This window comes from Mobula hypostoma, chromosome 30, assembly GCF_963921235.1.
Source record: "Mobula hypostoma chromosome 30, sMobHyp1.1, whole genome shotgun sequence".
In the NCBI taxonomy this organism is placed as follows: domain Eukaryota; kingdom Metazoa; phylum Chordata; class Chondrichthyes; order Myliobatiformes; family Myliobatidae; genus Mobula; species Mobula hypostoma.
This window is the reverse complement of record NC_086126.1, coordinates 18,168,297-18,240,167: the sequence shown is the minus strand read 5'-3', so window position 1 is coordinate 18,240,167 and position 71,871 is coordinate 18,168,297. Positions and strand designations below refer to the sequence as shown.

Sequence of the window (71,871 nt, the reverse complement as noted above, 5' to 3'; positions counted from 1 at the left end):
GAACTGTTCTACTGTGCAGCAACACCTGCACAAATATGACCTTCATGGAAGAGTCATCAGAAGAAAATCTTTCCTGCGTCCTCACCACAAAATTCAGGGTCAGAAGTTTGCAAAGGAATATCTAAACAAGCCTCACACATAAAAGTTGCTGGTGAATGCAGCAGGCCAGGCAGCATCTCTAGGAAGAGGTGCAGTCGACGTTTCAGGCCGAGACCCTTCGTCAGGACTAACTAAGTTTGAGTCTTCCTTCATAAGTCTACCTTATGAGAATAGGTTGAGTGTACTTGGCCTTTTCTGCTTGGAGTGATGGAGGATGAGAGGTGACCTGATAGAGGACTATAAGATGTTGAGGGGCTTTGATCGTGTGGATAGCCGGAGGCTTTTTCCCAGCGATGAAATGGCTAACACAAGGGGGCATAGTTTTAAGGTGCTTGGAAATGGGTACCGAGGGGACATCAGGGGTAAGTTTTTCACACAGAGTGGTGGGTGCGTGGACTGCACTGCTGGTGGTGGTGGTGGTGGAAGCAGATATAATAGTGTCTTTTCAGATACTCTTAGATAGGTACATAGAGCCTAGTCAAATAGAGGGCTACGTGGTAGGGAAATTCTAGGCAGTCTGTAGAGTAGGTTACACAATTGGCACAACATTGTGGGCCAAAGGGCCTGTAATGTGCTGCAGATTTCTGTGTTCTATGTTCTTCTTTCATTTCCATAGATGCTGCCTGACCTGCTGTGTTCCTCCAACATTTTGTGTGCATGTTTGAGAAATGGCTGATAATATTAGCACTGATAAACATAATGTGATGTGTTTTGGGAGTATTAAGGAGGCTGGGACATACACCATGGATAGTCCGATCATAGGAAGTATCGAGGAAGGGATGGATCTTGGTCTGCAAGACCAAAGAGCCTTGGAAGATGGCAGCATAGCGAGACAAAAACCATATTGAATATTGGCTTTCATTATCTGGGGCATTGAAAGCTGCTTATTCAGTTAATTAGTATGCCAAAATAGTTGTGAACATAATGATTTTGTAATTGTGCAAATGGCTTTTTAGTACACAAAAATTCCTGAAAGAAATACTAGAAAGAACGGCTAGTAAATTTAGAAAATTCACCATTAATGGCTGGGGATTGGAAATGATAATGTTCCTAGTGTATTAAAAATGGTGTCCGATGGACTCAATGGACCAACAATCTTATCTTATCGACATTCCCTTATGCCCATATTTAAATTTAAAAAGAATTCATTCTTTAGGAAGCAAGCTCTGGGAAGGTTTGTGTAGTGGCAAAATGGATCCAAAATCAAAACAAAACAATTGCTATCAGCCTGCGACTCAACGGCGTTGTTATACTTGTGTGACACACCACTGCTCCAAAGATTCGAATTCCTCATTCTGTTCCTTAATTAGCAATTAGCAAACATACAGTTAAGCATTATTGAGCGTTATCTCAGCAATCAGCAAAGATATGACCTCCACGGTCCCAAAAATAAGCATTTATAAGTAACTTATTCCCCTCGCTTTTGCCATGTCCCCACTAATATGACTAGCTACCATATACACATAATAAATGCCCAGCACAGAATATAGGGCACCTGCAATTTGTAATGTTTCTCTTTCATTAGCTCTTAAGAGGCTTAACGAGGTAGATGTGGACTTGTTGGGGTTCCTGACTGTCTCAAAGTAAGGGATCAATCTGAGAAAAGGTGACAAGAAATTTCTTCTCCCCAAAGTTATTTAATCATTGCAGAAACCCAGTCGCTGAACACTTTCAAGACGAGATCTGTTTTTATTTATTACGGGAATTGGGTTTGTTCGGAACGATGGTGCTGAAGTAAAAGACCAGCCATGAAATTATTGAATGATTGAACAGGGATGATGGGCTGAATGGTCTACGTTTGCTTCCACGTCCTATATTCATATGTTCCTGAAACTCTTGGTGCATTGCAGTCTTGATTCATTCGATGGGTTGATTCCATTTGACTTTAAAACTCCAGCTTCAACATCCAGCTCAAAGTACCTAGGTAAGAAAAATTACACAATTGATTGAGAGTTTCAAAATTATAATATGATCAAAGTGCTGTGGAGTAGAATTATTACCTATTTTGGGCTCACTAGATGAGCAACTTGAATCCCTGCAAGTTGTAAAACGCTGAAATACATGGGTCCTTATCAGGTTGGGTTTGGATGTAACTAGAGTGGAGAGATTGGCTCTCAGTTATATACTATTGACATTAATGAATTAGAGGAAGGAATGAAATATAAGGTTTCCAAGTTTGCAGATGATACATACGTGAGTGGAAGAATGTGTTGTGAGGCGGACGCAGTGATTCTGCATTCTGACATAGATAGAATGATTGGCTTAGGGAATACTTGGGGTAATGCACCTCTGGAACCAAAAGGCAAGTTATTATCGAAATGGAGAGAGACTTTGTATGAGTGAAATTCAGAGGAATCCAGGAGGTGAAGTGCCACTTAGAGCATCCCAACAAGTTGCATCTCCATCTGGTGTGGGAGCGGCAGAACATCGGACTGGTCGTCCCCTCAAAGGATTTGTGAGAATGGCCGAGAGGATCATAGGGTCTCCCTACCATTCATTGGGGACATATATCAAAAGCATTGTGTTCACAGGGCCCTTCGTATTATTAAGGATCCCACCCATCCATCCAGCTTCCTTCTTAACTTTCTACCATCAGGCAGGAGACTCCGATGCATAAAGACAAAACCTTCAGGATGGGAAACAGTTTCTTCCCTCAGGCTATTAGGCTTCTGAAGTCACTGCCGTGTCACATTCAAAATGTCACCTGTTAAACTGTTCTGTACCTTCCAATATTTAACTTGTGCACTTTACTTTGTTTAATTATGAGTAATTCATCTGTAGATTTTAGCCTTACTTTCATAAGTATTCACGTATTATGTGTGTTATGGGTACTTGGGTGCTTTACACCCTGGTCCAGAGAAATGTTGGCTCATTTGATGGTAAACATGTATATAGCTAAATGACAATAAACTTGACTTGAATCAGAAAAAGTTGGGATGCGGATCCAATGTGTAGTTAAGAAGGCAAGTGGCACTTTTGCATTTATTGAAAATGAACTGGAGTTTAAAAACAGAGAGTTTAATAAGAGAGGATCATAGGGTCGCCCTACCATTTACGAGTTTAGGTTTATCATAGTTGTACAACCTATTGTTGAGACTAAACCTGGAATACTGTACACAGTTTTGTTCTACTTACCTTAAAATAAAGTAGTATTTCCAGTGGTTTTGTTCATTTACTGCTTATGCTTGTTAGTTTTTGCTAATAGTTTACAATAAAATGGCTTTACAGTGGTACTTGTGATGAATCTTGTCAATAAGGGTCTCGGCCTGAAACGTCGACTGCACCTCTTCCTAGAGATGCTGCCTGGCCTGCTGCATTCACCAGCAACTTTGATGTGTGTTGCTTGTCAATAAGTTTCTTTCTTCACTCTCCTAGTGAACCTGCTGTCAATGGAACTGACATATTTCATCAGCGGTCTGCTGTTTGCAGCTATAGTTAAAGAAAGGGTTTGGGACTACTCTTTCACAGTTTCACTCAGCCATATCCTGCTGACTTCAGCAGGTAAGAAGTCCCATTTAATCATATCATGAATTGGAATATGAGAGTCATTTTATATCAGCTTTAAGTACAATTGTTTTCCTCAGTGTCAATTATTCTAATTGCTCTTTGTTTCACTGGTGAGTATATCCTGGGCCACTGAGGTGGTGACCAATAAATTCTCCATCAGTCCCTTTGTACGCGCCTATGAAGTATATCTGCCAGGGTTTATGCAGAACCAGACAGAGGTGGCAACATGTGGCTTGGTGTAAAGGCTATACTTCTGCATCAACGGTCTCCAGTAATAAGTCAGAAAACATGAGAAGCTGGAGAAGCTGGGGTTATTCTCCTTAAAGCAATGAAGGTTGAGAGTTGATTTGATAGAGATGTACGGGTCTGTCACTAGTCAGGTTAAGCAGATGGGGGTGGGAGATGTGTGAATGGTGGTTGGCATTGGGTGAGTCTGAGTAGATTTTCTTGAAAAATGTTATAAACATGCTGTAGATTCTTTATTCAATTCACCTCTGAATAGTTACATCAGACTCTACTGGACAATGAGCACTGAATTTCTTTTTGCGGCTTAACAGAGATACAATGCTGAAATGATGTTATCATAGTTAGTCATAGAGTCAGGCCCTTTGGCCTAAATTGTCTCTGCTGACCATGTCATACAGCAATCTACTCTCATCTGCTCATGTTTGAATCATAGCTTTTTAAACCTCTCCAATCCATGCACTTGATGGTTTTTAAATGTTCAATGGTTCAGTTTAATATCAGAGAATGTATACAGTATACAACTTGAAATTCTTACTTTTCACAGACATCCACGAAACAGTACTCTAGTAATTTTATATATTGCACTATACTGCTGCAAGAAAAAAAAAACAAATTTCATGGCGTATGTGAGTGGTGATAAACCTATGGGTCTCTATTGTGGACTGAGAGTGGGAAGGGGGCAAGGAGAGGAAAATCATGGTTGGGAAAAGGGGAAGGGAGAGGGAAGCACCAGAGAGACATCCTGGAATGCTTAATAAACCAATTGTTTGGCATCAAGTGACCTTGCCTGTTGTCTCAGGGCTGGATGTATCTGCACCTACAGCAAACCCCCACCCCTGGCACTCCTCTGCTTCCACCTGTCCCACACCCCTCCCACGGCGCTCCACGCTCACTATTCCCAACATCCTTTGCTCCTGCCGGAGTTACAAACTCGCTCTCTGCTCCACGTTGACAAGTACAGCACCGTGCAAAAGCCTTCGCTGTGTATGTGTGCCTGAGACTTTTGCACTGTACTGTATCTGGCAGCTCATCCCAAATACATACACACCGCCCTTTGCACTGAGAAGCTGACCCCGATGCCCCTTTTAAATTTCTGATGCCTGATCTTCAACCTATTCCATCTTATAAAGTATTGTAAGACTATCTGTACAGTTCATAGACCATGGTGATAGTTATGAGTTTTAACGACTATGATTCTTCTTTTAGGTGTCGGTTTGTTGCTGATGATTGCTGATGGACAGTTGGTTGCACATTTCGTTTGCCGGAATAACCCCAGTTCCTCTTCAGTCAATGTTTGAGAGAGAATGGAGGAAACATGGCTGCAGACATCAAGGAACTAAAGAGAGCTCTACGACTGTGTGGACTGATGCCGTATCTGTATTCACGTTAGTGTATAAAAAAGTCGCGCTTCTTCAGCGATATCACACGCTTGAAATGCAGACCCTACATTTTATCAGTGAGACGGGTTATTTTGTAGCAAGAAAATTATGAAAATCGGGGAACTGAAACAAGAGATTAATCTTACAATTTCATTCCCCTGCGTTGTTCCGATGTTTCATTGTTCCCGCTTTCCAAGGTTCTCTTGAAAAGTGATGAGTTTGGAGATAATTTTAATTTTGCCCAAACTTATGTGCAGTTGGAACGGCTTGAAAAAGTTTGTTTTGAACATGCTCTTGATAAGGATTGCTGGAACAGAATTATCTCCGGTATAAGTTGAGACCTTGTAAAATGTGCTCCAGTCAGGTCAGCTTTTGTTCAGTTTGACTGTGCCATGTTGACGTGAAAACAAACTTGTGAAACTTTTAAAAAGTGAGCACAAAAAGAATTAGTTTATTCAAATTTTCTTTTTATGTGTAGTGTATTCATAGTTGTGAAGTAGAATTTAAAATACTCCCCAGAAGTGTTTACAGTATTCATGTAAAATATTAAACTTTATTTCTATTTTGATGCAGAGTTTATAGACATGCATTTTAATAATTACAATAAACATATTACATATGTATATAATTATTTCTATTTTGTATTATTTTATTTAGCGATACTGTATAGTATGGAATGGGTCCTTTCGGCCCAACAAGTTGCACCACCCAGCAACTCACCTATTTAACAGTAGCCTAATCACAGGACACTTTACAATGACCAATTAACCGATGTGGGAGGAAACCGGAGCACCTGGAGGAAACCCACGTGGTCCCGGAGAGAATGTACAAACTCCTTGCAGAAGGCGCTGGAATTGAACTCCCAACTCTGGAACACCCTGAACTTTAATAGCATTGTGCTAACTGCTACACCACCATGGTGCCTGCCCTTCAACACCTTTAACTTCAAATTTTAAAATAAATAAAATATTACCCATTGTCGGTTTCTATATGGTGAGATTTAATCTACAAAGTTTGCAAATAAGATTGAAAGAGTACAGAAAAAAATTTACAAGGATGTTGCCAAAACTGAAAGACCTGAGTTATAAGGAAAGATTGAATAGGTTAGGACCTTATTCCTTAGAACGTAGAAGACTGAGAGGAGATTTGATAGAAGTATACAAAATTATGAAGGGTGTAGATAGGATAAATGTAAGCAGGCTTTTTCCACTGAGGTTGGATGGGACTACAATGAGAGGTGATGGTTTAAGAGTGAAAGGTGAAAAGTTTAAGGGGAACATAATGGGAAACGTCTTGACTCAGAGGGTTGTGAGTGTGTGGAATGAGCTGCCAGTGCAAGTGGTGCATGTGAGCTCGATTTCAACATTTAAGAGAAGTTTGGATAGGTACATGGGTGGCAGGGGTATGCAGGGCTATGGTCCCAGTACAGGTTGATGGGAGTAGGTAGTTCAAACGGTTCAGCATGGATTAGATGGGCCAAAAGGCCTTTTCTGTGATGCTAAGACCCCCTTCAATTTTAAGATTTTATTGAAATAGGCATGGATGAAATGCTTGCCTTTCATGGGTCTGCAAAATTCCCATTTACAACATCTGGCTTACTCATTTGTCTGGAGTTTGAGATATCATCTCAAATATAAGCAGGATGTACAGACGGAACCGGGGAGTAGGCTAAGTATTCGGCGGAGCTGTGGTCCAGGTCAAGAACGCCAATGGTCAGGAACATGGGTAGATTACAGCTGGAGCTGAGGTCCAAAGTGCACCAACTGCAACTCCAGCCTTGAACCCCAGGCCGGGTCTTTATGTGCTGCTACTGTGACTCCCGTCTCCCCTTCCCTCACCACCACTCCGCTGCCCCGTCTTCCTCAGATCCCACCATCAGCTCCTGGGCCCTCAGAGGCTCCATCTTCCTCTCACCCCAACCCTCCCCTCTTCACTGACACCCCCAACCTCCCCCGTTCCCACCCTGATCCCAGCTCTCATCCATGCCGGGTCTTTACCATCCCCTCCGACCTTCAACTGTCGGAGGCAGAACGCTCTATCCTCAGTAAGGGCCTCACCTTTCTTCCCCTTCGCCCACACCTCAGCGAGTTCCGCGTTCGCCATGATGCGGAACTCTTCTTCCGCCGTCTCCGTCTCCGAGCCTACTTCTTCGGCAAGGACTCTTCCACCCCCATCGATGACCCCTTCTCTCATCTTCAACCCTCCTCCTCTTCATGGACACCCTGCTCTGTTTTTCTGCCTGCCCTGCATCTCTTTATTGCTAACTGCCAACGGGACATCAACTGTCTCGACTTCACCGCACCTCGTTCCCATTCCAACCTCACTCCTTCTGAACGCTCTGCTCTCCACTCCCTCCGCACTAATCCTAACCTTACTATTACACCCGCCGATATGGGGGGTGCTGCTGTAGTCTGGCATACTGACCTCTACCTTGCTGAGGTACAGCAATAACTCGCGAATACCTCCTCTTATTTACCTCTCAATTGTGACCCCACTAAGGAGCACCAGGCCATTGTCTCCCACACCATCACCGACTTTATCCGCTCAGGGGATCTCCCATCCATTGCTCCCAACCTTATAGTTCCCACGCCTCGCACTTCCCATTTCTACCTCCTACCCAAGATCCACAAACCTGCCTGTCCTGGCTGACCTATTGTCTCAGCTTGCTCCTGCCCCACTGAACTTGTTTCTGCATACCTCGACACAGTTTTATCCCCCCTTGTTCAATCCCTTCCGACCTATGTTTGTGACACTCCTCACGCTCTGAAACTTTTCGATGACTTTAAGTTCCCTGGCCCCCACCGCTTTATTTTCACCATGGATGTCCAGTCCCTATATACTTCCATACCCCATCAGGAAGGTCTCAAAGCTCTACGCTTCTTTTTGGATTCCAGACCTAATCAGTTCCCCTCTACCACCACTCTGCTCCGTCTAGCAGAATTAGTCCTTACTCTTAATAATTTCTCCTTTGGCTCCTCGCACTTCCTCCAGACTGCACCTCTTCCTAGAGATGCTGCCTGGCCTGCTGCGTTCACCAGCCACTTTGATGTGTGTTGCTTGAATTTCCAGCATCTGCAGAATTCCTCGTGTTTGCATCTCTAGGAAGAGGTACAGTTGACGTTTCAGGCCGAGACACTAAAAGAAGTATTTTTTTTAAAAACAGCAAGTTTGAAAATTTATGTTTTCTGCTGAGATTGCATCTGGAATATCATGCACGTGTCTGATCTTCCTAACTGAGCAAAGATATGCTTGTGTATTGCAGCTGAGTTCAACAGGTTGTTTATTAGTGGAGCTTTGAAACGGGCACAAGGGAATGATGTTTCTCATGTTTGACTATATACACCCAGTGGCCTCTTTATTAGGTACACCTACTCATTAATGCAAATGTCCTCAGCAGCCAATCAAGTGGCAGCAACTCAATACATAATTATTACACATTATTATTGCAAATTATTGCACATTGCTAAATTATTGTTCATATTATTATTCTGTACTTTATTATTAGTTAAGTCTGCAGACTGCTAAATGTGTCTTTAAATGTTGCTGCTGTGATGAAAGAATTCCCTACTAGGGATCAATAAAGTACTTATTATTATCATTATTATTACAATGAAAGCTCAACATCAGGCTCTTGAATAAAAGAGGATAACTACACTCACTTGCCCCATCATTGAAATGTTCCCACAACCAATGACCTCACCTTAAGGACTCTTTATCTCATGCTCTTGTTATTTATTGCTATTTATTTATATCTGTATTTGCAGAGTTTGTTGTCTTCTGCACTCTGGTTGATCTTTCATTGATCCTGTTATAGTTACTATTCTATAGATTTGCTGAGTATGCCCGCAGGAAAATGAATCTCAGGGTTGTATATGGTGATATGTATGTAGTTTGATAATAAAAGTTGCTTTGAACTTTGAAAGGAATCAAGGGATGCAAGATTTGTGAATAGATTAGAAAGAGATCAACAAATTCTGAATGACAGAGAAGGCCCACGGAGCTGAATGGCCTAACTCTTGCTTCTATTTATGTACATAATAAACCCAAAACTTATACAGAGCTTGAGTCTGCAGCTACAACACACTTTATAAATCGGGATGTCGGAGGAGGTAGTTTGGGTTCAGAAGACCTGACCTCGCGACTGTGTTGCTGCCTGCCACGCAGAAGCATCGGAGTTGGTGCGTGAAGGCAGCGTGCTGTATAACCGTGGTGATTGTCGTGGTTATTTCACTCGCGATTTCGGTTATTTCACTTGCAGTCGCAAGACTCTTTTGCACAGCGATAGTGTAAGTTGCCGCAGGCCTGTTACACTTGTCTGGTGGTGCGACTGTAGAAGCAACGTAGCCTCGATTGTAGCGGGGACGAGACCTCGAGCCGTGGGCTTGCCTACAGCTGCAGGCCAGGTGAGGGAACACTGGAGGTGGTGCAACGTGGCATCCGCACTCAGCAGGGGGCTGGCCTCTCCCGTTGGTGCTGCCCTCCCCTGTTCGAGCGGTGGAACAACAGTCTGGACTGCACGTGTCTGCACGCTGCCAGGAGATTGTACCATCGATTGCAGGACAGGTCACTGAGGGTGTTGGACTACATAAATGTTCTTGTCCCACGTGAAGAGGCTTCTCTATTCGCTTTTTTGAATGCACTATTTTGTTAGTTCTGCACTGTGTCCCCGAGGGACGCTGCCTCATTCGCCGTATCTATTATGGCTGAATGATAATTAAACTTGATTTGATTTGTGTCTCACTCTGCTGACAGGATAAAGTAAGCAGGGAGAAAGAAAGTGACACAACTTACAAAACACAAAGTAAGGCTTTCATTGTACAGATCCAATTAATTTCCCATTCTCACAGATATGGTGAAAAGTTTATATTTCAGACTGGATGGAATAAAGCAAGCTGAAAATAAACTACCCTTCGCGTTCTTTCTGAAACTATCTGATTTCTAAATCTATCTAGATTATTTACAAATTAACAAAATGACATCACATGATTAGAATCTGTTTGCTTGATATAAATGGTGTGGTAGCAGCTTTGATGGCCACTTGATAGTCCTGAAATCGAACCTCAGCTTCCCTGCTTGAATGCAGCCGCACAAATGGGAGATCATTTCCTGCAGCAAACCTGGCAAAATGGGAGATCATTTCCTGCAGCAAATCTCAGACATCCCACCTGCAAAAACTCATTTCAGGGAGGTAGCACCGCCGCCCCCTGCAACACCATATCCGCCCCCACCCCGCCCCGCCCGTCAACCTCCAAGTGTGTATGTAATACTTTGTTTAGTGATTTTGTCTAATCTGTAAACCAAGTTGGGTATACTACTGCACAGAGTCTTTTCATCTTCAGAAGTTTTCTGGTGACTCTGCTGTAGTTGAATGCATCAGCAAGGGAGATGAGGCTGAGTACAGGGCTACGGTAGGAAACTTTGTCACATGGTGTGAGCAGAATTATCTGCAGCTTAATGTGAAAAAGACTAAGGAGCTGGTGGTAGACCTGAGGAGGGCTAAGGCACCGGTGACCCCTGTTTCCATCCAGGGGGTCAGTGTGGACATGGAGGAGGATTACAAATACCTAGGGATACGAAGTGACAATAAACTGAACTGGTCAAAGAACACTGAGGCTGTCTACAAGAAGGGTCAGAGCCATCTTTATTTCCTGAGGAGACTGAGGTCCTTTAACATCTGCCGGGCGTTCTACGAGTCTGTGGTGGCCATGTTTGCTGTTGTGTGCTGGGGCAGCAGGCTGAGGGCAGCAGACACCAACAGAATCAACAAACTTATTTGTAAGGCCAGTGATGTTGTGGGGATGGAACTGGACTCTCTGATGATGGTGTCTGAAAAGAGGATGCTGTCCAAGTTGCATGCCATCTTGGACAACGTCTCCCATCCACTACATAATGTATTGGTTGGGCACAGTACATTCAGCCAGCTTCTCAGATATCTAGTTGTACTGAGAAAGTTAAAATTAGTGTGGAACCTGCTGAAAGTATCTCAGTATAACTGGTGTTGTGTGGGAAACTGTAAATGAAGGTCTGATGGGTGGGGTATCTGTATTTCAGTCTCTTTGTGCAGGTACAGAATGGGATTCCGATATTGCAGTGGAATGAGAGAAGTCTGATGGTCAAGGCATTAAGAAGTTGATTTCTGATTCATCAAATTCACCCATTATTATATCTACTCAGGAAACCTGGCTGTTACCACATTCAGGTTTTCCTTTGCAGTATTATATTGTAATTCGGCATGATAGGTTCGATGGTAGAGGGGGTGGCGTTGGAACTTTGATAAGGAAAGGGATATGACAGAGTTGCGGATGTGAATGAAGTGTTTGAGGCATTTGTAGTAGAAGTATTTGATTCAACAGGTAGGGGCATTAAAGTGGTAAAACTCTTGTGGAAAGCTTTTGTTTACTTTGCCAGAAAGTATATGTAGCTCCAGCTCACTAAGAGTTGTATAGTGTGGGTATTTTTGTGCACATAGTTCACTGTGGGGTCATTCATGGAATGATTTGATTGTAGAAGAATTTTTAGGTATTTCCAATCTTTGTGCCTTAATGATGGGAGGGCTATGAGATTTAATGTTTATGACAGTTCAGAAACCGCTGTAGATTTAACTCCAGTTTCAAGCATTCTGGCTGGAGTGAGTGAGTGGTGTTATGGGTGATGAGACACTGAGGAGTGATCATTTTCCTATATTTACAAGCTTAGGTTTGGAGTTATATAGGGGCAGCAGTATGTTTTTGGGAGGTGGAATTTTGGTAAAGCAAACTGGGAGAAGTTTTACGTGATGAACGTCTGTCAGGGCTGAACATAGAGATTTCTGTAATGAATTGTTATGTCACATTAGTCATCAAACTGCTGTGGAAGTGTCTCCTGTTAAAAATGGCATTAACAGGAGAAAGACTGTGCCATGGTGGATGGACGAGTCTGCAGAGAAATAAGGTGTTTGGGAAAGTTGACCTTATTAAGTATGAAAGGACACAGGCTGTGGTGAGCAAACTGGTGAAGGTTGCGAAAGAGGTTTCCTGGAGGTCATCTTGTGATAGTGTTGACGAGATATTAAACTTGGAGATGTTTGAGGAATGATTAAGAAAATTGGGGGGAGGGGGTTCATAGGGTTAATAAGATTCCAGTATTGATTAAGGAAGGTGATTGTTACTGAAATAGAGAAGGTTGAGTTACTGGCTCGGTCATTTGCTGCAATTCATAATCAATATAATTTAAGTGAAGAGCTAAACAATGTAGGGATGAGGGTTTCAGCGATACTCTGATGCGTTGAAAGCCAGCTGTAGTTATTATAGTGATGTAGAGTTTTCTTTGTATGAACTTAAGAAAGCTATTAACAGTACATTTCAGACGGCTCCAGGAAAGGATAATATATGTTATTTTATGTTTAAACATATGGTTTAAAACTCTTGAGATAATATTTACACTTTTTAATTATATTTGCAGTTTAGACCATCTTCCCTCCTCATAGAAAATGGTAGTTCCTGTTCCAAAACCTGAAAATCCCCATAGGATCCATATAGTTATAGACCAACATCATTAACGTCCCATCTCATTTTGGTAAACTTGCAGAACATATGCTAATAGAGTGATTGAATTATATTTTAGAAAAGAGAGGTGATGTAGCATTTTGTCAGTGCAGATTTTGGAAATGTAGAATGACATTGGATTCAGTTTTATATTTGGAAGATGATATTAGGAAAGCACGGGTAAATAAAGATGTTGTAATTGCAGTATTTTTGTACTGAAAAAGCATATGATATGTTATGAAAGGATTAAATTATAGAAATATGGTGTGAGGGGAAGGCTACATTATTTTTTTCTGAGTTTTTATTTGTATGGTCTAGGCAGGTAAGGGTGTGTAAGGTATATTTGGGCTTCTATGTGGTGGAGAATTGGACCTCATAAGACAGTATTTGTCACCTTTTTTGTTTAATATTATGACCAATGATATTTTCTGTAAGATAGGTACTGGGGTGGGGAAATCACTTTTTGCAGATGATGGAGCTTTATGGATCAGAGGTAGAAAATTCAGTTTAATTGTATATAGTATGTGATTAGTGATTAATAAGATCAAACAGTGTGCAAATCGATGCGGTTTTAAGCTTTCAGTAGCTAAAATATGTTTTGTGTTTTACAAAGATGATCAATAGAACTCTTTATTGATCCATATCATCCTCAATACCAATTGATTTGAAATGTTATGATCAAACTCTTGAATACGTGTCAGTGGTCAGATTTTGTGGCATGTGGCTGGATAATAAGCTGACATTGAAAAAAATATCAGTAAAATAATTGATAAATGTAAAGGAGCACTGAATATCCCTGGGTGTCTGTATGGGTATTCTTGGGGAGCTATCAGCACATCACCGTGACTCTGAGGGGGAACCAATGCTACCAGAAATCCACCGAGCTGCTCATCCACAAACTTCCCTTCCAGCATCTGGTGCAGAAGATCAGGCAGGACTTCAAAACCGATCTATGCTCCCAGAGCTCGGCCATCAAAGGCCTGTAGGAGACTATGAGGCTTACCTGGTCGGGCTCTTTGCACTATCCACACCAAGCGAGTCACCTTTGTGCCCAAAGACATTCAGTTGGCTCGCCGCATCCGCCGGAAGCGAGCCTCAGCCTGGCCTCGGCAGCAAACACAATGAAAGGCTCTTTTAAAAGCCACTAACCTGGAAGAGGAAATGGTTATCATTTTCTCTTCATTACACTGTTGTGGTGTTGACACACATTATCCCTCTGATCTCCGCCGTGGGAGTTTTGGGGTTGTTTGATGGGAAATACTAATTCTCACACAAACTGATTTACTTGTTTTGGTCTCAGCTCATTTCATCAACACATCGATGTCACATTTTAGCCGAAGATGACCATCCACACCAGCAATAACTCCATCATCTCACAGTCGGTGTGAACTTACTGCTCACGGTTCCTACATCCACTCCCAAATCACTCAGTTGTATCACAAATAGCAAGGGTCCCAGAACAGATCCATGTGGAACAACGCTTGTCACCAGCATCTGATCACAAAACTACTCTCTGCCATCATTCTGTCTCCTATTGCAAAGCCAGTTCTGGATCCAATTTGCCAAATGGCCTGACTGAGGCCCATATGAACCGTATCAATAAACTTCATCAGTGACGGCAGACCTGGGTGAGGATGGTCAGGACCCAAGTGCTGGAGTATCGGAGACTAAAATCCAGACACGATAGGAGATGGAAACAATGACAGGGTTCAAAACTAGTCTGTGTCTGTAGGGAAGACCACTTTGAGTAACTCCTTTGCTCCAAATTGGAGAAAAAAATAAGTAAATAGAGAAGAAATAAAAATTACAATAAAAACTGCAGATTCTGTAGTCTGAAGCAAAAGCAGAAAACAAGACACTCCAGACCAGAGTGTTCACCACTTGTACCAGGAAAACATTTGGAGCTGTAACAAAGCAGGAAATTATTGCCAGCTTACAAAACCATCAGGCAAAGTCAACAGAGTCTGGTGAAAGTGACTCCATGTTTAACAAACACATTTGAGTGTTTGGAGCAGTAACACCAACTGTGGATAAAGGGTCCCGGGGGATGCACTGAACTGAGATGTCCAGGACACATTTGATACGCCGCTCCATCACAGGGGGTTGGGGAAAATGAGAGATGACCGTGATTTCTGAACTTGCTGATGACAAACAGAGATGGAAACTGAGTTGTGAAGAGTGGTGAGGAGTCTACAAAGGGGTAGGTATAGGTGACGTGATTGGACACAGGTCTGACAGCTGGGATATTGCGGAGGAGGGAGAGTGTGAACTTGTGCATTTTGGCAGGAAAAATATGTAATACAGAACATTCCCGAAATGTTCAAAGGCAACAGGGTCTGGCAGTGCAGAGGGAACTTGGGGTACTGGTGCATCATTCACAAAGGTTCATTCGCAGCTCCCGATGGAATTCGGAATTTCTCAATGAGTGTATCTGATGAAGGGGCTTCGGCCTGAAATGTTAACTCTGTTTCTCTGTCCACGGGCGCTGCCTGACCTGCTGCGTGTTTCCAACTGTCTCTGTGTTTTACTGGAATGTCAGAATTCCCATCTTTGAAATTGTTCATTGTTCCAGAGTATCATTGGTTAGTTTTAGGAGATTTCAGCAGAAATTTAAAGAGTTTATGTGTCAGTTCTCCAGAGTGTTATGTGTCAACTTTACAGACTGACCAACGTTGAAGATGTGCATCTGAAGGTTTATCTGAGCGCTGTGATTCTGTTCTGTTGTGGATAAACTGTTGGAAATTGATGGTTGTGGGAGAGTAAAGGCGGAGCTGGAAGATGAGAGGCCGCTCTCGGCTCTGTCCACCTCTCTGACTCTGTCTCCCCCCATTCCCACCTCTTTCTCTCTGAGCATTTCTCGGGCAGGTTGGGGCACTGTGTATAAAAGGAGACAGCAGCAGTCGGTCTCTGCAGACAGACTGGCTGGTGTAGCATCTCTGGAGACAGACTGTCTGGTGATATCTTTCTATAACCCTACCGGCTCTCACAGCTATCTTGACTATCACTCTTCCCACCCTGTCTACTGTGCAAACGTCATCCCTCTTATTCGTCTCCACCACATCTGTTCCCAGGGTGGGGCTTCCCTTGCCAGAATATCAGCGATGTCTTCCTTCTTCAAAGAACGGTGTTTCCCTTCCTCTCTCATTGTTGCTGCTCTCACCCCCATATATCCCCCCATTTCTCAGACATTTGCCGTTACACCATCTTCTCACTGCCATAACAGGGTTAGAGTTCCCCTTGTCCTTACTTACCACCCCCCGAGTGTCCGTATCCAGCACAACATTTTACACAATGTCCACCATCTTCAAAGGGATTCCAGCACTAGACACATCCTCCCCCCACCCCACTCTCCACTTTCAGCCGGGATCACTCTCTCCGTGATTTCCTTGTCCATTCATCCCTCCCCACTGATCTCACTGCTGGCCCTTATCCCTGTAATTGGAACATGAGCTACACCTGCCCCTGCACCACCATTCAGAAACACAAATAGTCCGTCCAGGAGATGCAAAACTTCACCTGCAAGCCTGTTGAGATCATCACCTGTACCTGGACAACACACAAAAAATGCTGGAGGAAATCAGCAGGCCAGGCAGCATCCATGGAAAAGACTACAGTCGACGTTTCTGGCCGAGACCCTTCATCAGGACTGGAGTAAAAAAATATGTGGAGTCAGTATTAGAAGGTGGGGGGGGGGGTTAGAAACACAAGGTGAAAGGTGAAACTGTGAGAGGGGCCGGTGAAGTAAAGAACTGGGAAGTTGATTGGTGTATGAGATACAAGGCTAGAGAGGGGGACTCTAGTAGGAGAGGACAGAAAGCCATGGAAGGAAGAAAACAAGGAGGAACACCAGAGGGAGGTGATGGGCAGGTAGGAAGATAATGTGAGATGGAAAAGGGAATGGGGAATGGTGAAGGAGGCATGGAGCATTACCGGAAGTTGGAGAAATTGAAGTTCATGTCATCAGGTTGTAGGCTAGCCAGACGGAATATAAGTTGTTGCTCTTTCACCCTGAGTGTGGACTCATCGTAACAGTGGAGGAGGACATGGATCGACATGTCAATTAACTGTATCTGATGCTCACTCTGTGTGGCCTCCTCAACTTTTGACAATGAATTCCATAGATTCATGACCCTCTGGCTAAAGAAATATCTTCTTATCTCTGTTCTGAAGAGACATCCTTCTATTCTGAGTGTGTGCCATCTGGTGCTGGACTAACCCACTACGGGAAACATCCTCTCCATGTTCAGTCAAGCGGTTATAATACGATTCAATCCTCATTCTTCTAAACTCCAGCAAGTACAGAGGCATCAAATGCCCCTCATATGTTAACCTTTTCATTCCCAGGGTCATTCTTGTGAACCTGGTCTGGACCCTCTCCGATGCAAATACATCATTCCTTGGATAAAGGGCCCAGCATTGCTCACAGTACTCATTGCAGACTGACAAATGTCAGCATGGACAAGTGGGCCCCCTGTTTTCACATTTCTGTGAAAAAAGTAGTTAATTTTCATTTTTATATTTTGCTGATTTTAATGTAATCTTCTTTCCTCAGTTGTAATTTCTATTTCCTTTCCACGGTGAAGACTTTGCATTCAAAGTCAACAACATCTCCTCCACAATCACCGTCAGCACTGGTGCACCACACGGCTGTGTGCTTGGTCACTACTCTGTTCACTTTATACCTGTGATTGTGTGGCTAAGTACAACTCCAATGCCATATTTAAGTTTGCAGATGTTGTTGGATCAATCAAAGCTGGTGACAAATTTGCCCTCAGGAGGGAGATGCACAATCTGGTTGAATGGTGCCACAACGACAACCTCTCACTGAATATCAACAAAATCGGAGAGTTGGATACTCTCCAATTCACCTACCGAAGCAACAGCAGATGCTGTCTCGTTGGCTCTTCACATAACTCTGGAACAGCCGGACAGCAAAGATGCAAACATCTGGATGCCCTTTATTGATTACAGCTCAGCATTTAACACCATCATCCCCTCAAAACTAATCAGTAAGCTCCCAGACCTGGGCCTCAATACCCGCTTGTGTAGTTGGATCCTGGATTTCCTCAGTTACAAGTCAGTTCGGATTGGCAAAAACATCTCCTTCACAATCTCTATCAGCACAGGAGCACCACAAGGAAGTGTGCTGAGCCCCCAGCTCTACTCACTTTACACCTATGACTGTGTGGCTGAGTACAGCTCCAACACCATATACAAGTTTGCTGATGACACCCCTGTTGTGGGCTGTATCAAACGGGGTGATAAATCAGCATACAGTAGAGAGATTGAAAACTTGGTTGAGTGGCGTAATAACAACAACCTCTCACTAAGTGTCAGTAAGACCAAAGGACAGATTTTAGACTTTAGGAGAGGAAACCGGAGGTAGATGAGCCAGTAATCAAAGGACGATCAGAGGTGGAGAGAGTCAGTAACTTTAAATTCCTGAAAACTTTGTCAAACTTCTATAAATGTGTGGTGCAAAGTATGACAAATGGCTGCACTATGATCCTTTTATACACAGCGCCCCAACCTGCCCGAGAAATGCTATGAACATCAATGCCTTTGACTGGAAATTCCTCCAAAGCTAGTGGATTCAGCCCAGCTACATCACGGGTAAAACATTCATAACCACTGAGCACATCTACATGAAACATAGCCGTAGGGAAGCAACATCCATCATCAAAGATCCTCACCACCCAGGCAATGCTCTTTTCTCACTGCTGCCATCAGGTAGAAGGTACAGGTACCTCAGGACTCGCACCACCAGGTTCAAGAACAGTTACATAAATCTACCGTGAGAATAGATTTAACCTTGAACTAGATGGTGATATGTACGTACCATGAGAACAACTTACTTTGGGTTAAAATTTTGGCTTTGACAATATTTTTCCGTGACGCTCCTTTTTCATGAATCGTTCAGTGATCTAGTTCCAACGTTTTTTTTTACCCCAAATTATAAAAGATGATCCACACAAACATATGCCGAATACAAACATTAAATATGTATAAGACCGAAGTGTCAAATGAAAATATTGCTGTTTATAACACACTCAATTCCCGTGGGTGGGGAGGGAGTCACCGATCCCGGAAATCTCCGACTGTACCCATTCTGTTTACAATGGTCGCAAGTTTTTCAGCGGCTCCACTGATTGACAGTTCCCTCTGCCCCGCCTCCCGGTCTGTGCGCTCACCGTCACGTGACAACATGAGATTACCATCCGTGACGTGCTGACGTCACAGTGGTCCCACCTCACCGACGTCGTTTCCTGGGGAACGGTAAATCCGGGATGCTGGGATCAGGACTCTGGCGAAGTGGTGTTGGGCTCCGCTGTGGGATCCGCCTCTCCTCTTCCTGCCCGCGGAACAGCGAGTGTCCGTCAGCGCCTCACTGCACCGGCTCTCTGCCTCAGGTACAATATTTAAAACATATTTCCACAGTCACATGGATGGGAAAGGTTGAGAGGGATACGGGCCTAATGCAGGCAGATGGGCCGAGTTCAGGTCGACAACTTGGTCGGCGTGGATGAGTTGTACCGAAGGGACTGTTTCATTTCTGTATAAACCAGTGACTCTATTTTGGGAGGTTAAACCATGGCAAGATGCACACAGGTTCCTGAGGAGTTTCTGCCCCCCCCCCCCAGCACACCTCTATCTTCTGGTACTGATTTACAATACCAGCTATTCTCTGTGTGAAATATGTACCCTTCAGATCCCCTTTAAATCTGTCTTTAAACAGTTTTGTACAATTCTAATGGGAGGCAGTTCTTTGACTGACAAGGCAAGTAGAACACACAACCCTGTCTACCTGTGATGCCACATACAGGGAACTGTGTAACATTATTAGAGGCACATGCACAGGTACTTCAGTGAGCAAGGCCCAGAGGGATATGAAACTAATGCAGGACAGTGGGATTAGTATAGCTATGCACGATGGGGAGCAGAAATGTGATGGGCCAGAGGATCTGTTTGTATCCTGTACAACCCTGACCACAGCAGTCCTCCACTGCAGTGGGGTTTGTCACCTTCATTCTCAGCTGTGAGCTTGTTCCGCTGAACCCCTTATCCTCTGAGAAGACATTTGCACCCTCCCACTGTGACCAAGTTGTCAGCCATCTCTCCAATATCGCCCAGAGTACTTAACCAAATTCCCATATAAAAGTATTGTAAGTGGTGCACAGGGAATTGGAGTATTTCGGTAGCCTTTTGAGGGTGTTGGTTCAGTATTTGACCATTAATACCTTTGTCCAACAAAAATCCATTGTACTGGATACTGAATGTTTTAGCTGAGTCCATCCTGAAGTCCTGTGTTTCAGGTTCCCACTGCACTTTCACAGTCAGTGGTTTCTGCATGTCCATACTGACCATCGAGAATCTGTCTCCACTAACTCAGCACTTGGTCTGTTTCCTACCCTGCCTTGGTGATTCAAATGCTCATCCAGATGGTCCTTAAATACCAGCCTGCACCGCCCCCTCAGACAATGTGTTCCAGATTGTAACTTCCTAGGGAGAGAGGACAGTTTTCCTCAGATCCTCTTTAAACCTCACATTTCTCTCATTCAACTTAGTTGCACTCACCGCATACTTGTGTGTATTAAATTCCATCTGCCATTTTTCCAGCTGGTCCAGATCCCATATCAAGATTTGTAAGCTGACCTTGGTGTCATCCGTAAATTTGCTGATCCAGTTGATCACATTCTCATCCAGATCATTAATACAGATGGAAAACAACAATGGACCCAGCACTGGGAAGTTTAACCAGGGCAGGATGAACACAGTAATGGCAGGTTCCTGGGAAGTGTTCGTGAACAGAGACTTTGTGTGTTTCTGCTTCCACTATTTCCTCTGGCGGCTCATTCGGCATACCAGCTATTCTGTGTGTGAAATATTTACCCCTTTAAACCTCCCCCCTCTCACCTTACAACTATTCCCTTTCATTTTAGACACCCACAATACAGGAAGCAGTCTCTGTCTCCCTAACCTCTGTATGCCTCACATAATTTTATCTGCCTCCATCAACTCACCCTTCAGATCCCCTTTCAACCTCCAACCTGTCACGTCAAAACTATTCCCTCCAGTTTTTGGAGGGAGAAAATTGTTCCTTCCCTAGAACAGGGGTCCCCAACCTTTTTTGCACTGCGGACCGGCCGATCCGGGGGGAGGGGTGGGGGTAGGGTTGCCAACGGAGTAGAGCCAGTACGTTGTTTACACAGAGAGACTACAATGACCATGAATCCTTGCGCAGGCACAAGTGCGCATGCGTGCTTCGCGTAAGCGTGTACCTGCCGATGTTTTCTACAAACCGTTTTTGGTGATTCTGTTGGGGGGGAATGTTAATCACGACCAGAATATAGGTGATAAGTGCCTAATACACTCAATCTCATTTCTAAAAGGGTTTATCTAACGAATTTAATATTAAACACACAGTGCATATTTTCCTAGCATGAATATAGCGATAAGTCAATTATCAGGGAAGGACAGGGGAGCTTGAAGTAAGTAACGAACGAACTTCCAGTAGAAGTGGTGGAGGCAGGTTCGATATTATTCAAAGAAAAATTGGATAGGTAAATGGTCAGAAAAGGAATGGAGGGTTATGGGCTGAGTGCAGGTCGGTGGGACTAGGTGAGAGTAGCGTTCGGCACGGACTAGAAGGGCAGAGATGGCCTGTTTCCGTGCTGTAATTGTTATATAGTTATATAACAATGTCAGTAGCATCATAACATTTTAAGTAATGTTTGTATATTAAACACACAGCACATATTTTCCCCGTATGAACATATAAAATCATTGCAACACACCAATATCGCTGAATCAGTGGGAGCCCTGGGCTGAATGCTTGTTTCCCTGCAAAAAGATGGTCCTATCGAGGGGTGATGGGAGACAGTGATACTCAAACGGGGTTCCTTATGTCCAGTCTATTATGCAATTTTGTTTTCGTTCCATTCATTGCAGAGATATGTTGGAAATGGAAGCAACGTTTTCAGTGCTTCCGTGGCTATCTCAGGATATTTAGCCTTGACTTTGAGATCCAGAATGCTGTCAGGGATGTTATGTCAAACATACTTTTCAGCCCGCCCTTATTTGCAAGCTCGAGGAGTTGATCTTCTTCCTGCGCTGACATGGATGACACGTGGGTAATGACCTCGCATGCGTAATGGCTGAACAGTGGGCATGACAAACAATGAGGAAAGGTGCAGCTGACTCCTATCGCCAAATCATATCGTTTCCTCGTGGCCCGGTAGCGCATGCTTTGCGGCCCGGTGGTTGGGGACTGCTGCCCTAGAAGACCCGAGGCAGTGAACAGTTAGTGCTAGAAGATGTCCCATTGATTGATAAAACTAAATCTCTGTCCCCTGCACCAGCTCCTCAGCCACACATTCATCAGTGGTATCTTTCTATATCTCCCTGCACTAACAAGTGTCACTGGGAGTAATACACAGCTTACTACTTTTTAATTTCTGTCTTATTTCTCTAAATTTACTGCACAGGACCACATCCCTCCTCCTCCCTACGTTGCTATTACCAACATGCACCGTCCACCACGATGTCTGACTGCTCAGCCTTCCATTTGAAATGTCCTGCAGCTGCTCCTAGACCATCAGACCATAAAACACAGGAGCAGAATTAGGCCATTTGGCCCATCCAGTCTGCTGCACCATTCTGCCAGGAGTAAGAGATCATGACAGATCTCTTAACCCTCTCAAATCCTCTTTTCGTCCCCACAGTCAAGAACCTCCACATGAAATATACCCAGTGAATTGGCCACAGCCGTCTGTGGGGATGAATTCAGAGTCAGAACCAGAATCAGGTTTATTACCGGTGTGTGTCATGAAATTTGTTAATGTAGCAGCAGCAGTTCAATGCAGTACATAGTAGTAGTAGTGGTAGTAGTCATACTTTATTGATCTGGAGGGAAATTGGTTTTCGTTACAGTTGCACCATAAATAATAAATAGTAATAGAACCATAAATAGTTAAATAGTAATATGTAAATTATGCCAGTAAATTATGAAATAAGTCCAGGATCAGCCTATTGGCTCAGGGTGTCTGACCCTCCAAGGGAGGAGTTGTAAAGTTTGATGGTCACAGGCAGGAATGACTTCCTATGACGCTCTGTGCTGCATCTCGGTGGGATGAGTCTCTGGCTGAATGTACTCCTGTGCCCACCCAGTACATTATGTAGGGGATGGGAGACATTTAAATCCATTGCAAAACAATAAAACATAATAACCGAAGGAGACTGAATTTTTTTTTATAGGCACTGTATCCACTCCTTCACCAGCACATTATGAACAAATCCACCCTGCTCCTTTCCATTTTGCCGATTCTGTGTGGAACATTGAACATGATGGAAGGTCGAATTCCCAGTCCCAGTCTCCTTAACCATGTCCCTGCAATAGCTGGTAGATTAAACATATTCGTCAATGCACAATATGGAATAGATGGCTACCTGCCCCTTGGCCCACAATATCTGCGCCAATCATAATAATGATCAGACTTTATAAAGTACTGGGGAGGTCTGACTTGGAGTATTGTGAGCAGTTTTGGGCCCTTTATCTTAGCAAGGATGGGTTCAAAGGATGTTCTCGAAATTGATTCCAGGATTCAACAGCTTGTCATATGAAGAGTGTTTAATGGCTCTGGGGCTGATTCACTGGAATATCAAATAGTGAAAGGCCTTGATAAATTGGATGTGCAGAGGATGGGAGTATCTGAGACCAGAGGACACAGGCTCAGAGTAGAGGATCCTTGTAGAATGTGGAGATGAGGAATTCCTTAAGCCACAGAGTGGTGAATCTGTGGAATTCATTGCCACAGGCAGCTCTTGATCCAAGACTTCATGTATATTTAAGGTAGAGATTGATAGATTCTTGATTGGTCAGAGCATGAAGGGACACATGGAGAAGGCAGGAGATTGGGGCTGAGAGGGAAAATGGATCAGCCACAATGAAATGTCGGAGCAGACTCGATGGGCCAAATGGTCAAATTCTACTCCTATATCTTATAGTCTGTATCCCACCTCACAAACCTCGAGCAACTTTGTCGTGTGTGATCTGCCCACACAAAGCCATGCTGATTGTCCCCAAGCAGCCCATGCCCTTCCAAATGTGCATAAATCCTGTACCTGAATATCCTCCCCAGTAGCTTCTCTACCACTGAAATGAGGCTGCCCTGCCCATAGAAACATAGAAAACCTACAGCTCAATACAGGCCCTTCAGCCCACAAAGCTGAACCGATCATGTCCTTACCTTAGAATTACCTCGGCTTACCCATAGCCCTCTGTGTTTCTAAGCTGCATGGATCCATCCAGGCGTCTCTTAAAAGACCCCATCGTTCCGCCTCTACTGCTTCCGCCGGCAGCCAAGTCCACACACTCACCACTCTCTGTGTAGATAAAACATCTCCTCTGTACCTACTTCCAAGCACCTTAAAACTATGCTCCCTCATGCTAGCTATTTCAGCCCTGGGAAAAAGCCTCTGACTATCCACACGCTCAATGCCTCTCACTATCTTGTACAGAGCTATCAGGTCACCTTTCATCCTTTGTCACTCCAAGGAGAAAAGGCCAAGTTCACTCAACCTATTCTCATAAGGCATGCTCCCCAATCCAGGCAACATCCTTGTAAATCTCCTCTGCACCCTTTCTATGGTTACCATGTCCTTCCTGTAGTGAAGCAACCAGAATTGAGCACAGTATCTAAGTGGGGTCTGACCAGGGTTCTATACAGCTGCAACATTACCTCTTGGCTCTTAAACTCAATCCCACAGTTGATGAAGGTCAATTCAGCAGATGCCATCTTAACCAGAGTCAACCTGCGTAGCAGCTTTGAGTGTCCTATGGGCTCAGACCCCAAGATCCCTCTGATCCTCCACACTGCCAAGAGTCTTACCATTATTGCTATATTCTGACATCATATTTGACCTACCAAACTGAACCACCTCACACTTATCTGGGTTGAACTCCATCTGCCACTTCTCAGCCCAGTTTTGCATCCTACCAATGTCCCGCTGTAACTTCTGAGAGCCCTCCACATTATCCACAACACCTCCAACCTTTGTGTCATCAGCAAATTTACTAACCCATTCCTCCACTTCCTCATCCAGGTCATTTATAAATATCATGAAGACTCGGGGTCCCAGAACAGATCCCTGAGGCACACCACTGGTCACCAACCTCCAAGCAGAATATGACCCATCTACAACCACTCTTTGCCTTCTGTGGGCAAGCCAGTTCTGGATCCATAAAGCAACGTCCCCTTGGATCCCATGCCTCCTTACTTTCTCAATAAGCCTGGCATGGGGTACCTTATCAAATCCCGTGCTGAAATCCATATACATGACACCTGGGGCTCTACCTTCATCAATGCGTTTAGTGAAATGCTAAGAAAATTTAATCAGGCTCGTAAGGCATGACCTGCCTTTGACAAAGCCATGCTGACTATTCCTAATCATATTATGCCTCTCCAAATGTTCATAAATCCTGCCTGTCAGAATCTTCTCCATCAACTTACCAACCACTAAAGTAAGACTCACTGGTCTATAATTTCCTGGGCTATCTCTACTCCCTTTCTTGAATAAGGGAACAATGTTCGCAACCCTCCAATCCTCCGGAACCTCTCCCGTCATTATTGATGATGCAAAGATCATCGCCAGAGGCTCAGCAATCTCCTCCCTCACTTCCAGCTTCCTGTCCAGTCCCAGTGACTTATCCAACTTGATGCTTTCCAAAAGCTCCTGTACATCCTTAATATCTATATGCTCAAGCTTTTCAGTCACTTGCAAGTCGTCCCTACAATCACCAGGATCATTTTCCGTAGTGAATACTGAAGTCATATCCTATTGCTCTTCACATACTTGTAGAATGCCTTGGGGTTTTCCTTCATCCTGTCTGCCAAGGCCTTCGCATGGCACCTTCTGGCTCTCCTAATTTTATTCTTAAGCTCCTTCCTGCTAGCCTTATAGTCTTCTAGATTCTTATCTTTACCTAGTTTTTCTGAACCGTTCGTAAGCAGTTCTTTTCTTCTTGACTAGATTTACTAACACCTTTGTACAGGATGGTTCCTGTACCCTACCGTCCTTTCCCTGTCTCATTGGAACGTACCTATGCAGAACCCCACACAAATATCCCCTGAGGATTTGCCACATTTCTTCTGTACCTTTCCTTGAGAACATCTGTTTCCAATTTATGCTTCCAATTTCTTGCCTGATAGCTTCATGTTTCCCCTTACTCCAATTAAATGTTTCCCTAACTTGTCTGTTCCTATTCCTCTCCTATACTATGGTAAAGGAGATAGAATTGTGATCACTATCTCCAAAATGCCCTCCCACTGAGAGACCTGACACCTGACCAGGTTCATTTCCCAATACCAGATCAAGCACAGCCTCTCCTCTTGTAGGCTTCTCTACATATTGTATCAAGAAACCTTCCTGAACACACCTAACAAACTCCAACCCATCAAAACTCCTCACTCTAGGGAGATGCCATTCAATATTTGGGGAAATTAAAATCTCCCACCACAACAACTCTGTTATTGTTACACCTTTGCAGAATTTGTCTCCCTATCAGCTCCTCGATGTCCCTGTTACTATTGGGTGGTCTGTAAAAAACACCCTGTGGAGTTATTGACCCCTTCCTATTCCCAACTTCCACCCACAGACACTCCGTAGACAACCTCTCCATGACTTCCTCCTTTTCTGCAGCTGTGACACTACCCCTGATCAACAGTGTCATGCCCACACCTGTTTTGCCTCCCTCCCTGTCCCTTCTGAAACATCTAAAGCCTGGCACTTGAAGTAGCCGTTCCTGCCCCTGCACTATCCAAGTCTCTGCGATGGCCACAACGTTATAGCTCCAAGTGCTGATCCACACTCTAAGGTCATCCACTTCGTTCATAATACTCCTTGCATTAAAATAGACACATCTCAAACCATCAGTCTGAGTGCATTCCTTCTCTATCACCTGCGTATCCTCCTTTTCCAAGCTTTCTCTATTTGAGTGCCAACCTCCCTTTCCCCCGTCACTTCAGTTCGGTTCTCACCCACCAGCAATTCTAGTTTAAACGCTCCCCAATAGCCTTAGCAAACCTCCCCGCTCGGATATTGGTCCCCTTCGGATTCAAGTGCACCTCGTCCCTTTCGTACAGGTCACACCTGCCCCAAAAGAGGTCCCAAAGAACCAGAAATCTGAATCCCTGCCCCCTGCTCCAATCCCTCAGCCAGGTATTTATCCTCCACCTCATTCTATTCCTATAGTCACTGTCACATGGCACAGGCAGTAATCCCGAGATTACTACCTTTGAGGTCCTGCTGCTGAACTTCCTTCCAAACTCCCTGTTGTCTGTTTTCAGGACCTCCTCCCTTTTTCTACACGTCGTTGGTACCAATATGTACCACAACCTCTGGCTGTTCTTCCCACTTCAAGATATCGTGGACGCGATCAGAAACATCCCTAACCCTGACACCAGGGAGGCAAAATAACTCTCTGCGTTTCTTTCCTGCACCCACAGAATTGCCTGTCTAACCTCCTAACTATAGAGTCCCCTATCACTGCTGCCATCCTCTTCCTTTCCCTGCCCTTCTGGGCCACAGGGTCAGACTCTGTGATAGAGACGTGGCCACTGCTGTTTCCCCCATGTAGGTTGTTCCCCCCCCCGCAACAGTACTCAAACAGGAGTACTTATTGTTATGTGTGACGGACACTGGGGTACTCTCTAGCATCTGCCTCTTGCCCTTCCCTCTCCAGCCTGTTACCCACTTATCTGTCTCCCCAGGCCCCGGAGTGACTACCTGCCTATAGCTCCTCTCTATCACCGCCTCACTTTCCCTGACCAGACGAAGGTCATCGAGCTGCATCTCCAGTTCCCTAACACTGTCCAAAAGGAGCTGCAGCTCCTGGATTCTTGTTATTTCCCTTCTTGATCAAAGCTGTAACATTTGCTACACTCCAGTCCTGTGGGACCTCGCATGTTGTGATCGAGGACACATAGAGCCTTGTCAAATCCCCAGCAATCTTCCTTCAGTATTGTAGGATAAATGCCTTCAGGCCCTGGAGTCTTATCCATCTTATTGATTTTCAGACATTCCAGCACAACTGCCTCCTTAGTTTCAACACATCTCTGCATATTAGCATGTCCCACTCTGTTTTCATTGCCATTCAATTCCTTCACCTCGGTAAATACTGATACAACGTACTCATTCAGTATCTCAGCCACTTGGTCTGACTTTAACCACATCATTCCTCCTTTAATCTTCAGTCGACTTTTCCATTCTCTGGTTATCCTCGTCTTACTAATACAAATCAAAAGGCCTTGGGATTATCTTTGGTCCCACATTGCAAGGACATTTTGTGTTCCTTTTGGCCTTTCCTATCACCTGCTTTAGCATTTCCCTGCTATCTTTATATTCCAACGATACCCAGTCTGACTTTAGCTTCATAAACCTTCCATATCCTTTTGACTAAATTTAGGATCTCTCTGCTTGTCTAAAGATCCCTTACTTAACATCCTTCTCACTCCTCACCAGAACATGCTGATCTTGAACTCCCAGTTGCTGGTCTGTAAACAACTCCCACATGTCAGATGTGGATTTGCCTGACACTGGCTGCTCCCAATCAATGCCCCTTGGCTTCTGTCTTACTCTGTCCTGACTTGTCCTCCTGCAATTTAGTACCTTCATACAAGATCTACTTTTATTTTTACTTGTAACAAAGAAAAAAAAAAGTTGTGATCACTGTTCCCAAGATGTTCACCGACTCTTAGCTGTCACCTGGCCTGGCTCATTTCCAAAAACTAATTCCCATCTGTTCTCACCTCTGGTTGGACTCTGTGCATAATGTTTCAAACACTCCTCGGATTCACTGAAGAAATTTTGCGCATCTAAGAATTAAGCAAGTCCTAGTCAATTCTAGGGAAGATAAAGTTCCCCCACTGGTTATTGTGGGGCCAATTCAAACATCCCAACAGTGTAACTGCAGATTGCCTCTGAAAATGAACCTTCCAGTTTGCTGTGACATTCCCCGTGGGGTGACCTCTGCATCTTTTAACCCCCCCTCACATGTAAAACAATCAAACCCAGGAATGTTGAGCTGCCAGCCCTGTCCGTCCGACAACATAAAACCTCCTGGTGAAGATATTGGTTCCCCTCCTGTTCAGATGCAAATGATCCTGTTTGTCCCAGTCTCCCACCTGCCTGGAAGGTGCCCATTGATCCATAAATCTGAAGACCTCCCTCCTGCTCAGTTCCTCAGCAACATCTTAAACTGGACGAAATATCGATTTCTCACCACACTAGCTCATGGTTTAGGTCACAATTCTGAGATTACAATCCTGGAAGTCCTGCTTCTTTAACCCAAAATGACTATGTAGGACCTAATTCCTGCTCGTTTAAACCCTTGCGTGTAGCTCGAGGAAACCTCCCCAAAACATATTGTTTCCCCTCCTCCTTGGACCCGTCTCCCCTTCATTTCGAGAGTCCAATGATCTTTGTACCTGAAGCCCCCACCCACCTCCTCAGCCACTTCTTTACCTGAGCTTCAGAAGGCGCCAGAAGCACGGTGTTTATATATCTGGTTATGTATCCTGGTTATGTGACCGGTCTTTAATTTCCCTGGCGACCCAGAGGAACAATTGTTCTACTGAATCAACCCTCTCATCACTAGAAGTGACCGCACCCTCGCCCACCAACTGCTGTGAGTGAGGGCGCTCGTACTGGTCATGGGGCCGTTAGGGACAGACCGAGGTCCTCGGGGATTTGCGGAATGGTAAAACTGTTCCTATTATTTAAAGCAGGAGAATTGGCAAATTCCCAGACTCAGTAAGTGCCTGGTGTGTGAAGGAGTTTTGTTTTCGCTGGAGCGCTTTGTGTCGGATGAATCGTTGGAAATTGGCGGTTGTGGTAACGTGAAGGCGGAGCTGGACGATGAGAGGCCGCTCTCAGCTCTGTCCGTCACTCTGACTCTGTCTCCTCCCCTTCCCGCCTCTGTCCCTCTGCGCGTTTCTCGGGCAGGTCGGGGGGCTGTGTATAAAAGGAGACAGCAGCAGGCAGTTTGTCAGTGAGCAGCGACCTGAGTGAAGCAGCATCATGTCTGGCAGAGGGAAAGGAGGCAAAGGACTGGGCAAAGGCGGAGCCAAGCGGCACCGTAAAGTGCTCCGTGATAACATCCAGGGCATCACCAAACCGGCCATCCGCCGTCTGGCTCGCCGTGGCGGCGTCAAGCGGATCTCGGGTCTGATCTACGAGGAGACCCGCGGGGTGCTGAAGGTTTTCCTGGAGAATGTGATCCGGGATGCGGTCACCTACACTGAACACGCCAAGCGCAAGACGGTCACTGCCATGGATGTGGTGTACGCTCTGAAACGCCAGGGCCGCACTCTCTATGGCTTCGGCGGCTGAAAAACTCCCACCTCCTCCCGAGCGCAAAACAAAGGCTCTTCTAAGAGCCACCCACCGCCTCACTGACGGAGCCGTATCTACAACATTTTAATTATTTTTTAAAATCGATATATTCAGCTGTAATATTTGCAACAGATTATTCGGTTCCGCTTGAAATCTACCTGCGAACATGCCTTTCCAGTCCGTGATGACAATAAAATCTCTGGCTGCATTAAGGTCGATCTTAATCCTTTTATCAGAAATAGGAACAGAAATAAGTTCACTCGTTAAATCATAACTGAGGAAATTAGATATTAAATTTATTAAATTAAACTGAAATTGTATAATCCGTCATACAATTAATTGTAAATAAAATGTAATCAAGCACCGTTGCTGGGTGCTCTGAAATTGGCGGGCGATTTTAAATAATTCTGCGCCAATCACACTGCATGAATGAAATCCGACCGCCGGTCAGTTTCCTAATTTTGTCGTAACTTGTTATTCGCCCCCAGCCTGCAGGAAATGTATCAACCAATCGCAGAAAGGAACCTGGTTCAGCCAATCAGAGCTGACGGGAAGACCCTTTCCAACAGTATAAAATCCTGTCCCGGAGGACGTTCCGTCTATCTTGTTCCTGTGTTTCAGCCTGTGTTCTCAGTTCTGAGGGAGAATGGCCCGGACCAAGCAGACAGCGCGTAAATCGACCGGAGGGAAAGCTCCTCGCAAACAGTTGGCGACCAAAGCGGCGCGGAAGAGCGCTCCAGCCACCGGCGGAGTGAAGAAGCCTCATCGCTACCGGCCCGGCACCGTGGCTCTGCGGGAGATCCGGCGCTACCAGAAATCCACCGAGCTGCTCATCCGCAAACTTCCCTTCCAGCGCCTGGTGCGGGAGATCGCTCAGGACTTCAAAACCGATCTGCGCTTCCAGAGCTCGGCCGTCATGGCCCTGCAGGAGGCTAGCGAGGCTTACCTGGTCGGGCTGTTTGAGGACACTAACCTGTGCGCCATCCACGCCAAGCGAGTCACCATCATGCCCAAGGACATCCAGTTGGCCCGCCGCATCCGCGGGGAGCGCGCCTAAACCCGGCCTCCACAACAAACACAAGAAAAGGCTCTTTTAAGAGCCACTACCACAGCAAAGGACAGGGCTGTCGCTTGCTGATCATTGTATTATTGTAGTGATGATCTGCCCTCCTGATGGGGTTGTTCGGTTTCACTGTCTAGTACATATTTAATGTTGCCGTTTTGTGTGAATAAACTTATGTAGTTTTGTGGCTGGTAACTGAATGAAGGTCAGTCGGCAATGCCACGGGGTAGTTTATCATGTATCTTCCCCCTGCAGCCCATCCGCAGAGACAGATCCGTCTCTCAGGACGCCCCTTCCACTCTCACATAGGTTTTTGAGTAGTTCCCAATCAACTCAGCTGAATCGGGTCTTGGGGTGTGAGGCGCGGAATCTCTCTCTCTCTCTCACTCACACACACAGCCTGAGTGAAACTCGAGTGTTTCACTTCAAATCTGGGGCGTCACTGCCCCACTGAATGTCAGCGAGGTACCGGGAATATCGGGTTTTATGCGAGAAGTTCCCCTGGAAAACTCATTCGGACCCGGCGCGGGAATCACAATATTCATGATCAGCTCTTTTCTGAGACGTGGGTGGCTCTGAGAAGAGCCGTTGGGTTCAAACACTTACAAATGGTGTATTCTCAATTCACTTTTTGACTGCTGTCTTCTTGGGCTTCGGCGCAGCTTTCTTGGCCGCTGGTTTCTTCACTGAGGCTTTCTTGGCCGCTGGTTTCTTTGCTGCCGCTTTCTTGGCCGCTGGTTTCTTCGCTGCCGCTTTCTTAGCCGCTGGTTTCTTGGCGCCAGACTTCTTGCTGGGAGATTTCTTTGCCGTTGGCTTGTTCGCTTTTTTCCCTACTTTCACGGCACTTTTTCCTTGACCGGATTTAAAGGATCCCGAAAGACCCGCGCCCTTGGTCTGAACCAAGGAGCCGCTTTCCACTCTCTTCCTGATGCACATCCTGATCTGGGCGCGACGTTTCCCCACATCGACACCGCTGCTGATCAGAGCCTTCATGATGGCCACAGCGGACATACCCTTCCTATCGCGACAATCCGCCACAATCTTATCGATTTGTTCGCCCAGCTTGGGACCGGCTGGTTTGCTCCGGCCGGCCGCCTTCTTCTTGGGACTCTTCTTTGCGGCGGCGGGTGCGGCTGGAGGAGCCGTTTCGGCGGGTGCTGTCTCGGTCATGTCGGCGACTCTGGAAAATCCTTCTCACAATCAGACTGAATGAGAAATGAAGCGAAAGGCGGCGATACAGAGCAATTTAAAGGCAGCGAGCGGACGGGGCGGAGACATCCTGCTGTCAGCTCCCGGAGATTTCATTTTTCTGTGTTTCTCTCTCCTCAAAAACTCTCCGATTCCAATTAAAATCGGACACTCCGGGGACTCGGACTGGTCCCTGTCCGTCACTGAGGCCGGAAAGTTCGCTGGAAAGAGAGTTCAATCGGGATTAAAGTCAGCACTTTCTATCTTAACCCGTTTCATTACTGCGCTGCCCGCGATCTCTCTCCCGATCGGTGACCTGTTCTCTGCTTTCGGACTGAAATACTAAAAGTAACGAAAACTTTGCGGTTTATTGCAGCTTCGGGACTGAGCGGGTGAGTGAGGCAATTCCGTAACAGAGAAATTGTTTCATTTTGTTCACGAGACGCTGGGAAATCCTACGATATGTTCGGACCCACAAACACAGCGACACCAGTCTAAGCCGCCCGCCCCTTAAACACACTCTCTCTGACACAATGCACACACTGTGCTCCCAGCACCACACACAGAAAATCTGGTGAACTTAGCAGGCCAGGCAGCATCCATAGGAAGAGGTACAGTCGACGTTTCGGGCCGGGACCCTTCGTCAGGACTGTGGTGCTAAATGCGGCCTGACTTGCTGGGTTCCTCCAGCATTTTGGCCATCAAAATAAAACGACAGGTTCCTCGTCATATAATACTGATAAATCTGATTCTGATTCCAAGGAATAAAGGACAAAAGACCTTGTCTGGCCAAATTCTCTGTGTAACTGAGAACCTCAGGTCCAGGAAACATCATTGGAAATCTTTTCTACACTCTCCCCAGTTTAACCCCGTTTCCTATAACGGTGACGAGCTGCACACAAATCGGCAAGTGTGGCCTCCGGTCACTATCACAACTGTAACATAATGTCCGAACTGATAGACTCAATCCCCTGACTAATGAAGACCAGCATGTTACGTTCTTCATCACCCTGTCTACCAGTGATATCACTTTCAATGAACCGTGTGTGCACTTTACCCCTAAATTTCTCCAGTCCATTCCACTCCCTAATGACTGATCATTCACAGTGTAAGTTGATTTAGGCCAGTTAGAAGAGTGGGCTGAAAGAACGCAGATGGAGTTTAATGCTCATAAATGTGAGGTGCTATATTTTGGTGGGACTAATCAAAATAGGACATACATGGTAAATAGTAGAGCATTGAAGAATGCAGTAGAACAGAGGGATCGAGGAATAATGGTGCATAGTTCCCTGAAGGTGGAATCTCATGTGGATAGGGTGGTGAAGAAAGCTTTCGGTATGCTGGCCTTTATAAATCAGAGCATTGAGTATAGGAGTTGGTATATAATGTTGTAATTGTACAAGACATTGGTAAGGCCAAATTTAGAGTATTGTGTACAGTTCTGGTCACTGAATTATAGGAAAGATGTCAAAAAAATTGAGAGAGTACAGAGAAGATTTACTAGAATGTTACCTGGGTTTCATCTCCTAAGTTACAGAGAAAGGTTGAACAAGTTGGGTCTTTATTCTTTGGAGCATAGAAGGTTGAGGGGGGACTTGATGGAGGTGTTTAAAATTATGAGGGGGATAAATAGAGTTGATGTGGATAGGCTTTTTCCATTGAGAGTGGGGGAGATTCAAACAAGAGGACATGAGTTGAGAGTTAAAGGGCAAAAGTTTAGGGGTAACATGAGGGGGGACTTCTTTATTCAGAGAGTGGTAGCTGTGTGGAGCGAGCTTCCAGCAGAAGTGGTTGAGGCAGGTTCGATGTTGTAATTTACAGTTAAATTCAATAGCTATATGGACAGGAAAGGAATGAGGGTTATGGGCTGAGTGCAGGTCAGTGGGACAAGGTGAGAGTAAGAGTTTGGCACAGACTAGAAGGGCCGAGATGGCCTGTGTCTGTGCTGTAATTGTTATATGGTTATAAGTTCTACACTGGTTTGACTTTCCAATATGCACCGCCTCACACTTACCTGTATTGAAATACATTTGCCACGCTGTGGCCCTCTTCCCGAAATGATCACGGTCCCCCTGTAATCTGCGACAATCTTCTTCGCTATCAAGAACATTTGCTGATCGTATGTAAATCAAATATATAAATAACGAATGCCGAGGCTCCAGACTCTGGCCCCTGCGGCTCACCGCTAATCACCAACCTCCATTCTGTGAAACAACCTTCAAGCACAACCCTCTGCTTCCTACCACCAAGACAACTTTGAATCCAGCTGACTCGCTCACCCTGGATACAATGGGGCCTAACCTTCCAGACCAGGCTGCCATGTGAGACTTTTTCCAAGGTCAATATAATATCACATCTACCTTTTTTACTCTCCTGCATCTTCAAAAACTCAGAGATTCTCCAACCACAACTCCCTCTGCACAAAGCCCTTATGACACCTAATTCACTATTCAAATACTGGTACATCATGACTCAGAATCCTCTCCAGTAGCTTCCCCACTACTTATGTCAGGCTGACCTGCATGTAGTTCCCAGCTTGTCCTTGCAAATAATGGATAAACATTCGCCTCTTTCCATTCTCCAGGACTTTCATCTGAGGATTTTCACCTCAACCTCCCGTGAAGTAATTGCTCAGGTCCGGAGGATTTATCCCCCACCTAATGCATTGTATGGCCCTCCATTCTCTGCGCATCCTCGTACCTATCTGGGAGACTCTTGGATGCCTGTATTGTTCATCACGCAAAGTGGTGCTGGTGATACACGGTGACATCGTGAGGGCAGCTCACAAAACATGTAGATACACTTCTTCTGAACTACTATCTCTGCAAACTGCAGCCTGTAATTTCCATTTAAAGACATGTACATAAACCATTTGAAGAAACGAGCAATTTTATGAGCTCTTTGTTGTCTCTGCAAACTTGACTCTTAGAAATGCAGGTATGGCACCTTGAAGTTAGAAGTTCAAATTCCAAAGTAAATGTTTTATCAAAATACTGTACATATATGTCCCCATGTACAAACCTGACATTTGTTTTCCTGTGGGCATAGTCAGTCAACCCAAGAAACATAACAGGATCGATGAAAGACTGCACCCAACAAGATGGACAATCAACCAATGTGCAAAAGACAACAAACTGTGCAAATACCAAAGGAAAACAAATCAGAAATGATAATAATAACTTAATAAGGAATAAACATCGAGAACATGAGATGAAAAATCAGTGAAAGCAATTCAATAGATAGTGGGAACAGTTCAATGTTGGGACGAGTAAAGTTGAGTGAAGTTATCCCAACATATTCACATGCATTTTGTACACTGGCCGTGATCAGTGAATGTGGTTAGTATCAGAATCAAAATCAAGTTTATTAATATGAACATATGTCACAAACTTTGTTGTTTTGCTACAGCAGTACACTGCAATTTATTTTTAAAAATAACAGTTAAAATAAGAACTATACATTAAACTAGACAGTGTAAACAGAGGATCAGGGAGGGGTGTGAGCACGAAGTGAGAATGGGAAACATGATACCTGATCCATTCTTGCCTCTCTTTTACTCTTTTCATGTCTGAAAAATAAAACTTTTAGTATCTTCTTTTATATCATTGCCCAGCTTACTTTCACAATTCACCTGTTCTCTCCACATTGCTATTGTAGTTGTCTTCTGTTGTTTTCTTAAGTTTCCTAATCCATTAATTTTTGTGATATTGTAAGCCCTCTCATGTTCTTTTATGCTGCCTTTGTCTTCTGTTGTTGGTGATGTTTGCCTCATCCTCCCTTTCAAATACTGTTTTTGCTGAGGGATGAACTGATCCTGCATCTGTCAAATTACTCCTGGAAACTCAAGCTTTTCATACAAAGGTAATCTGGTTAATACTGGGGAAGTCAAAATGCCCGACTGCTGTAAGCCTGTTCCCATTACCCCTCTGTGTGATTTACCAACACGTCTGGTCCATAATATCTCACCCTATCGGGAAACTGGCAGTATAATCCCATCAAAATCATCATACATCATTTTATTTAAAACCTCTACTTACAAGACCTCATCAAAACCCTCACTTATTACTGCAGTGTTGGTCTCCTTAATCAAAGATGCAACACCCCCCACACCTGAGTCTGAGAGAAGTGAAATGTCTTTGAAACATGATAACTGTGTCCTTGTTGACAACTTCCATGTTCAATATGTACACCAGCATCTGCATGGCAAAACAGTGACCCTCAGGTAGACTTTAAATGTTTCCCCTTCACCTTCAATAATTATCCTGTAGTTTTACACTCCCCTACCTTCACACATAGACTGGTCACCCGATGATTTTATAAACCTCTGAATGGTCACAGCTTCTTACCATCTAGGGAGAGAAAGAGAGTCCCAGCCTATCCAATGTTTACAGTTGCCATATGACATCCCAAATCCTGTACTCAATTCCCTGACCAATGAAGACAAATAGGACAAACATCACCATCCTGACTACCTCTGTTGTCACTTTCAGTGAATGATGTCTCTGTATTCCATGGTCTGTCTGTTCTGTAATACTCTCCAAGGGACAAGAATTTACTGTGCAGGTCCTTCCCTGGTTGAACTTCTCATAATGCAACACCTCATCCTTGTCCATGTCAACATCCTTCTGCCATTCTTTGGCCGACTTCCCCAGTTCACCTCGATCCCATTGTACTCTCAGATAATCTTCACTGTGCGCTCTACCACCAGTGTTGCTGTCATCTGCAAACTCACTAATCACTTTAACGACAATGTCGGAGAAATTGTTAACATAGATGACAAATTACAGTACCAGCACCGATCCCTGAGAATGTCACTGGTCAGCGGCCTCCAACCTGAATAACAAGCTGACACGACCACCCTCTGTCTCCTTCCACCAAATCAATTTTGTGACGATGATGTTAGGCAGTGTTCATGGACCAGTTGGAAATCAGATAGTGGAGAGGAAGAAGCTGTTCCTAAAACATTAAGTGTGCGTTCAGGTTCCTGTACCTCTTCTCCAATGGTAATAATGAAAAGAGGGCACATTCTGGATGGTCCAGAGAGCAGAGCAGATACAGACCTGACATGGGAGGTTTGAAGGGGAAAGTGAATCCATTTAATGGGACTGGTGAAGCAGATTGACTTGGAGAATTGATCAACAGGAGACATGGCCTTTCAGGAGAGCAGCAGCAGCCAGGTCTGTGATTCTGATGTACAGCAGGGGAGGGTGGAGACAAGGAGATCTGTAATCACTGGATTACTCCTGATGCCAAGTGCTGGTAAGGACAGGAACAGGGGGACAGGGCAGGTGGATGTGAGGATGAGGAGCTGGTACAGGAGAACAGGTTCAGGTTTCCAGCCACTGGGATCTCTGCTGGGGCAGAGGTGACCTGTAGAAGTGGGAGCGGCTGCACTTGAACCAGCCAGGTCAAATATGGGCAGATTAGTTAATGCGTCGCAGGAGAATTGAAACGATTCATCAGTGGGTTGGGAACCAAAATAGTGGTGTGGCAGATGATAGCCCTTTACTCTGCCATGATAGTGGCTCCTAAAAGAGCCTTTTGTTGTGTTTAGTGCCAAGGCCGGGTTCAGGCGGGCTCCCCGCAGGAACATCGAGCCAGCTGGATGGTAACTTACTCGGCGTGGATGGCACACAGGTTAGTGTCCTCGATGTTCCCCACCAGGTAAGCCTCGCTAGCCTCCTGCAGGACCATGACGGCTGAGCTCTGGAAACACAGATGGGTTTTGAAGTCCTGAGCAATCTCCCACACCAGGTGCTGGAAAGCCGAGGATCCAGCTGCACAAGGAGGGACAGAGGCCTAGGTTCTGTAGCTATTTTATCAGGACTGCAGGAATGATGGTGTTAAATGCTGGGCTCTAGTCAATAAACAGCATCCTGACATAGGTATTTGTATTGCCCAGGTGCTCCAGTGCTGTGTGGCGAGCCACTGAGATCGCATCTACCGCAAACATATTGTGGCAAGAGGCAAATTGCAGTGGGTCCTGGTCCTTCCTGGGACAGGTGTTCATTCTATCCATGACCAACCTCTCAAAGCATTTCATAACCGGAGATGTGAGTGTGACTGGACAATAGTCGTTAAGGCAGCTCACACTGACCTTATTGGGTCCCGGAGCAGTTGTTGCTCTTTTGAAGCAGGTGAGAACTTTCGACTGTAGCAGTGAGGGATTGAAAATGTCTTTGACCACTTCCAGCAGTTGGTAGGCACAGGTTTTCAGAGCCTTACCAGGTACTCCATTGGGCCCTGCTGCCCGGCGAGGGTTCAGCATCTTGAAAGACAGCCTGATGTCGGCCTCCAAGACAGAGATCACAGGGTCATCAGACGCTGCACGTATCCTCATAGCTGTGGCTTTATTCTTCCTGTGAAAGTGAGCATAAAAGGGGTTGAGCTGGTCTGGTTGTGAAGCCTCACTGCCATTCATGATGTTGGGTTTGCTTTGTAGGAAGTAATGGCTGCAACCCCTGCCAGAGTTGACGTGCATCTGATGCAGGGAACGTCTGGAATTCTTTACCCGGTGGGCATGAGGTCTGGATCAATGGACGGGTTTAAAGAGGAAGGGGTGGCACAGGAGCATCGTGGTCAGCGCAATGGTGACAGTACCAGCGACCTGGGTTTAATTCCCACCGTTGTCTGTCAGGAGAGCGGTTCTCATCTGGGATTGACTGCCTGCAGGGGTTGTGGGAATAAACAAACAGGACGTTCAAAGCCAAATTTGTCAGATCCTTCAGAGTCAGGTATAGTGGTTCCAAACCCTCCCCTCACCTCCCAGCAATGTTTAAAGTCCATGGTAGACAAGGTTAGTTTGTGTAATAAAGACACTCTTCAGTAAAAACACTGACACTGTATTTCAAACACACTGAGCTGCCAGAGCACAGCACCGGCCAGTGAGGACACAGACCAGTACAGCACACAGCTCTCTAAATAAAACACAATACTGACAGCCCAGAGCTGGACAATCCAGCATTTCACTGCAACTCTGACCTATAAACATCATTACCCATCTACAGTATTTCACTGCAACTCTGACCTATAAACATCATTACCCATCTACAGTATTTCACTGTAACTCTGACCGATAAACATCATTACCCCATCTACAGTATTTCACTAACTCTGACCGATAAACATCATTACCCCATCTACAGTATTTCACTGTAACTCTGACCGATAAACATCATTACCCCATCTACAGTATTTCACTGTAACTCTGACCTATAAACATCATTACCCCATCTACAGTATTTCACTGTAACTCTGACCTATAAACATCATTACCCCATCTACAGTATTTCACTGTAACTCTGACCTATAAACATCATTACCCCATCTACAGTATTTCACTGTAACTCTGACCTATAAACATCATTACCCCATCTACAGTATTTCACTGTAACTCTGACCTATAAACATCATTACCCCATCTACAGTACACCCTTCATAATTTTGTATACCTGATCTCCCAAGAATATTCTGCATTCCAAGGAATAAAATCCTAACCTATTTGATCTTTCCAGAGAACGCAGGTCCTTAAGTCCAAGGAACACCCTTGTAAATTTTCTCTGTACTCTTTCAAGCTTATTTACATCTTTCTTGTGGGTAGGTAAACAAAACTGCACACAATACTCCAAATTAGGAGTCACCAATGTCTTACACAACTTCAACATAACATCCACCTCCTGCACTTTGCCCTTTGTAAATCGAAGTACCATGTGCCTAAACTCTCTTTTTGACTTTATCTATCTGTGATGCCACTTACTAGGAATTATGAATCTGTATTCCCAGATCCCTCAGCTTTAATGCACTTTTCAGTGCCCGACTGCTCACTGTGTAAGACCTACCCTGGTTTGTCCTCCGAAAATGCAACACCTCATCCTTGTCAGCATTAAATTCCAGCTGCTCCAGATCACAGTGCAAGCTTTGAGTGTCTTCCTCACTGTTCATTATACCCCCAATCCTGGTGTCATACGCAAAATTGTTGTCCCAGTTCACCACATTGTCATCTATATCAAAGATCTGGATGATAAACAATGGACTCAGACTGATCCCTGTGGCACATCACCAGTCACAGGCCTCCCGTCAGAGAGGCAATCATCTACAACCACTCTCGAACCTAACGCTTAATCCAATTTACTACCTCATCTTGATGCTGAATGACTGAACCTTTTTGACCAACCACCCATGGTGAGACCCTGTCAAAGGCCATGCTAAAGTCCATGTCGGCTACATCCACTCCCTTGCATTCATCAACTTTCCTAGTAACTTTCTCAAAAAAATTCTACAAGATTATTTAGACATGATGTACCATACACAAAACTATATTAACTATTCCCAATCAGTCCCTCTCTATCCAAATAATCATATCTGTGGTTGCTTAGAATACTTTCCAATAAACTTCCCACAGCTGATGTTAGGCTCACTGGCCTATAATTTCTCGATTATTCTTAGACCATTTCTTAAGCACCAGAGGAGCATCAGGAAGGATGTGGAAACCACAGAAAGGGTGCAGAGGAGCTTTACAAGGATGTTGCTTGGATTGTGGGGGGTGGGGGCATGCCTTATGAGGACAGGTTGAGTGAACTCAGCGTCTTCTCCTTGGAGCAACGGAGGATGAGAGGTAACCTGATAGAGGTATATAAGATCGCAAACAACAGGAATTCTGCAGATGCTGGAAATTCAAGCAACACACATCAAAGTTGCTGGTGAACGCAGCAGGCCAGGCAGCATCTCTAGGAAGAGGTACAGGCGGCGTTTTGGGCCGAGACCCTTCGTCAGGACTGAGGGTCTCGGCCTGAAACGTCGACTGTACCTCTTCCTAGAGATGCTGCCTGGCCTGCTGTGTTCACCAGCAACTTTGATGTGTGTTGCTTGAGGTGTATAAGATGATGTGAGGCAGTGATCGTGTGGATAGGCAGAGGCTTTTTCCCAGGGCTGAAATGGCTAGCACGAGAGAGCACAGTTTTAAGGTGCTTGGAAATAGGTACAGAGTTGATGCCAGGGGTATGTTCTTTCCCACAGAGAGTGGTGAGTGTTTATAATGGGCTGCAGGCAACGGTGATGGAGGTGGATACGAGGGTCTTTTAAAGGACTCCTGGATAAGAGCATGGAGCTTAGAAAAATAGAGGGCTATGGGTAACCCTCAGTAATTTCTAAGGTAAGGACATGTTCAGCAGAGCTTTGTGGGCCGAAGGGCCTGTATTGTGCTGTAGCTTTTCTATGTTTCTAACCTCATGTTTTCTTTTCACCCCATTAAACTCAAGTACCCAATTTGTCTCTGCCTGTCTATACCTGCTATGTAACGTACAAGTCTCACTAATGGCTACAATGTCATAACTCCACAAGCTGATCCAGGTCCTGACCTTCTCTGCCTTTCCTACAATACTCCTCGCATTCAAATTATATGCAGCTCAGAACATTAGTCCTACCTTGCTCAACCTTTTGATTCCTGACTTTGTTGGTGAGGTGAAGAACATCTTTTCCCATACTAATTCCACTGTCTGTTCTGGTGCTCTGGTTCCCATCCCCCTGCCCCTCTAGTTCAAACCATAACCCCCAGCAAACCTTCCCACTGGGATATTAGTCCCCTCCAGTTCAGGTGCAAACCGTTCCTTCTGTAGGTTCCACCTTTCCTTGCAGAGATCCCAGTGATCCAAAAAGCTGAAGCCCACCTCCTACAGCAACTCATGAGCCTCCTTAAACTGTATGATCTTCCTATTTCTGACCTCACTAGCATGTAGCACAGGTAGCATTCCTGAAAATCACAATCCTGGGGGATCTTGTCCTTTAACTTAGCACCTAACTCCCTGAACTCACTTTGCAGGACATCGACAGTCACGTCATTGGTAAATAAGTGAATCAGAACCTCAGGCTGCTCACACTCCCAGTTAGGAATGCTGTGAAATAAATCTGAGATGTCTCTCTGATCCTGGCACCCAGGAGGCAATAATCATCTTCGAACCTTGTTCACATTCACGGAAACTCCTTTCTGTTCCCCGAACCAATGAATCCCCCTCACTACAGCTCACCTCTTCTCCCCTCTTCTCTCCCCCCCCCCACCAAACCACAAAGCCAGATACCTGACCCATGTGGCCCACGGTATTCCAAAGCGGTACACGTGTTGTTGCCGGGAACAGCCACAGGGGTACTCTGCACTGTCTTCCTATTCACTCTCCCCCTCCTGACAATCATCCAGCACCTTGGGTTTAATCACTTCCCCCATGTCCTGTCTATCAACAACTCAGTCTCTCGAGGCATCCAGAGTTTATCTAGTTCAATCTCCAACTCCTCAGCACGGCCTGGTAAAACTTTCAGCTGTATGCCTTCTTGCAAGAGTAGTCATCAGGGACACTGGATGTCTCCATTTCTTCCCACATCCAGCAAGAGGAGCAATCTCATACTTTGTCTGGCATCCCCTCTGCTCTAAATGTGTAATAAGAAAATAATAAAGAATAAAGAAAAACTATCTACGTCCGGCTTACCCCTCCCCACTCCAATTCTGGCCCAGTCATGCAATGACCGCTCTGTGTAAACCCAACTTATTTTATTGGATCTTGTCAAGTTCCCAATTATGGACAATGAAATGTCTCCTTGGGAAATGTGACATGCAAAATGTGCCAACTGCCCCTGCTCACTTTGTTTAAACTCTCTCTCCTTTTACACAATCTGATGACTGTTCAAGACTATGATGTGCAAAATTATGAGCTGCAAGAAACTACAATACACACCTATACTGTTCTACAAAGGCACAGTCTGATAAAAAAACATAACACTGTATAGAAAGCACTAGAATTCCCTACCAAGAGGGATGGGGATAACGGATGACTGCAGGGATTATCCAGTGGGACAATGTGGATAGAGCTCAGGATAAGAGAGGTGTATTCACTGATGGGGTTATACCACAGATCTCCCAAATGCCAGCAGGAGATAAAGGAACAGAAATGTAGCAGGTAATGAAAGAGGAAAAAGCAAAAGAGTAGTTGTAGTGGGTGAATTTAATTTCCCCTGTGTTGACTGGGACTCCCTTACAGCGGGGCTTAGATTGTTGCAGAGCTTGTTGGAAGTATCCTGGGTTATTTCTTAACACAGAAGAGAATAATCTAACCAGGGAAGCGGGTCATAGAAGACATTGTGTTGGAAATGAGCCTGACCGTTGATAGAAGTTGTAATTTGGGAACAGTAAATAAGGACAAGACTGGACCCGGTGGTAATGTGGTCAGTTGGGGTACAGCTAATGGCAACTGTGTTGGGCAGGAACTAGGGAGAGGGGACTGGGTGCAGCTGTGATTGGTCAGTCCACATTTAACGTGTGAGTGATGATTAAAGGCAATTGGGTCAGAATTCAGACAAAACTGTCTCTACGAGGAGGAAAGACAAGGATGGTAATGTCCGGCAGATATGTATGCTGAGAGATGTTATAAATTCAGACTGAAAGCAAAAAGCAAGCATAAGGAATGTTTTAAATGTAAAAATTGGAGAAGGCCTCTGGCAATTTGAAGCAAGCAAGCAAAAAGTTAAAGGGAGAATCAGAAGTGCCAAACTGGGACAAAAAATGACTTTGGTGAGAAGGGGCACTAGAGAGAAGGTACGACAACACAAGGACAAAGGAGAGGGTTGATGTCTGGATCCAGAGCAAGTGGGCAAGGGACTAAACCAGTACTTCACATCAGTATTCATCAACATGGTCATGGAGGATAGTGAGATCAGAGAAGGGAGTGATGCTGATATTCCAGGGCATGTTGTTCCTCAGGCAATAGAGACAAACCAGGAAATTATAGACTGGTGAGATTTGGATCAATGCTCGGGAAATACTCTTAGACGTAGGATCTCTCATAAATGTTTGGAGGGTAAAATGAGGATATCAGGATTTGGAAGGCAAAGTGAGCAAAATCCCAAGAGATTCTCTCGGTATATTCATAGGAAAAGGGAAGTTAGACGGAAAATCATTCCCCATGGAGATGAACATGGCCTCGGTATGTGGAACTGAAGGAAATAGGAGAGGCTTTCCATGAATATTTCCAACAGTTATCTCACCATTGAGAAAATGCGGAAGCTAAGGAAGTGACAGAAATAAGCTGCGATGTCTTAGACCACATTCAAATGGGCAGTGATCTCTATTGGAGGCCTTAAACTGGATTAAGGTTGTTAAATCTCCAGGGCTTTATCAGGTACCTTCTCGTACTTTGTGGGAAGCTGGAGAATACACTGTGGAGGCCAGGGAAGAGACTGTTGCTTCATCTCAGGCCATAGCTGGACAGTGACTAATCCAGAACTGATAGTTTTAAGGCCAAGACCGTGGATGATACAAAGAGGCAGGCAGTGTTGAGGAAGCAGGGAGTCTGCAGTAGCACTTGGACAGATTTAGAGAATGGACAAGGAAGTGCCAGATGAAATACAGTGTAAGGACGTGTGTGGTCATGTACTCTGGTGGGAGAAATAAAGGTGTAAGCTCTTTGTAATCAGGGAGTGAATTGAGAAATCAGAAGTGCAAAGGAACTTCGGGGTCACCTGAAGGTCAATGTGCACATTGAGCTGGTAATAAGGAAGACAAATGTAATGTTCTCATTCATTTCAAGCGAACTAGAATATAAAAACAAACATCTAATGCTGAGGCTTTACAAGGGTTTGGTCAGACCTTATTTTGAGGATTATGAGCAGATTTGGGTCACTTTTCTAAGCTGCTGGCATTGCAGAGGCTGCAGGAGAGACTCACGAGAATGATCCCGGGACTGAAGGGACAACGGCGTAATGATCATTTGGTGCTCTTGGCCTGTACTGGCTTGAGTCTAGAGGAATGACAGAGGATAGTATTGAAATCTATTGAATATTGAAAGCCCTAGATAGAGTTGATGTGAGGGGATGTTTCCAATAATGGAGGTATCACACTTTCAGAGTAGAGAGATTTCTCTCTGGAACAGATATGAGGAGGAATTTCTTTCATCAGAAGGTGATGAGTCAATGGAATTCATTGCCACAGATGGGCATAAAGGCAGTCATTAGGTATATTTAAAGCAGTGGTTAGAAGGTTTTTAATTATTAAGGGCATCAGAGTTTATGGGGACAAGGCAGGAGAATGGGGAATAATAAATCCGGCATGATGGAATGGCAGAACAGACAGGATGGGCCGAATGGCCTAATCCTGCTCCTATGACTTAAGGACTCACAGTTTAATGAGGTGCCATTGTTTCAAAAGGGTTGTGAAAACTAGCCAAGAAACTACAAGCCAGTTGTTGGGTAAATTGCTGGGGTGGGGGGGGGTGGTTTCTGAGGGACTGGATCTACCAACATTTGGTCTGACTCAGGACAGTCAGCACAGCTTTGTGCAAGGGAAATCATGTCTGACAAATTTCTTGCAGCTCTGCGAAGAGTTTCACAAGAGCGTTGATGAGGTTAGGGCTGTGGATGTTGTCTGTATGGACATTAGCCAGGCCTTTGACACAGGTCTGGAAGATGAAATTCATGAGAGATAGTCAATTAGTTTCATAATTGCCTCAGTGATAGGAAGCAGAGGCTGATGGTTGAGGGTTGTGCCTCAGACTGGAGGTCTCTGTCCAGTGGTGTGCCACTGTGTGCCGGGACCTTTGTTGTTCGTAATTTATGTAAACAATGTCGATGTGAATGTATTGTTGACTGAAAGTGACATCTCAGCTAGATACAGTGGTGAAGGTGTTGTAGATACACAAGTTACAGTACAGACTTGGGATACAGTGTATAGTTTTGATCGGCCATTTGTAGCAAAAATATGTTTTTAAACTAGAAAGAGCACAGAGAAAGAAAAATTGCCGGGTTGTCATTTGGACTTGGGCGTCTGAGTTATAAGGAGAGGTGGTATAGACGAGTATTTTATACCCTAGAGCATACAGATTAAGGGGTGAAACTGATAGAGGGATGTAAGATCAATGGGACCAGGAAAGGGTTGGTAAAACCAAGAGGGCTGGTGTTTCAGATCAGAGGCAAGAGATTTAAAAGGGACATAGTGTAGAGAGTGGTGTGTATTTGGAATGAGCTGCCAGTGGTAGAGGCAGACACATTAGAAACATTCTAAAACCATCTCAGTATGTACACGGATAGCAAAGGTTTCGAGGTCTATGGGCTCAGCAGAGCCAGATTGGATTAGCTCAGCAGGGAGAAGGACGGCCAAAGGACCCGTTTTCCACATTGTATTAACTCTGATTCTCATTGCAAAGCCAAAGGATGCAGAAATGACAGGAGCCTTTGAAGCACTGAGGTACAGGGGGATGTTGGGTTGCAGAAAAAGATTCCTCCTGAAAATAACAAAACTGGACATCATGGTGAAGGGGCTCAGCTGTTGAGGATAAAAGTCGGTAGCCATGTTGCAGCTGCATGCAACTTTGGTCAGATCACTTCAGGCGTCTTGTGATCAGATCTGGTTCTCACATCACAGGAAAGGCAGTTTCAATTATAATATTAGCTGGAACAAACGTAAATCTTTTACTGCTGAGTTCCAAAGGCTGAGCAGAGACTTGTCAGATACTCAAGAGCAGAGCTTTAATTTAAAAGGAGAGAGGGAATGTTTAAAATAGATTTGGGAGGTGAGTTCTTATTTTCCACGGAGACTGGTGGGTGTTTGAAAAATGCTGCCGGGGAAGGTGAAGCTGACACACCAGTAATGTTTAAATCACAAACAAGAGAAAATCTGCAGATGCTGGAAATCTGAAAACACACACAAAATGCTGGAAGAACTCAACAGGCCAGGCCTATGGAAAAAAAAAAGTACAGTTGACATTTCAGGTTGAAACCCTTGGGCAGGTCTGGAGAAAAAAAAGCTGAGGAGTAGATTTATAAGGTGGGGGAAGACAGAGAGAAACACCAGGTGATGGGTGAATCCTGGAGGGGGACGGGTGAAGTAAAGAGCTGGGAAGTTGATTGGTGAAATTGACCGAAGGCCATGGAAGGAAGAAAAAGGGGAAGGAGCACCAGTGGGAAACAATAGGCAGGGAAGGGGATAAGGTGAGAGAGGGAAAAGGGGTTGGGAAATGGTGATGGGGAGGGGTGCTGGTGGCATTACCATAAGTTTGAGAAATAGATGTTCATACCATCATGTTGGAGGCTACCCAAACAGAATATAAGGAGTCGTTTCTCCAACTGACTTGTGGCCTCATCACGACACTGGAGGAAACCATCGCTGGACATATCAGAATGGGAATGGGAAGTGGAATTAAAATGGGTGCCCACTGCTCTGGTGGATGGAGTGCTGATTCATGGTGAAGTGGTCTTCCAATCTACATGGGGTTTCATCGATATGCAGGAAGCTACACCAAGAGCATTGAACACAGTACATCACCCCAACAGACTTACAGGTAGTGCTGCCTCACCTGGAAGGACTGTTGAGGGCCCTGAAAGATAGTGAGGGGTAGGGGCAGGTGTAGCACTTATTCTGCCTGCAAGAATAAGCGCCTGGAGGGAGATCAGGGGGGAGGGATGAACGGACAAGGTAGTTGTGTAGGAAGCAATCCCTGCGGAAAGCAGAGAGATGTGTTTGGTGGTGGGATCCTGTTGGAGATAGCAGAAGTTTCAGAGAATTATGTGCTGGACACGGAAGCTGGTGTGATGGTAGGTAGTAACCAGTAAAGTTGAGGAAGTGTTTGGTCAGGCACGAACAGCCAGGGACTGGAGGGATATGGACATGTTCAGCCAGATGGGATCGGTTGTGGTCAGTACAGACACTGTGGGCTGAAGGGCCTTTCCCTGTGCTGGACTGTCCCACGTGTGTTGTGTGTTGAAACTCAGACGGACACTCACTGTTACCGGTCAGCAGGCAGGAAGAAAAGAAGCCGATGTTCACAGTGGAGGCGCAGTCAGGTCCACCAGTCCCCTCCCACATCCACATGGCAATGGCAGAGAACAAGGAGCAGCTCGTCTCATCACCTCTGTGGCCCATTCCATCACCTCCCATTCTTCCACAGGGCAGCGAGTTCAGCATACTGGTGCCTGCGCAAGGCTTCATGGTCGTAGTCTTTCTCGGGGTAAACACAACGTAGTTGACTGCTATTCTTCTCCATTGGCAACCCTACCCCCCAAACCAACCCCCCGGTCGGCCGGTCCGCAAGAATATTGTCACTATTAAACCGGTCTGCAGTGCCAAAAAGGTTGGGGACCCCAGTTTAAATCCTTTGATGGATAGATCTATATCTAGTCAGGCTTTACCGAATATGTTGGCTCGTCTTATCAACTCTTTTATGATTGAATCTGGTGTGATGGGGTCCTGAGTTACCCCTATCAACTGTGCTTTTGAAAAGAGAGAGAGTTATTTAACACCGACATCTTGTTTTGAGAGAGAGAGAGAGAGAGAGACGAAGACTAACTGTTGGACTGTCACTTTAAGGCACGAGAAAGAACTGGTTAACTTTTGGATTTCTGCTGAGTTCGAGAGAGAGAGATGGCACCGAGCAGCTTGTAAGTTGCTATGGTGACCGAAGACAGGTTGTTGATACTTCTGAAGCACAGTTCGTTTGCTTGTGCATTTCTTCACAGAGTAAGGAAGGAGGAATTATTTGAGTGACAGTTGACGCTCAGCACGGGAAGATAAAATAGGAGGTCAGATGATAGAACAGACACATGTTCAGGACACTGAATGAGCATTGTTGTGCCCGCAGGAAATGTGGGTTTGGAGGATCGATCTGTCGCTCTTGCAGTGGAAAGAGGAAAAGTGTTGACTGGCGGGGAGTTGTCCATGTGTCCACCCTTGCCTGGGGGATAGCTCCACCACAGAAAACTGGTCCCCTTTGTTAAAGTCACAGTCGGTGACCTTTAAAGGATTTCGAAGGACAACAAGAAGATCGACGGCATCAGCTCACCTGAAGACTCAAATATCTCCCTCTCTCTCTCCATCACTACATAAATACCACGAACAATTGAACTGAACTTTACTCATCATTGTAAGACTGTATCCTTTTACCCCTAGACTTTAAGAAGCTTGGTTTTTCATACATATATTTCCACACTTACTGATATATATAAATCATTGCTAACCTGTTTGATTTATCTACATTTATTTTACTGTATTGCGTAGTTACTAATAAATATTATTAGTTAGTAGCAATACTGGACTCCAAAGTGTTTTCCATCTCTGCTGGTTCTTTATTCCCGTCACGGGGTATGTAACACTGGAATTACAAAAATTTAGAAATTTGGAAATTTCTACACTCAAAGGATAAAGAATTTTCATTCTTCTCACATGTATATCATACTTATTCTAGAACTGACTGCTTTTTATTGATTCTCGTTTAATTCCTTCTGTGATTGACTGTAACTATGACATTATTTCCATTTCTGATCATGCACCAATGAAACTTTCTATCAAGTTAATCGATACATCTTCTAATACTGGACAATAGCGGTTTAATTCCAATCTGCTTCAAGATTCAGAATTCATTAAATTTATCAAGGAACAGATTGATTTCTTCTTTTCAAATAATATTATGGAAGAAATTTCCAGCGGGATATTATGGGACACTTTTAAAGCATATATCCATGGACAGATTATATCCTATTCTATTGGATTGAAAAAACATATTGAGAATGAAATACTTGTGTTACTTGACAAGATTAGAAAAATTGATAAGAAATATTACACTGCTCCTAGTAAGGAGTTTCATAAACAGAGTCGAACTCCAAATGGAACATAGCTTATTACTAACATCTTTGATTGAAAATCAACTAATGAAAACCAGAAGTGAGTTTTATATACATAGTGATAAATTGGGTAAATTATTAGCTAATCAATTGAAAACTGCTTTGGTTAAACGTCAAATTATTAAGATTTGTAAACATGATGGTACTTTGACAGTTGATCATGAAGAGATAAACAAATCCTTTCAGGAATTTTACACTTCTCTATATTACTCAGAACTTCCTCATAATCCCAATACAATGCATGACCTTTTAAGGAAATTGAACTTTCTGAAACTATCATCCGAGGAATGTTTAACATTAAAAATTCCTATTACGGATGGAGAAATACAGGGGGTTATTTCGTCTATGAACTCAGGCAAAGCATCTGGTCCAGATGGTTATACTGTAGAATTCTTTAAGTCTTTTTCTTCTATTCTTTCTCCTTGGTTGTGTAGAGTTTTTAAAGAAGCAATTAGAATAGGTAAATGACCACAATCATTTTGCGGAGCTTCTATTTCTTTAATTCTTAAAAAAGAAGATCCTACGGACGGTGCATCATATAGACCAATATCCCTGCTGAATGTAGATTCTAAGATTTTTTCTAAAATATTAGCAACTAGGTTAAAGAAGATATTGCCTCAAATTATCTCTGTGGACCAAACAGGATTTACTAAAAATCGTTATTCATTTTTTAATATTAGGAGATTAAAGAATATTGTTTATACTCCTTCACTTAGAACTCCAGATTGTGTTATTTCATTGGATGCTGAGAAAGCCTTTGACAGAGTTGAATGGCCATATTTATTTAGTGTGCTTGAGAAATTTAATTTTAGTCCGATATTTATATCTTGGATTTATTTAAGGCTAATTTTTTACCTTTAATTGATCCGACTAAACATCTGTTTACGAAATGGTCACCAACGTCTGTCATTGATAGGTCGGATCAATGCTATCAAGATGATTATTTTATCTAAATTCTTATTTATTTCAAGCGGTGCCAATTTTTATTATGAAATCCTTTTTTGATAATGTTGATTCTAAAACATCTTCATATATATGGCAGAATAAAAATCCTAGGTTAGGTAAAAAATATTTACAGAAGTCTGAAAAGGAGGGTGGTCTGGCATTGCTGAACTTCAGATTTTACTATTGAGCAATTAATATTCGACATTTAAAATTTTGGACATGGGACTCGGACTTAATTTCAAGTCTACATTAGGTAAATCTTGAATGTAAATCTGTACAAGGGTTTTCATTGGGATCTATTTTAGATAGATAGATAGATCAATACTTTATTGATCCCGAGGGAAATTGGGTTTTACGGACTTTGCTTCCCTTTGTTCTTTCTAAATTGCATTGACAAATGGATAATCCAATAGCACACTTTACGAATATGGTTCCAATTTCGAAATTTTTTTGGGTTGAATCAATTTATTCTAGCAAGCCGTATTATATCTAATATATTTTTTGATCCCTCTATTATGGATCAAGCCTATTTGTTTTGGAAAATCGGAGGTATATTATGATTTTCTGATGTATTTTTGGATAATTGTTTCATGTCCTTTGAACAATTACCTAATAAATATAATTTGCCTAGATCCTATTTCTTTAGATATTTACAGATTAGAAACTTTTCAAATATTGTTCTTCCTCCCTTTCTGAATCTAGATCCAACAAATATTTTGGAAAAAAAATTAATTTAAATCTATTTCAGAAAGGTGCAATAGCAACTATTTATAATATAATTATGAAAATACGTCCAGACTTATCTAATAAAATTAAGAATGATTGGGAAAGGGAATTTAAGATTACTTTACCTATTGAAAAATAGAAAAAAAATTTTTCAATTAGTTAGTTCTTCCTCTATATGTGCTAAACATGCACTGATACAGTTTAAAGTAGTACATAGGGCCCATATGTCTAAAGATAAACTGGCTCGTTATTACTCTCATATAAATCATGTATATGATAGATCTCACTTAGAGATTGTTTCTTTAACTCATATGTTCTGGTCATGTCCTTCTTTGAAAAATTATTGGAAAGATATCTTTGCTATTATTTCAACTGTCCTGAGTATTGATTTACAACCTCACCCTATTACTGCAATTTTTGGTTTATCAATGATAGAACCAAATCATTTAACCTCTTCAGCTCGTCAGATAATTGCATTTGTTACGTTAATGGCGAGAAGATCCATTTTGCTGAATTGGAAGGAGATTACACCTCCCACTACATTTCATTGGTTCTCTCGAACTATGTTGTGTTTAAACTTTGAAAAAATTAGAAGTGTCATTTATGATCCTTCTATTAAATTCGAAAAGTCCTGGAGGCCATTTATTCAACACTTACATATGATGTAATTTGACCTTTTCCAAACCTATTCTATTACTTTCAAATATAAGGAGAGAGGAGCGGAGTTATTGACACTAATGGTCTTATTTGATGTAACACAACAGCCCATGTCTTTTTCTTTTCTTTAGTTTAGTTGATTAGTATTGTTTAGATTAATTTGTATTTTGGGGCACTTGTTTTTTTTTCTTTTTTTCATATTGTTTCTACTTTTTTTTCCTTATATTTGTATTTTGAGAGTTTTTGGGAGGTTTAATATTCGTGTGTTAACTGAGTTTATATTTATAGCTGCTAATCATTAACAATATTATCCCGATAGCTTTGTATTAATACTATGTTCTGTTTAATATTTTGATATTAATAAAAAGATTGGAAAAGAATCTGTAATTGGGAGGGAGAATGAACCTCTTGTAAAAGAAAACAATAAAGATGTGGTAAATTGAAATGAGCGAAGTATGAAGCTGGACAGATAGAAAAACTAATGCTGAGATATTTAATATGAATCAATTTATTGCTGAGAATTTTAGCTTAATTGGTAAAGCACAGTGAGTAGGAGATGGTGCGGAGTTAATGGCAGAAAGTAAAGAGATAGCAGATTAACAAAGATGTGTCAGGCACCAGCTTGATAATATTTGGTTTCCCACACCACTGCATACTGGGTGCTGTTCTGGTGGACACACTGTAGGACGAACATGATTGCACTGTAATCTGTGACCTGGTGCTCTTGTCCCCATCCCCCTGCCAATCCCCGGGAGCAGAATGAACCTGCCGGACAGTGTAGAGCAGATTTACCAATTGTTGTCTGGGATGGAGCTCTTCCATTGTAAGCCCATAAAATACAGGAGCAGAATTAGTCACTTTGGCCCATTGAGTCTGCTCTGCCATTTCATCCATTTCCCTGTCAGCCCCAATCTCCTGATTAGTCCCTGTAATCCATCATGCCCTGAATAATCAAGAAACCATCAGCCTCTGCCTCAAATATACTCAATGACAGCCTCGACATTAGCCTCTGGCAACAAATTCCACTCTCTGGCAGGAAATTCCTCCTCATCTCTGTTCAAAAGTCCCTCTATTCTGAGGCCATGCCTCTGATCCTAGCCTCCCCATCCATTGGAAACGTCATCTCATTATTCACTTGACCACGGCCTTTCAACATTCAAGAGGTTTCAATGAGATTCCTCTCATTCGTCTGAATTCTGGTGAGTATAGGCCCACAGCAATTAAATGGTCTTCATATGATAACCCTTTCAATGCCAGAGTCATTCTTGTGAACGTCCTCTGAACCTTCACACCCTTTCTTAGATAAGGGCCTAGAATTGCTCACAAAACTCCAAGTGAGTCCTTACCAGAGCCTCATAAAGCCTCAACATTACATCTTTGGCTCTTCTATTCTAGTCCTCTCGACACTGTATCCCATCTGCCATTAAGTATCCATTCTCCTAATCTGTCTAAGACCTTCTGTAGCCTCTCTGCTTCCTCAGCACTATTTGCCCCTCCATCTATTTTTGTAATGTCCAAAAACGTGGCCACAAAGCCATCAATTTCGCTATTCAAATTATTATTGACATATAGCGTAAAAAGAAGCTGTCCTAAAAATGATCCCTGTAGAACACTGCAGCTAACCAGCAAAGGCTCATTTTATTACCACTCTGACTCCTGGAAATCAGCCTGTATCTTTCCTGTAACATCATGAGCTCTTCACTTGTTAAGCAGCCTCATGTGTAGCACCTTGTCAAATGTCTACTGAAAATCCAAGTAAACAACACCCACCCATCCACTGATTCTCTGTTGTCTATCTTGCTTGTTATTTCTTCAAAGAATTTAAAATCATTTGGCAGCCAAGATTTTCTCTCAAGGAAACCATGCTGACTATGGCTCATCTTATCATGTGCCTTAAAGTACCCCAAAAACACGTCCTTGACAATCGACTCCAACATCTCTGCAGCCATTGAGGTCAGACTAACTGGCCTGTGATTTTCTAGCATCTGCTTCCCTCCCTTCTTTAAGAGTGGAGTGACATTTGTAATTTTCCTGTCCTCTGGAACCATGTCAGAATCCAGTGATTCTTGGAGAATCATTTCAAATGCCTCCACAATCTCTTCAAGCAGCACTTTCATAGCACTGTTGTAGACAATCTGGTCCCAGTGATTTATCTACCTTCAGATCTTTCAGGTTTACAAACACCTTCTAGTAATGGCTACTTCACTCACTTCTGCCCTCTGACTCTTTTGAACTTCCAGCATACTGCTTTTGTCATCCACAGTGAAGACTGATGCAAAATACTTATTCAGGTTGTCTGTCATTTCCCTGTACCATGTTACTACCTCTCCAGCATCAGCTTTCTGTGCTCTGATATCTACTCTCAATTCCATTTTGTTCTTCATATATCTGAGTAAATGTTTGGTATCCTCTTTACTACTATTGGCTACCTTACCTTCATATTCCATCTTTTACCCCTCATTATGGCTTTTCACTTGACTTTGCTGGTTTTAAAAAGCTTCCCAATTCTCTAACTTCCCACTAATTTTAGCTCCAATTTTGTCTTTGGCTTATATGTTGGGTAAAGATTTCCATTGTCAAAACTGCATTATCCTGACTGTAGAATACTACTTCTTCTACAAGGGAACTATCTATCCTGCACCATCCAACTTGCCCCCAGAAATTCAAGCCACTGCTAGTCTGCCATCATCCCTGTTAGTGTCCCCTTCCAATCAATGACGTGAGATTGGAAGGTTTGAGTTTGCTTTCCTTGGAAAGGAGCAGAATCTGAGAGGGTGTACAAGATTGTGAGGGGTGTTGTTAGGACAGACAGTGAGAAGCTTTCCCCATAGCAGTGATGTCTAAAATTTAGTACCTAGGGAGAAAAACATTGAACAGTACAGGACAATAGGACCGTTGGCCCACAATGATGAGGTAATATTTAAGGTGAAGATGAAGAATGTAACGCTGGTGAGTTGAAACGTTTGCTTGCGAGGCTTCAGTGAGAGGAAGCTGAGAAGACAGACTGATAAGTTGTGCTTTCCTGCTGTACTCAGAATGAGGACACTGGAGTAATTCACATCAAAGTTGCTGGTGAACGCAGCAGGCCAGACAGCATCTCTAGGAAGAGGTACAGTTGACGTTTCGGGCCGAGACCCTTCATCAGGATGAACTGAAGGAAGAGCTAGTAAGAGATTTGAAAGTGGGAGGGGGAGATCCAAAATGATAGGAGAAGACAGAAGGGGGAGGGATTGAGCCAAGAGCTGGATAGGTGATTGGCAAAAGGGATATGAGAGGATCATGGGACAGGAGGCCCAGGGAGAAGGAAAAGGGGGAGTGGGGGTGAACCCAGAGGATGGGCAAGGGGTATAGTCAGAGGGACAGAGGGAGAAAAAGGAGAGAGAGAGAAAAAGAATGTCTGTATTCAGATAAATAACGGATGGGGTATGAGGGGGAGGTGGGGCATTAGCGGAAGTTAGAGAAGTCAATGTTCATGCCATCAGGTTGAAGTCTACCCAGACGGAATATGTTGTTCCTCCAACCTGAGTGTGGCTTCATCTTTACAGTAGAGGAGGCCATGGTTAGACATGCTGGAATGGGATGTGGAATTAAAATCATACCCCATCCATTATTTATTTATATACACACATTCTTTTTCTCTCTCTCCTTTTTCTCCCTCTGTCTCTCTGACTATGCCCCTTGCTCATTCTCTGGGTTTTCCCCCCCTCCTCCCCCTTTTCCTTCTCCCTGGGCCTCCTGTCCCATGATCCTCTCATATCCCTTTTGCCAATCACTTGTCCAGCTCTTGGCTCCATCCCTCCCCCTCCCGTCTTCTCCTGACATTTTGGATCTCTCCCCCCCGATTCCACTTTCAAATCTCTTACAAGCTCTTCTTTAGTTAGTCGTGACGAAGGGTCTCGGCCTGAAACGTCGACTGTACCTTTTCCTAGAGATGCTGCCTGGCCTGCAGCATTCACCAGCAACTTTGATGTGTGTTGCTTGAAATTCCAGCATCTGCAGAATTCCTCGTGTTTACAGTGGAGTAATTTGCTGGGGCACTTGTGTGTTCACCCTGTGGGCCTTGTGACACAAATGAGACTCACTGTTGCTGAGGACTACACTGTGGGATGTGCACCCAGATGCAGCTCCTCACTGACTGTATGAAGGAAGTGGAGCTGAAGGCGGATATACTGAGGACCAGACAGGGCACTGAGTGTATTATAGATTGGAGTTTCAGTGAGGTGGTCTCTCCTAAGGTACAGGCAGCAGGTAGCTGAGTGACTGCGAGGAGAGGTAACGGGAACAGGCCCTCAGTACAGCAAGCTCCTGTGGCCATTCCCCTCAGTAACACTGAACCTCTTTTTGCTACTGCTGGGGGATGTCCTGTCACTGAGACTGGCTCTGAAGCTTACCGGGTGAGGGCTGTCAGCCAGGGTGATCATTCTGTGTAAATCGATAGATGAGTTGTTGGAGGTCAGTGAGAGACTCTGGATCCACAAAATGATCCTGTGTTGCCTCCCTGGTGCCAGAGTCAGGGACGTCTCAGAGCAGATACAGAACGGGGGGCCAGTGTTCATTCAGCCAGAGGTGGTGGTTGATGTCAGTTTCTAATGGACAGGCAGAAAAGGGAAGGGGTGCCACACAGTGAATATAGAGAGTTAGGGAAGAAGTTAAAGAGCGGGACCTGAAGGGTTGTAATCTCCGGGTAAATCCCAGTGCCGTGTGGTAGTGGTGTTAGGGACAGAAAGTTAGAGCAGATGAATGTGTGGCTGAGGAGCTGGTGCAGGGGCAGGTTTCAGGATTCTGGATCATTGGAACCTCTTCTGGTGACCTGTACAAGAGGGATGGTTTGCACCTTCACTGGAGGGCGGTCAGGATCATGAGGTTCATTGCTGCTCCCTGGGAGGGCTGAAACGAGATTGACAGGGGGATGTGAACCGGAACACCAGTCACTGAATGGAGAGATTGGAGCTGAGTTTGATGTCATGCACAGTAATGCTGTAAGGATGGATTTTGAGGCAAATCCACATCTGACATGGAGTTTGTTTAAAGACCAGCTGCACAGTGTTTCAGGGCCAGTTTGTTCCAGTGAGAGGGAGGGTCAAGGTCGGCAAGGTACAGGAACCTTGGATGATGAGAGAGGAAATTAATTTAGTCAAGGAGGAGGAAAAAGCATTTGTAAGGTTTAGGAAGCTGAAATCAAACAGGGTGAGGTGTCCAACAAGGTCCCACATGGTAGGCTCAACAAGGAGTTTAGGATGGGTCCACAGTGATGTGGCTGATTGTCTTTCCCATGGAAGGGAGTGGTTAGTGGTGCATGGGTCCTGTTCTGGGTGGAGGACTGTGATGAGTCGTGATCCAGAGACGTTTGTACTGGGACCTCGGTTACTCGTGATATAAATGATGTGGATAAAAAATGTGGTTGTGTAGGTGAGTAAGTTTGCAGATGGCACACAAACTGGTGGAACTGTCATTGCACAGAAGAGTTCCAAACGATACAGCAGGATATTGATATTGCTGATATGGTTGGAACATTGACAGTATTGACAAAGAGAAGGATGTTGGGGTCCAAGCATACAGTCTCACTGAAACTGTGAACACAGGTTGACAGGGAGGTGAAGTCATGTATGGCATGTTTGCCTTCCTCAGGCAAGGCATTGAGTTCAAGCACCAGGACATTATGTTACAGGTTTCTAAAAGCTGGTGAGGCCACATTGAGAGTACAGTGTTCAGTTCTGGTCACCTCATTATTGGAAGCACGTGGAGGTTTTGGAGCAGGAGCAGAAGTGGTTTACCAGGATGTCTGGTCTGGAGGTGGTGTACGGTGAGGAGAGGCTGTACATGCTGGAGCTTTTTTTCTGTCGTGGCATCGGCTGAGGAGAGATTTGATAGAAATTTGTAGAATTTTGCAGGTCATAGTTGGTGTAGATAGCTAGCAATACTTTTCACAGGAGTGAAATGCCTTCTACCAGTAGGCATGTATTTAATGTCAGAGGAGGGAAGTGAAGAAAACAGTAGTGGAGATTTTGAATGCAGTGTCAGGGGTGGTGGCAGAGGCAGAGAGCACAGGAGTATTTAAGGAAATCTCAGACAGGCACAGGAATATGTAGAGATGGGCTAAAGGGCCCCTCCTGTACTGTCATTTGTTTATGAACAGCAGATGGCCCCGGGCATGGATTCATGCACGAGGCTGGGGTATTATATCCCGAACAATAAATGGTTGTGCAAGGGGCAACAAATACTACAAATACCTGTAGCATTTCACAGTACAAATGCTACAGGTATGATGGAGTGGAGGGAAGAGGAGGAAGAGATGTGCTTGATCAGGAAGAACATCTCAGCATTACTTGGAGATTGTCCCAATAATATTGAAGTAAGGAAGGGATAGCAAACATCAGAGGGCATATGGACAAAGTCAAGGGAGGGAAGTTTAGGGCAGACATCAGGGGTAAGTTTTTTTTACACAGAGGGTTGTGGGTGCCTGGAATGTCTTGCCAGGGATGGTGGTGGAGGCTAAAACATTAGGGGTAATTTAAGAGCCTCTTGGACAGGGACATGGATGAAAGAAATATTGAGGGTTATGGGGTAGTGTGGGTTTAGGAATCTATGGGTCGGCACAACATCGAGGGCTGAAAGGCCAGTACTGTAATGTGGTGCTCTAGTGTTGTAGGATGTTTTGATGGGATTGAAGTAAGGAAGGGATGTTTTGATGGGATTGTATTATTGGCCATCAAATATCAGGAGTTGACAAGGTTGTAATAGAGGGACATTTCAACTTCTCTCATGCTGACTGGGACAGCCGTAATGCCAAGGGTTTGGTGGATCAGAATTTATTCAATGTGCCCAGGAGATTCTTCTCAATCAGTATTCAGAAGTTCCTACTAGAGGCAGAGCAACACTGAACCGCTTTGTGGGAAATAAGACTCGACAAGTGACGGGTCCTCCGGTGCTGGAGACCTCGATCCACCCACCCACCCCCTCCCTCCCTCCCTGGCACAAACCAAAGACTGTTCTCAGAGCGACCTACCGCCTGACAGAGGGAGCCACTCGGGAGATCTGACCAAACTCTCTCACAAAATATTCATTTATATTTCAGAGACCCAGGTGGACGAGATTTCCAGTAAATACTGTCAGTTCCACAGGGTAAATGTAGTTTTGTAGATAAATGTAAAGCTGCAAATATTATTGTTCTGTGAGGCGGTGGGAATTGCTCATGAAGCGATCAGCAGGCAGTGTTCCCGTCTGCTGCGCACCGGAACGGTCCAGGGTCAACCCGCAATGGGAAACCCAGCCAACGCGGTTTCAGGTCATGAAGAGCGGAATCGTTCAATGATCGGAGATTAAATTCTCCTTCCGGGGGGCTGACTCTGGAAATTAATTTCACGACCCCGGGCCGAGTGAACCCGCTGACTCTACGCAAGGGGAGAGAGCTCCATTGAGCAGGCAGAGAGGGGAAATGAGTCAGGACCGATTTCTTTGCAGATATATACATATCGGTTTACTTCGCGGAAAAAAAATGTGACGGAGAGAGACCTGTCATGGCTGTGACAGATACACAACCCAGTTACTCTGAACGGAAATCACCCACAGTTCAGCCCTTCCACAGGCACTATGAGTGGCTCTGAAAAGAGCCTTTGGGTAAATAGGTTCAGCTTACGTCGCTTCACTTACTGACACCATCGGTTTTCTTGGGCAACAGCACGGCCTGAATATTGGGTAACACACAGCCCTGAGCGATAGTCACCCCTCCCAGCAGCTTGTTCAGCTCCTCATCGTTGCGGACGGCCAGCTGGAGGTGTCGAGGGATGATGCGGGTTTTCTTATTGTCCCGGGCGGCGTTGCCGGCCAATTCAAGGATTTCGGGTGTCAGATACTCGAGCACAGCAGCCAGATAGACCGGGGCTCCGGCACCCACCCGCTCAGCATAGTTGCCCTTTCTTAGGAGTCTGTGAACCCGGCCGACCGGGAACTGCAGTCCAGCCCGAGATGAGCAAGATTTGGCCTTGGACCGAGCTTTGCCAGCGGTGCCTTTTCCACGTCCAGATATTTTCACAGTCACGGCAACTGCTCCAACGAGAATGAGGGCATGTTCACCCCGCCCCAACTCGCATTTTTATACCTTCTTTGATAATGCAAACTAATCGTGCTAATTCTCATTGGTGAAGAGAAATGTCCCAATCGAAGAACTGTCTTAATGACCAATCAGCAGCCCGTAAAGGTAGAAGCGCGGAAAGTAACCGTCTCCTCCCCAAAGTACACTGCAATTTCGAAAAAGCCCGCCAAAAATAAACCATTGTTCAAATTTAATCAGAAATTAAATAATTGCTGATCTGTTTGACGATTAGGTATTCGCACTTCCCCGTTACTGAAACTGGGCACATTTAATGCAAGTGTAATTGATATTGAAATATCTGGGAACTCAATTCTCGAATTTCTTTCAACCCGTAACGGAAACAGTAAAACTGAACCTCAGCTTCTGCCCGCGGTCGGTCATCGTGTAAACGTTATCAGGTTATGGACAAACGGCTCTTCTCAAACTGTGACCAGCGGCTAGTCTGCAATTTTAAAATGTTGTTCTATGAAAGAACCATGAAATCGTTCCGGCCTCGCATTGAAATAATATTCAAAGAAGTTACCCAACTGTAACTAATAAACTCCTGAACCCACAGCTAAAACAGCAACGGCAGCAATCCTCCACTCTACATGGATACCAGCAGGGCGGACTGATGAGGATGGGGAGGTAACAATTCCGTGTCAGTGCAGTGGGAGGAACGGGGTGAACCTGCTTCATCACTTTGTAGATGTCGATGGAGTAACTCTCCTTCCTCAGCCTCTTGCGCTTCTTCCCTGCCTTGCCCGCTGGTTTGGGCAAAGCTTTCTTGGCGCCCTTCTTCGGAGTGGATTTCGCAAGCTCAGGCATTTCTTCCGTCGGTTTCAGACCCTGAAAAAGCAGAACTGGCTTGTAGCACGAATTAAATAGACAGCGCCCAGAACTGTATGCTAATGAGGGATGGGATGCCTTGAATTCCCAATGGCTATTTGAAGAATCTATTCATACAGTCAAATCATTTGATTGGCTATCTGAAGGCACATGCACAAACAATCAGAACTCTCTCTCGACTGCCCCGTGTTCGTTTGGGTAAAACTGCGGACTGGGAACTGGCGCTGATCCGGTGAGTTGCCGCTGCCGGTTAATTCCGCAGGGAGGAAATCTAACATACAAAATGGACCATAAGGCACAGGAGCAGTATTCGGCATTTGGCTCAAAGCAGAAGGAATGAGAAAAACACACACTCGACAATATAAAACGTTTATGTAATGAAACAGGGCAGCAGGAGATCAAAGGTCCAATTGTCATCATGAGAGACCCATTTCTGTGTGAGGTTGAAAGTCGTTTATTGTCATATGCAACTTGCTTGCAGCAGATTCATAGATACACAGTTTCAGAGACACACCATTCACGAAATAAAAATATACTCTACAGAATTACGAAGAGGTAACAGAATTTGAACAAGAGTCCATTGCAGTGTAGAGTGGTCCAAGTGGTGCTGTACTGAGATGGTGATGAGGGTTGTCCAGGTTTGTTAAACAACAGAATGTCTGTACCTGTCAGTCTCTGGTACAGTGTCAGAGTGTGGGGTTCATTCTGTACCTGTCAGTCTCTGGTACAGTGTCAGAGTGTGGGGTTCATTCTGTACCTGTCAGTCTCTGGTACATTCTGAGAGTGTGGGTTTCATTCTGTACCTGTCAGTCTCTGGTACAGTGTGAGAGTGTGGGGCTCATTCTGTACCTGTCAGTCTCTGGTACAGTGTGAGAGTGTGGGGTTCATTCTGTACCTGTCAGTCTCTGGTACAGTGTGGGAGTTGGACTTCACAATGTATCTTCCATTCTCTCATGCGGTGTAAATGTATAAAGTTCTTTCTGATTCATTCTTGTAATTGAACTCTTTAATTAAATGAAGTTTGCTTTCTAAATAAAATCATACAATGCGATGAGGCTACACTTAGATTGGAAGAACAACATTTTCTGTCTGGGTAACTTCCGAACTGATAGCATGAACGTTAAATTTTCAAACTTCTGGTAATGCTCCCCTCCCCCTCACCAATTCCCATCCCCTTTTCTTCTCTCACCTTGCCCATCCATCACCTCCCTCTTGTGCTCCTCCCCTCTTTTCTTTCGTCCATGGCCTTCTCTCTCTTTCACCAATCAACTTCCCAGCTCTTTACTTCATTCCTTCCCCTTCAGGATTCACCAATCACCTTATATTCTCTCTCCCCTACTCCCACCTTTTAAATCTACTCCTTGTCTTTTCACCTCCAGTCTTGCCGAAGGGTTTTGGACCGAAACATTGACTGTATTTTTTGTTCTATAGATTCTACCTGGCCTGCTGAGTTCTTTCAGCATTTTCTGTGTGTTGCTTGGATTTCCAGCAACTGTAGATTTTCTCTTGTTTGTGACACAATGCTGTACAACGGTATCTCAGGGATGATGTATCTGGTTACATTGTACTAATCTGAATGGACTTTTGGAGCAGAGCATCCAGAGCAACAAGTCCAGACCATTGAATCCAACTCTGGTCTTGTGATAAATATATAACTTTCCTCGAGTCTCTGTATGGGAGGGTTTGAATGGTATGTATCGTGCAGCAACATTCGGGCTGATAGAATTGAGAATGATTTTGACTGTAGATTTGTAACCAGTGTGTCCACAGTGATCAGTGATGGGACCTCTGTTTGATCAGATTAAAACACACATGGGCGGATCACAGATCGCTGATGACACAAATGTTGGTGCAGTTGTGGGTGGTGAGGAAGATTGTCAAACAAACAGAACTGGATGTAGATCAATTAGAATCATGGATGAAGAAATGGGGGACAGAGTTTAATCTGGACAAGTGTGAGGAGTTTACAGGTCCAATGTTGGAGGAAAGTCCATAGTAAATGGCAACACCCTTGGGAGCACTGATATATCTTGATGTGTTTGTCCATAACATCCTGCAAGTGACATTGAAAGGAAATAAACTGCTATAAAGATATACAATCACAGAGTGAGAGGACTGGGGCGGGGGGGAAGGGGGTGTCTGTGCAGGGTAATGAAATGGGTGGAAACACGCAGAATTAACAACCACCAACATTGAGTTGTGTTTCTCTTTAAGAGGCTGGACAGATGTTATGATGTAATTACGTGATTTTTTTTTAAACCGTGCTTTGTTTCTGTGTTTGGAGAACAATAAATGAGTTGTTATAGTTGTCCTTAAACATAAAATGCCACATGCCATTTTATTTGCAAAAACCCACAATAACACACTGGGTACCAGTAGCACTTACACCACAGGAATACTGCAGTGTCAATCTGCACCGAGAAAGCCTGATCATATTCTGTTGAGGTTCAATGGCATTGCTAACTCTGAGTTTACCACCGTCAAATGCCAGCAGGGTCATAATCAGCAGAAACTCTCACAAAGCAGCTCTGTTTGTATTGTGTGCTTTAGTAGGTCTGTGGGAGATAGCCAGAATGTGAAGCTATAGTAATGGAGAGAGACACACTGAGCCAAGTCACAGCTTGATGGGCAGAGAGGAAAACAGAGAATTTGATGTTGTGTCCTTATGCCTGAACTATGCCCAGTTAGAAGTGTTGATCCTCCGGACAGTGTTCAGCCTCACTGTAACAGTGTGACATCAGACATCAACATGAAAACTAAAATAATCTCAGCTGAGATATATTCTCTTTCACCTGTTGATCTTCTTTGCAAACATTTTACAGGGCAGAAAAGTCAAAGAATTTCTGTCTGAGAATCTCAAACACAACAGCGTGTCAGTTCTCATGTGTTTGTCAGTTCCCCAACATTCGAATGCTACCAACCATTGAATGTGAAGGATGAGATGGTTGAGAAGACAGCACACCAGTCTTTGCAAGGAGAACCCCAATACATGAAAATATCCTTGATCTGACCTGATAAATGGCCAGTGTTGATACCACTGAGCTGACATTCACCACACCGGATTCACCAAGCCACTGCACCTGCAGATACACCAGCAAGTTCACACGGGAAAAGGCCATTCACCTGCTGTGTGTGTGGGACGGGATTCATTCAGTCACATGAGCTCTGACAATACCAGGCAGTTCACACCGGTGAGCAGCTAGACTTAACATAGAAACATAGAAAATAGGTGTTGGAGTAGGCCATTCGGCCCTTTGAGCCTGCACCGCCATTCAGTATGATCATGGCTGATCATCCAACTCAGAACCCTGTACCAGCCTTCCCTCCATACCCCCGATCCCTTTAGCCACAAGGGCCATATCCAACTCCCTCTTAGATATATCCAATGAACTGGCCTCAACTGTTTCCTGTGGCAGAGAATTCCACAGGTTCACCATTCTCTGTGTGAAGAAGTTTTTCCTAATCTCGGTCCTAAAAGGCTTCCCCTTTATCCTCAAACTGTGACCCCTTGTTCTGGACTTCCCCAACATCGGGAACAATCTTCCTGCATCTGGCCTGTCCAATCCCTTTAGGATTTTATATGTTTCAATCATATCCCCCCTCAATCTTCTAAATTCCAACGAGTATAAGCCTAGTTCATCCAGTCTTTCTTCATATGAAAGTCCTGCCATCCCAGGAATCAATCTGGTGAACCTTCTTTGTACTCCCTCTATGGCAAGGATGTCTTTCCTCAGATTAGGGGACCAAAACTGCACACAATACTCCAGGTGTGGTCTCACCAAGGCCTTGTACAACTGTAGTAGTACCTCCCTACTCCAGTACTCAAATCCTCTTGCTATAAATGCCAGCATACCATTCGCCTTTTTCACCGCCTGCTGTACCTGCATGCCCACTTTAAATGACTGGTGTATAATGACACCCAGGTCTCATTGCACCTCCCCTTTTCCTAATCGGCCACCATTCAGATAATAATCTGTTTTCCTGTTTTTGCCAACAAAGTGGATAACTTCACATTTATCCACATTAAATTGCATCTGCCATGAATTTGCCCACTCATCTAACCTATCCAAGTCACCCTGCATCCTCCTCACAGCTAACACTGCCGCCCAGCTTCGTGTCATCCGCAAACTTGGAGATGCTGCATTTAATTCCCTCATCTAAGTCATTAATATATATTGTAAACAACTGGGGTCCCAGCACTGAGCCTTGCGGTACCCCGCTAGTCACTGCCTGCCATTCTGAAAAGGTCCCATTTATTCCCACTCTTTGCTTCCTGTCTGCCAACCAATTCTCTATCCACATCAATACCACCTTACCCCCAATACCGTGTGCTTTAAGTTTGCACACTAATCTCCTGTTTGGGACCTTGTCAAAAGCCTTTTGAAAATCCAAATATACCACATCCACTGGTTCTCCCCTATCCACTCTACTAGTTACATCCTCAAAAAATTCTATGAGATTCGTCGGACATGATTTTCCTTTCACAAATCCATGCTGACTTTGTCCAACGATTTCACCGCTTTCCAAATGTGCTGTTATCACATCTTTGACAACTGACTCAAGCAGTTTCCCCACCACCAATGTTAGGCTAACCAGTCTATAATTCTCTGGTTTCTCTCTCCCTCCTTTTTTAAAAAGTGGGGTTACATTAGCCACCCTCCAATCATCAGGAACCAGTCCAGAATCTAAAGAGTTTTGAAAAATTATCACTAATGCATCCATTATTTCTTGGGCTACTTCCTTAAGCACTCTGGGATGCAGACCATCTGGCCCTGGGGATTTATCTGCCTTTAATCCCTTCAATTTACCTAACACCACTTCCCTACTAACATGTATTTCACTCAGTTCCTACATCTTACTGGACCCTCTGTCCCCTACTATTTCCAGAAGATTATTTATGTCCTCCTTAGTGAAGACAGAACCAAAGTAATTATTCAATTGGTCTGCCATGTCTTTGCTCCCCATAATCAATTCACCTGTTTCTGTCTGCAGGGGAGCTACATTTGTCCTAACCAATCTTTTTCTTTTCACATATCTATAAAAGCTTTACAGTCTGTTTTTATGTTCCCTGCCAGTTTTCTCTCATAATCTTTTCTCCCCTTCCTAATTAAGCCCTTTGTCCTCCTCTGCTGAACTCTGAATTTCTCCCAGTCCTCAGGTGAGCCACTTTTTCTGGCTAATTTGTATGCTTCTTCTTTGGAATTGATATTATCCCTAATTTCCCTTGTCAGCCACGGGTGCACTACCTTCCTTGATTTATTTTTTTGCCAAACTGGGATGAACAATTGTTGTAGTTCATCCATGCGATCTTTAAATGCTTGCCATTGCATATCCACCGTCAACCCTTTAAGTGTCATTTGCCAGTCTATCTTAGCTAATTCACATCTCATACCTTCAAAGTTACCCTTCTTTAAGTTCAGAATCTTTGTTTCTGATTTAACTATGTCACTCTCCATCTTAATGAAGAATTCCACCATATTATGGTCACTCTTACCCAAGGGACCTCTCACGACAAGATTGCTGATTAACCCTTCCTCATTGCTCAATACCAGGTCCAGAATAGCCTGCTCTCTACTTGGCTCAGTTGTCTCTGTCTCTCAGTATAGCTTCACACCTGCTCTGAGTGTGGGAGGAGATTCATTCAGTTCACCCACTTTGTGAGGCTCCAGTGAGTTTATAATACATAGAGAACACACTTCGGTCTTGTGTCAGTAAGGAAATTTATTCAGTCATCCCACCTGCTGAATCACTGGCATCTTCACATCAGGGAGGAAGTTGAAATAAGCTCTATGTGAACATTTTAATTATCATGGTGACTGAATCTAATTGGAAGTTCATGTGAGACTGTTAATGTCAGATTCTGCAGATATCGCGACTGGTCACTGTGCATTAGAGGGTTCGTCCTGCTGATGTTAGTCTTAAAATACACTGGTGTTTAATATTGTGGATCTGTGACAAATTAGTCAGTTCTATTTCAGATCCTGTGTCTCAGGTGCTTCCTGCCTGTCACACAGCTAATGTACAGTAGAGAGGCCACTCAGTCCAGCTGGTACCTGCTCATATTCCTGCTGCACACCAGAGCTTTCAAATCCATCCCTGCTGTTCACCACTCACTCACCCTATAATATTCAGGTTGCAACTGCTCACCAGTCTGCGAATGAAGAGGTTTACTTTGAATTAAATCCGTAACTTTCTGGAAACTGCAGAAGATGAATTCACGAGTGTTTTGTTCCAAATAGTCTTCATTCCTCACAGCTCTGGACCAAGGATGAAGTCTTGTGTGGTTAAAATCTTTTTGTGTCATTTTCACTGATTTCGAAGGGTTGTGCCTCACACTGCCAGGCTGTTGCAATACAACACTCTCCTCTAAAGTATGACAGCAAAATGGTGGAGCAGAAACAAGAGGGGTCAGAACAAATGAGGGCTTTGGGGCTCCAGATGTGATGGAGGCTCAAGTTTACATGGAGTAGGAGGAGGGAATCAGACCAGGAGGATGAGGCTGCAGATGAAAGTTCAACAACATTTAGAAACTGATTGACTGAAAAAAGAGGTTATGTTTGCAAAATGCTGGGGGGAGTCAGTGGCCCCGGCAGCATCTATGGAGAGGAATAAATAGTTGATATTATGGGCCAAGACACTTCATCCTATCTAGACTGTGTATTAGTCTGTTTAGCTGCTGCCTGATCTGCTGAGTTCCCCCAGTACTTTGTGTGTGTCTCTTTACAGTTTATTCCCAGCATCTGCTGAACCTCGAGTTTCATATCTGCATTTCAAAGTGAGTGGGACTTTGACAGTTGTCACACAAAATGCCTGTTGACATTGGGTAATAAACAGGAGAAAATCTGCAGGTGCTGGAAATCCAAGGAACACACACAACATGCTGGAGAAACTCTGCAGGCCAGGCAGCATCTATGGATAAAAGTACAGCTGACATTTTGGGTCGAGATTCTTCAGCAGGACTGGAGAAAAAACAATGAGGAGTAAATTTTAAAGGTGGGGAGGGGAGAGAGAAACACAAAGTGACAGGTGGAACTGGGAGGGGGAGGGATGAAGTAAAGAGCTGGGAAGTTGATCGGTGAAAGAGATACAGGGCTGCAGAAGGGGGAATCTGACAGGAGAGAACAGAAGGCCATGGTTGAAAGAAAAGGGGGGAGGAACACCAGAGGGAGGCGATAGGCAGGCAACGAGAGGGAAAAGGGGATGGGGAATGATGAGGGAGGGGACCGGAAGATCAAGAAATCGATGTTCATGCCATCAGATTGGAGGCTACCCAGACAGAATATAAGGTGTTGTTCCTCCTCCCCAAGTGTGTCCTCATTGCAACAGTATAGGAGGCCATAGATTGACATCTCCATTGAGTATATTGTTTGTGGAAGCTTGCTGTGTTCAAGTAGCTGCGGAGTTTTCTGCATAAAATCATTGACTGATTTTGAAACATGTGGCGTGGAACCAGCACTTGCCCCTCAAATTAATCCAGTATGTTAACAACAGCACATCACCTCCCTTTTCCAAAATATAATTCAACCACACTATTACCATACATTCTGTAAGTTTACACAAATGGGACATCAGTGATATTGGTCTATAACTAGAAGGATCCAACAGGAGTTTCCCAGGTTTTAGAATAGACACTAGAATTGCCATTTTCCATGAGGGAAGATGGCCTGAATTCCAATTATGATTCAGAAATGTAATATTATCTCAAGAGAGCTGTTGGCCATATGTTTAAACATGCAATAACATGTATCTGTTGCACGGATGTGGCTGGGAACAAACCCAAGTGCAGGACACAGGCGTTGAGGCAGAGTCATGAGGTGTTAGCACCGCTGTGAATGGGGAACCGGTATCCAGGAGAGTCTTTGCACAGAGACAAGGGTCACGTAGAGTATCCAGGAAACGATGTGGAACTTAGAACTGACAGTCCTCAGGAATCAGATTTTCTCACATGGGAGTTGACCAACGAACTGGCAGCTCCTTGTTGTGATCACAGGGTCTTTATCCTGCAATTCCTGATGGAAAGCAGGTGTGCAGTTAGTGGAACCTGGGAATGATTGGAAATTCAACGAGGGGATTGAGGCCCAATTGCTGAGGTAACTAGCAAGGTGGGGGATTGCCAGAAGGGACCATGACATTATCACCCTTTCCTGGAGCCACCTGACCTGTACTATTAATAACTTTCTTAAATTCACACAAAGAAAACTCTACTTCGCTATCACTGCTACAGCTGGTTTCCAACACATCAGGGTATTCTCTTAAAACCTTATCCCTATATTGTTTAGTCTCTTCATTATTTTGATTATGTATTGCATAAAGTGACCGAGCCAGTAACTAAACGCTCTCCATTTCAGTAACAATTGTATTACCTTCTTTAATCAATACTGGGAACCCAATGAATCCCACACCCCTATATTCTTATTCATTCCTCAAACATCTCCAAGTTTAATAGTCCTTCCAATACTTTCACAATATGACCTCCAGTAAATCTTTTTCACAACCTTCATTACTTTCCTCACCTGTTACACTTAATATGATCACGCAGAGAGTGATACTTCATAACTTCCTGCCTCAATTCTCTCAGTAACTGCCTCTGCACACTCCCCCGTCCATGGTACAGCTTTTCTCCTATCAATGCACTTTTTAATATGAATTTCTTCCACCACAATATGATGAATAATGTGACAGTGATTCTTTGCAGAAATCTACATCATCTTCACCATTCAGCCCAGACACTCACCACATAAAACATTAAAACTTAACCAAACTGTTTTACCAAAGTTCCACTTCCTAAAAGTGGCCTCCTTTCCCCTATATAAATCCAAATCCAAGCTTATAAATACAGGAAAATGATACGCTCCCCAATGCTTCATCTCCCATGACATACCACTCACTCACTGCAGCCTGAATGGTTGAAACTAAAGTTAAATGATTATTAAATCTCGCAACTCTCCCACCAGTAAGACACACAAGATGTGAACTGTCTAAAACTCTTCTACAATCAAACCATCGCCATCATTCTGAGAACAACCCCACAATAAACTGTATGCATTAAAATAGAGCGACATATACTCTCCAACAAATCAATCGAAAGCTTCCCACAATGGTTATAATATACCACGTTAATGCCCCTACCTGTTGAATCAAATATTTCTACAAGTGCCTCATACATTTCATTTACAACTCTATGCCCTCTCCCTTTCTTTATAAAATTTGCAACACCACTTCCTGTACCAGCTAATCTATCACGCCTGATTACAATTTAATCCTGGAAGGACGAATTTAAATGCGGTAACAACCAGGTTTCCTGAATACATACAACGTCAGATAGATTGGATAAATCAGAAATAAACTTGAAGTCTTCACCATTAAAAATCAGGCTTCTAGAAATACGCCCAATCGCCCTTCCTTATGCAGTCTGGAGGAATGTAGTGGGCGTTTATGATTGGTGAAATTATGCCTTATCTGACTGGAAATAGAAAATATTCCAATCAGAGAGCTGCCTTATTCACCAAGCAAGAGACAGCAACGGTAGAAGCGCGGAAAATAACCGTCTAACCGCCGAAATAAACTGAAATTTGCAAAAGACCGCCAAAAAAGCCTTTGTTGCTGAAATTAAACAACAGGTTTGTTTGTCGACCCTTTACTGAAGTCCGACACATTTAAACCAAGTGTAGTTAATACTGCGATGGTATCTGGGAATTTAGTTCACCGATTTCTTTTAATTGATAAACGATTGGAATAAAACCGATTCTCTACTTCTGTTCACGCCCGGTCATTGTGAACGGGTCGCCCGTCAGAAAGTGGAGCTTTAACTCTGAACGAACCGTGACGGTGTTCAGTTCTCGCGTTGGAATGGGGTTAAGAGAAGTAACCAAAATGGGACAAAGCTTAATGAACCGCATTCCCCACGGTAATTACACCAGAAACAATTAGTGTCCTCTTCAGGGAAATATGATAACTGAGAGGAAATGACGGAGAGGGGTGTGTAACGATTCCGTGTCTGTGCAGTAGGCAGGAACGTAACAGAGAAATTGGGATTGTACTGTGCAGCGGACCGCAAATTCAGATTAACGGGGATAAGATTCTGAATGAGCTCATCAACAAAAATAATCCAAATCTACCTCAATTCCCTGTCTAACATTGTATAACTCCTTTAATGAAACCGTGAGTGGCTCTTAAAAGAGCCTTTGATTTTCCGGTTTGTTTTGTCAGTAAGTTTGTCTTCACTTGGAGCTGGTGTACTTGGTCACGGCCTTTGTCCCTTCGGACACGGCGTGCTTGGCCAGCTCCCCGGGCAGCAGCAGGCGCACGGCGGTCTGGATCTCCCGGGAGCTGATGGTTGACCGCTTGTTGTAATGGGCCAGGCGGGAAGCCTCGCCCGCGATGCGCTCGAAAATATCGTTGACGAATGAATTCATGATGCTCATGGCCTTGGAGGAGATGCCGGTGTCGGGGTGAACCTGCTTCATCACTTTGTAGATGTAAATGGCGTAAGTCTCCTTCCTCGACCTCTTGCGCTTCTTGCCAGACTTACTCGCTGGTTTGGACAAAGCTTTCTTGGCGCCCTTCTTGGGAGCGGGT

General features: G+C 44.2%; 5 protein-coding genes across 5 annotated transcripts in view; 2 read left to right on the top strand and 3 right to left on the bottom strand.

Moving 5' to 3' along the window:
• The first annotated feature begins 19,033 nt into the window (after positions 1-19,033).
• On the top strand, positions 19,034-31,273 carry LOC134339650 (histone H3). The gene is made up of 2 exons (XM_063036346.1): positions 19,034-19,164; positions 30,634-31,273. The coding sequence occupies exon 2, from the start codon at positions 30,792-30,794 to the stop codon at positions 31,200-31,202; it is 411 nt and encodes a 136-aa protein (XP_062892416.1). The 5' UTR covers positions 19,034-19,164; positions 30,634-30,791; the 3' UTR covers positions 31,203-31,273.
• Positions 29,770-30,195, top strand: LOC134339672 (histone H4). Its single transcript, XM_063036371.1, has one exon. It carries the CDS (start codon positions 29,831-29,833, stop codon positions 30,140-30,142), a length of 312 nt encoding a protein of 103 aa, XP_062892441.1. The 5' UTR covers positions 29,770-29,830; the 3' UTR covers positions 30,143-30,195.
• A 7-nt stretch (positions 31,274-31,280) lies between the features above and the next one.
• LOC134339645 (histone H1-like) lies at positions 31,281-32,395 on the bottom strand. Its single transcript, XM_063036338.1, has one exon. The coding sequence runs from the start codon at positions 32,376-32,378 to the stop codon at positions 31,833-31,835; it is 546 nt and encodes a 181-aa protein (XP_062892408.1). The 5' UTR covers positions 32,379-32,395; the 3' UTR covers positions 31,281-31,832.
• A 4,958-nt stretch (positions 32,396-37,353) lies between these two features.
• LOC134339721 (late histone H2A.2.2-like) lies at positions 37,354-61,272 on the bottom strand. Its single transcript, XM_063036445.1, has 4 exons — positions 61,056-61,272; positions 60,024-60,416; positions 48,153-48,366; positions 37,354-39,062 (listed from the first exon to the last, which is right to left on the bottom strand). The coding sequence occupies exons 1-3, from the start codon at positions 61,270-61,272 to the stop codon at positions 48,296-48,298; spliced, it is 681 nt and encodes a 226-aa protein (XP_062892515.1). The 3' UTR covers positions 37,354-39,062; positions 48,153-48,295.
• Positions 61,273-71,417: 10,145 nt separating this feature from the next.
• Positions 71,418-71,871, bottom strand: part of LOC134339664 (histone H2B-like) — a 4,029-nt gene continuing 3,575 nt past the window's right edge. Inside the window, exon 2 of the mRNA XM_063036364.1 lies at positions 71,418-71,871. This exon is cut by the window's right edge and continues 20 nt beyond it. Within this exon, the coding sequence (XP_062892434.1) occupies positions 71,514-71,871 (358 nt within the window). The 3' untranslated portion in view covers positions 71,418-71,513.

Excerpts from the sequence above, each read along its gene's own strand:
- LOC134339672 (XM_063036371.1), top strand. The coding sequence starts at position 29,831 with ATGTCTGGCAGAGGGAAAGGAGGCAAAGGACTGGGCAAAGGCGGAGCC.
- LOC134339650 (XM_063036346.1), top strand. The coding sequence starts at position 30,792 with ATGGCCCGGACCAAGCAGACAGCGCGTAAATCGACCGGAGGGAAAGCT.
- LOC134339645 (XM_063036338.1), bottom strand. The coding sequence starts at position 32,378 with ATGACCGAGACAGCACCCGCCGAAACGGCTCCTCCAGCCGCACCCGCC.
- LOC134339721 (XM_063036445.1), bottom strand. The coding sequence starts at position 61,272 with ATGCCTGAGCTTGCGAAATCCACTCCGAAGAAGGGCGCCAAGAAAGCT. Across the intron at positions 60,417-61,055 it reads TCCGCCCTGCTGGTATCCAT|TTGCCGTGACTGTGAAAATA; the intron begins GTAGAGTGGAGG and ends TCGTTGGAGCAG. Across the intron at positions 48,367-60,023 it reads CAAGAAAACCGATGGTGTCA|ACTACGACCATGAAGCCTTG; the intron begins GTAAGTGAAGCG and ends ACCCCGAGAAAG.